Below are 72,089 nucleotides of genomic sequence, written 5' to 3' on the forward strand. Positions count from 1 at the left end.
CATGACGGGAGGGCCTCAGTAGTGCCTCTGTAAACAACAAATGCTCCGACAAGCGACATATTTGGTTGGTTGTCGGAGAATTTGTGGTTTACCGCACTATCTTGCCCGGTGAGGTGTTTTTTTGCTTAAAGACTGTGGGCCCAAAAATTATCCCAGAAGTGCCCTACTGGTAGCGTTCGAATCGCGAGGCGATCTAGACTAGAATTGCTAGTAGAAATTTGCATCAGAAATAAGTCAAGAGTCGAACTGTCAACCAACAGATACACGGGCGTCTAAAGGCCGTTGTACGATCGCTTTTGAGCGGATCCGCCAGGCAGGCGGACTGGCGGACCGAACGACCAGACAATAGGCATTCGCCCCGTTGGGCAGGCGAAAGGAAAGTTGGTGAACTTCAACTTTGGGGCGGACGAGCGAACCGCCCGGCTACCGAATTGCAGCGATTGGCTGCTTTTTACGTGACGTAGGCATCCGCTCCTGCCGGGCAAGATGGCCGTCCGTCGACTGAACTGGGGAGCGAGGCATAGGTCGTGGCTGTAGTGGTGGCACCTATGCCGCGAGGCATACTATATTGGCCACATGTTGATATTACGAGTGTTCAGAGCGACTGCGAACTTCTCCGCGTGCAGCAGCGGCGAGCAGCGACAGTTTCCCGAGTTGAAATCGACGCTGATGTAGTTGACAGAGCGCCTCTTCAAACCGACGCAAGACCTACGCGTTGGCGGTGTCACGAAGTGTTTATATGGAGCTGTTTGTGGTTGCTGCAAGCGTTCCTAATTCCTGCGAGGATCATCACGCACAGCGGCGAACAACAGCTGCTCACAGTGAACTTTTGTGCGTGCATGAGCTGCGTAGCACAGTGACTAGTGTCCGCGTAGTGAAAGTGATTGCGATCGAAGCGAGTGCTTTTACGTCAAGGCAGTGAAATGTGCGCCTTCGAGAGCTCACTACGCACGCCGTGCTTTCCGAATGCTGAAATGAACGTGGCGTTGTGCAGCTAGTCGCATTCGTTGCGATGGTTGCAGTGATCGCCACCGAAGCGTGCACATGACGTTGTTGCTGGCTACGCATTCGTTACCATTGTGTTCGCGATTCGTGTTGGCACTGTGCTTGAGAATTGCCGTGTGTGCGACGTGACGCGACGCGAGCTTGGCTGCGCGGCCGTAGGACTGTTTTGCGGCGACAACAGCGATGTCGCCATCCTTCTGCGCTTTGGTGCTCCATTCAGTACGTTTTGTGATGATGGGTGCTCGCTTTACGACTCGCCGGAGAAACTGTGTAACCTGTGTGAAAACATCGGTGCAGTGCAAATGTATCTTCGGGAGCGTCATTTATTTTTATTTCCTGCCGGCTGTGCGCACATTTGCCTGCAGTAAACATATCGGCGTGATGAATGGGTGACTGAACACTTCCGCTAGCCATTTCGGTTTAGGTTGTAACAACATGGTATTGCGCGATTACAAACAAGAATCATTGCCGCTTTTGAATCACGACTGATTGACAGTGTACAAATCTCTAATATGTGACAACTCATAAGTCTGTTTTTCATGAGCATTTCAATTGATGTAGTGCAGAAAAAAAATAAAAAGTGTGGCAGCAGCTTATGCAATCAAAACTGACCACAGAGCAAGTTGAGCATAACGAGTCTTGATGAAAAACAAGAAAAAATATTGAGAAAACCTTTGCCATTGCTTTTTTCTCTTTTTGCTTAGCAGTGTTAAGTCAATATTGACAAATGCTTGGCAGTATTCAGTTTAAGTGGGATGTTGGTTTCCACTGCAATCAGAAAAATACAGTGGTCTTGAAGCACCTCATAGGCAATGACAGTGTCTGTTGTTGATTTTGCTCATGGTCCTTTTCGATCCGGGGATCAGTGGTACGAAACTGGATGTGTTCGCAATGCTATTGTTGCAGAGCTGGTCGCGAAATCGGCCTTATTGGTGTTAAGCGGTTCTTCAGCGGCGCTTCCTGGGTCAGCCGCAGCACTTTGTTTAACAAGCCATTCTCGAAGCTTTGAGAAGATCTCGTCGATGCACTTGCATATGTCTGTCTGCTACCACCTTCATTTGCCTGTGACTGCTTGCTACAGACATGACTACTTGCAGACTGCAAAATAAGCCCTGTGGAGCTGGTAAAGCTACGCTAGGAACAAAGACGATGGTAACAACATCACTGCACAGGGTAGCAATTCTTGCTTTGTTGTCGTCCCTTAGCACAGTTTCGACATGCCAACTTCCCACCGGTGCACCCCACAGTACGCTATGATCAAGTTCGGGGAAATTTACAGAAAGCAACAACGGGAGAGGAAGTAGGTTGTATAGGCATATCTAGTGCATGCTGTACAGATAGCTTCCTGCCTTATTATAGCCTGGCCCCTCTGTTTTTAATCCTTCATCACCCAGCACCTATGGCCCTATTTGTGTTATTGGCATGTGCTGCAAATCACCAAACACATTTCATACTCTTGACCCTGCTAGATTGTTTTGGCCCATTAAGTTGTTTGATTCAAATCGGCAAGCTTTTAGAAGACATTTCTGCAATAGCCAACTTTTTCTTGTTCTTCACGACATGCACCTTGACTGCAACGTCCCCCTATGATGCTTTTGTTCTTTGCTTTGAAAAAGCATGCGATTCCCCTATTTATGTGAGGCTGGTTTTCTCGTGCTTTAACTAGCATCCAATAGCTCTAAACTGGATCCAAGCTTAAACAGCCAGCCTTCAGCAGATTTCCCTTGCCAATTCTTATGTATCTTGCCTTTTCCTGCAATCCCGGACGTCCGCCAAGGCACTCCTTTGGGCCTCAGCTTTTCATTACTTGCATTATTACCGTCCCTTCAGTGTTTTGTCATATGCCTTCACTGACAGCCATATGGGGTGTGCCATATTGCAATCAATACCAGCATTTCAGTTGTGCAAAACAACAATTAGCATGCCCTGGATTGTCCTGTTTGCTAATGTTACTAAGAATGCAGTAATATTGTTTTTTATTGTCAGCATTACATTTTGCCAACTTATAAGGCCTTCCGATAAAGGTATATTCACTGTATACTGGATCAAATACCTAATAATCCTCATACACCCACCCACAACCTAGGATATTTACACCATGACGTTTTGTTAGTATCACCGTCTTCCAAGTTACTTGCATTCAATTCCCCTGTGTGTCATCAACTTGGGTATTCTAATGGCACATGTCACAAATCTAATTTAACTAGAATCCTTGAATTAGTTCAGTCCTGAGCCGCTTGTTTTATTTTCTGAAGCCATTTTTGAAGGTCCAGTGTGACAGCACTAAAAGTGCATATTTGAATGTCTTCATCTGATGCAGGTTTTTTTTGCTCCTTACCAACACGTCCCTAACTAATCAGTCCCAACTTGTAGTCTCTCGTGCACTAGGTGCACTAACACTCTTGTGCCTCATTTAGCTCATATGCCACTGAATTTCAAGATTCGTTTTTGTTCGTGCCACAGAAGGCTGTAACGGTCTTGCTTCCCACAAGGCTGTGTATCTTACTGTCCTTCGAAGTGGTTACTACAGAAATCATGCTATAAATTACGAACTCACTGAGCTCCTACCTGGCACACCATTTTAAAGCTCGCTACTAAACTAACGTCATTTAGGACCACTGAGATGTGATAAATATGAAAACAAATAGATCTGATATAGTGCTCAGTCACTCGGTCACCTCGGCAAACCAGTCCAATGCTCTCTTATGCATAACGTGTTCATTGAGAACTTTGTTCATAATTTATTTCAAACTATATCGGGGCAGATTTACACAATAGTAGCATTTGGGCTAACTTTGCACAAGCTAGCTCTAGCTACCTACATTCGCTCGCTGCAAAGCTAAACATGCATTAGTGCACCCACCTGTTGTTGACCAGGCTTCTCTTTGTGCTTGTCTGTTCTGCTCAGTTGAACAACACACTGACTTCATGATGTGGCTCAGTGAGAATTCTACATGTGTATGCTTATGCATGTAACTTGTATATAGTCACATGTACTAAGGATAGAATTAACTGGGCAATTGGTTCAGCTTAAAAGCTCTCATCATCAGATTGCAGCAAAGAGATAGCAATAAAAGACAAAAGTCATCACTGCCTTTCTGTTTTTCTTCGTCATCCTTCGGCCTGACTTCAACTTGGTTTTTTTCCAACTTCCTTATGACTACTGATGGCTCAGTTAATTCGTTTCCTTGCAACCCAGACTGGCAGTGGAATAAGGATATTTTGCTAAGAAATTGGTAATTAGTAACTAGTACGACATTATTCTATATATAACAAGTGGTGCGGATATCGATTAACAAATACAGATTCTCTCTTTTGCTTGCTGCTTTGGGAATCAGAGTTGCCCTTAAAATTTCTCATATTATTTTTTAATGATCAGAAAGGACGTACCTTCAAGATTGCTGTAGAGCTTTACTGGAGAACTTAAGCATCTATGGCCCACACATACTTCAATGGCTTATTTTTCAATTCATTCTGTCCTGAGACATCATAGCTCTTATTTCTGAAAATTAACTTTTTCGCATTCTGCTTCATATGATTGTGTTTGTTTGAGGTAACTGCAAAATATGAAGCAGTTCCCGTTCCCTTGACTATACAAAGCATTCTATCCTAGTCTCCGCCAATACTTGCTATGTAAACTTTCCAAATCGGTTCTTGCATTTCCTTAACCTCTAGGCCAGTGTACTTACTCCCTTATCTAATTATGTATGGATTAATGGGGATGGCACATGTATACTTTTCTGAAATACGGAGCAACCACTTTGTTTTAAATTTATGGGACAGTTAAGAATGCTTTGTGGTCATACGCACAATACGCCACCTTGTTTCTGTGCATGTCAACATTGATTGGCTCTCAACAGAACTTTCCACACTTGTTTACTATGCTGCATACTGGTTTGCACAATGTTCACTGCAATGTCACCTCAGGAAGCACTGGTAAAAGGAAGCGGCCTGCCCACTGTCACTGCAGAACAAAAGCGTGCACTTTAGTACAGTGATGCGCACCATATCCGCTTTGAAGCCACTGAGTGGTATTTCTATTTCGATTTTCGTAATGGTGTGAAAAACATGACGAAAAAAAATCAGAAAAGAAATCAGTATTATTGCGTCGTCATTTTTCTGTGATATTGTAAACACCTGCAGTTAACACTGATCTTCCATATTAGTAAAGGTTGGGATCATTGTAATTTCCTCATCTATAGATGCATTCATATCTGATGGTAACATGCTAAAATATGCTGATTTTTTCATGCATGCATAATACACACATACACATACACCTTTTCTTTAATGAGAGACAGTGGCGTGTTTGATGTCATTTGACCACACATACTATGATGTGGATAGAGTTGAAGTGCGGCGGGAGTGAACAGGGACACAAGAAGAATGATATACAGGTGATGCTGGATTTCCCACAGCTGAAGAACCAAGCTGGGCAAAAATGATCTGGTTTGGTTTGGTGTATGGGGTTTAAAGTCCCAAAGCGACTAAGGCTATGAGAGACGCCGTAGTGGAGGGCTCCAGAAATTTCGACCACCTGGGGTTCTTTAACGTGCTATGACAGAGCATTGTTAAAGGCTGTGAACAAGCAGTCCACATCAGCAGCAGCAGATGCCCTCTCTACAGATGCAACAACCAATCTTGTCAAGGTCACCTTGACGTCAGAAGCAGTAGCATGGACTAAGCCTTGGTACTATTCCCTTTTATCTAAGAGCACACAGAGGCATCTGCTCTACGTCACCTCTTGTGTAGGACAGTCCAGCATACACTGTTCGTGATATCACTTTGGACAGTTGGCAGTATCAGTGAGGTGTTTGTTCCGGGTTGTCTCTTTTTGTTTCATGTTAACTATGCGTATCTATTCCTACAACAAATATTTTTGTTTGCATTGAATTGGCATCTAAGCTCAGCCAACAACCAATGTTCAGTTTTGGTTTTTGGCTGTCAGAACATGTTATCACCGAACACTATAGTCAGATTCAATTTAAGTCTGCAGTGAAGCTCTGCCATCTGGACCGCCGCACAGAATTCTTCCGCGCCAAAAAAAGTAGTCCGCTGTTAAAACTTTTATTGTATACTACCATAAGAAGCTTATTACAAGAAAAAATGATAAGCTCTAGAATTCTGATACCTGGATAGATTAATAAAGTCAAACATCGAACAACTTATTTGGTTTACTGTTATTGGTTAGTGGAGTAATACAGGATGCCTCGGGCCATGACCGAGTGCTAACAACTGCTGTTTCTTTTAAGTTTTATCCTACTATACATGAGGTACGCGGTATGTGAACCAGAATCATAAAATTTCAGTCACAGCAATTTCATCTTGTTCAGATGTTTGATGTGTGTTCCACAAGGTCACCATCCTCAAATCCAGCAAACCATTGTCATGAAATGCACCATTATTTGTTTGCTTGCAGTTATGTTGTAGGTAGGCAGCCAACGTCTGTGTTAAAGTACTCCACTCAGGATGTCGGTTTGCTTCTGCAAACAATGGAAACTCACTAAAAGCATGTGTTTGATTGCACAGACGGTTACCAGTTGAAAATAATAACAGTCATATTCACCCGACATCACTGCTATCATTCAGCAGCACAGAGAACCCTACGCAACGTCGTATAGGCTTGCGCCTACGCTTACGCTGCTGCTGAATGACTGCGTCGGCAGCGACGAACTGCGCGAGTAATGGCCAGTTCACCCTGTTTGTGTTGCCCATGTAAGCAGTCAAAACCTCTACAGCCAAGCTACTCATCTGGTAGCTGCCGAGAGCCGCGTACAAGAGCAAGAACTTCAAAAACCACGCCATGGCTATGCCGAAGTTCAGCCTAAGTGCCGGTCGCCGAGGAACAAAAAAAGACCACGTTTTCGCGCCGTCTAGGTTGCCAACAGGAGCATGCTATTGGACAGACGGCAATCCCGGGCGCGCCAATCGGAACGATTTAAACCATCCGCCTCGTCCGCCAGCTCCAAAATGATCGTACAATTAACACCCATTCCCCCCCACGCCCGAGCGAAGGCCGAAAGCGAGCGGTTCGCTCGCTGGTGGATCCGCCCAAAAACGATCGTACAACGGCCTTTAGGGAGCCGGTCGGCCTTGCCGGTCGTGGTCCTTTTCGCCGGCATATTCGGGCACGGAAATAACCAAGGCGCCTTTGCCGGTATCATGCTATCACGCTCTCCGCCCGTAGTGTAAATAAGTGGTGATTACCTTCCTGCTAGAAGTTACCATTAACGAAAGGACTTCAGAACAGAAAAGGCTTGCGCAGGTTGTTAATTGATTGCAACACAGTAATCATAGCGCGGGAACAACACAGGCGTTCTCGTCCCGTCTCGTCTTTGTCCTGCGTTGTTACCGCGGTATGATTACTGTGTTGCAACGAAAGGACGACAGGAAAGCGAGAGTTTTCACTGTTCCCTGAAACGTCATTTCGAGCCCAAGATTGTTCCATGGCAGCTCGAAGTGTAATGGAAATAAGTTAACGCGGACTGCCCATTTGTTAGAATTTAAGTATACCTGGACGTATTAGTTGTATATTTACGAAAGTACACTTTAAAAACAATGCCAACACCAAAATGCGATTTCCCCAACTGATTTTGACCATTAGGTTGTTCAACGGCAGCTTGAAGTGTGCTGCAAATATGCTACGGCGGACGGCCAATTTGCTAGAACTTAAGTATTCTTTAGACGAATTCATTGCGTATTTACGGAAGTACACTTCAAATACGTTGACAACACGCAAATGCCATTTCCGAAACGGAATTTCGAGCACTCGACTGTTCAACGGCAGCTAGACGTGTGCTGCAAATGCGTTTAAAATGACTGCCCGTTTGTTGGAATTGAAGTATATTTCGGATGAATTAATTTCATATTTACGAAAGTACACTTTTAATACATTTGCAAGATGCTAAAACTGCAAAAATATACGCTTACAAGGACTGCCCGTTTTGTAGAATTGAAGTATACTTTGGATGAATTAATTTCATATTTCCGAAAATACACTTTTATTACACTGACAAGATGCTAAAACTGCACACATATTTTTTCATGTATTTGAAAAGTGCTCGAAGTATGCTTTAAGTGAGGTATTTATGGCATATTTTAAGAATATATTTCGAATACGAGGCATGAAATTTCAGGAACGTATTTCCTACATATTTTTAGTGCATTCATGAATGCAAAATATGTTTAAAATACAATCTAAATAGCCCACCGTATATTCCAAACGTATTAGTTTTTGCTAAGGGATGAAAATGTGTTCTTTAGTGTAACACCCACATACGTATGAGGCTAAGCCTCTAACTAAACTATCCTCAAGCCAATATGGGAAAATGCTGGGTGTCTTTTTTCCAGTTATCAGTAATAGCAGTTTTCTCCGCATTCAATTTCATGCCCTATATCTTGCACCAATTGCCAATCGCAAGAAGTGCATTTTGTTATAGGGCATGATCGCCAGTGGATAAAAGTTCTTTAAAAACAACATAATCTTCCGCGCGAATAATCTGATGGACACGTCACAATGAACTACATCAACTAAATCATTAATATAAATTAAAACTTAATAATGCTGCATCAGGGCAGTGGTAGCAGCTTTATAAATGGTAAAGCTCTGAGAGTCCTTCAGGCGTAAATAAAGATATAACTTTGTACAAAATACAACAGTTGCGTCTGTTATTCGGTTAGTCGCTTTGCAGTGCAGCCCACACATTAGTTTAGTTTACGGCACGTATCGCTACCTGCCACTCTTCTGTTTTCTGCGAACTGGTGAATTCGAGGACAAGAAGGACTGCATGCATTTCCTTGCAATGATGTGGAACATAGGTGTTTTTTTTTTGTATGGAAAACAAATAAGAAAATCAAACAAAAAGGAATGCGTGTATTTTACGAATTTCTGGTGGTGGGCTTATGGATGAGAAGAAACATAGAAGATATTCAGATGGATACTTTTGTCAACGACACACAGATGAAAAATGAGAAACGGCATCGTAACCAAAAAACAACGATATTCTTCCCTGTGAAAGAACCGGTGCAACACTGAGAAGGTAACGGCACTTTTCCTCGGTAAGTAAACACTCCGTTAGCTCTAAAGCAACAGAATTTTCACCTATGTACCCAATTCAAGCGGCCGAGATGACCATCATGACATCAAGATCGATCGTATTTTTACTTCATGCCTTATCGATCGGTCGATGCCTGCTGCGTTTCCCTCGAGCGTTTTGAGAGACGGCGAAAAACAAGCAGCCGCTCAGGAGAATCAGTCTCGCATATTTTTTGTAATCAGATAATAAGGGGGGAAAAAAGCGCAGCGTGCAACGAATTCAGCCCAATGCGGTCCGCCCAAGGGGCTGCGTGAGGTCCGTGACACCCGCCATTCTTCAAGAACGAAGTAAAAGCAGAGGGAGCGACCTTTCAGAAGTCAGCGCACAGAAATCCCCGTGACTGACGCAATATGTGTGGAGGGCAGCGTCAGTGGCCACTTCTCTTTCCCACGCCGCTTCCTCCACTTCTCCTCAATCTGACGCGGCAGACAGTAATGACATCAACAATCCGCTCACGATCCGGGCTCCAAATAAAATCCCCTCGCCCAGCGCGAACCCCCGAATGTCTGCATTTATGACGTTCTCCTCCAGCCATCTCTTCGCCGTGCTTCGCAATACCTCTTGAAAACGGCGTACGGTATAAATTGTGCCACGTTTCAGAATTACCTACCGCAGATACGATGTTGTTCTGACTGGCTTTTTTTTAGTGATGACGGGGTAGACAGTTTCAGAAGAAAGGTAAACTATTGATACAAAGAAAAACAAGACGTAGTCGGCAACAGAATTCCATATATTCATGAGGGCTGCCGCTGGTGTTGAGCGAGAGGTTATAAGAGCCATAGAGAAGTTCTTTTCAGATCAATCGCATCTCACCGCAGCAGTGCCGGGATTGCCACGAAGACTCGCGGCTTAGCATCCGCGCTTTGCTCCGACTGCAGTAACTCGAACTGGTGGCGTGAAAAGGTCTTGCATTTCGAGAACTGCGCTAGAACCAAGTTTTCTCGTGTTCAAGCGTCGTTGACCAATGGTCAACGACGCGAGCAAGGAATCAACCGAACAGCAGTGCGATCTTTTTTCGATCTGTGCACCGAGCCCTGAACCCTTTCTTGGCGTCAACATTGGCCGGTTAGATTCGAACAGCGAGTGCTGCAACCCTCCTCAAAAGAATAGCAAAATCACACTTCGATCAAGTTAGGATTCTGCTGTTCAACTTCTTTCTAGCTGCCGAGGGCTGTTAACATACCCACAACTATCCGTTGTTTCATAGAGGCTCTTGAGAGGGACAGTTCTATGATGAATCCGCTGCCCCAATGCTCATTCGTGGGTTCTCGGCGGTCACGTGTGTCATCCTTCGCGCTTCTTCTACTGCTCTGCCTCGGAGTGCTTCCGCGATGCGTCCAAGCCTTGGCCAGCAGTGTCAACTCCAGTGAAGCGACGGCTTCGACTTCAGCTTCGAGCGACACCAGTACCCCGACACTGATGGACAGTGCCCGGCGCTTGTTGGGCCAGCTGCTGCGCTCGGCGGACAATTCGCCGCTTCTGCGCAAGCTGATGAACGCCGAGGTGTCACCGACGTGCAGCATTGGCATGCTGCGGTTTTTGAGGGCGCTGCGAAAACTGGAGCCGTGGGCAGTACGAGGTGAGTGAATTTTGTCCTACCGACTTGCGGACCTCTATTTCTTTGAGACTTCAGCAATGACCACCATTAATTAGTAATATTAATCTTCTATAAAAATGATGGACAAGGGCAGTGGGTAAAAAGTGCAAGACAGCTTGACCAGAGCCCGTGGTCCCTTCTACAAGGAGCATATATCAACATACAGAAATTTGTACAGAAGACAAAGTAAAACTTTTTTACAGCAATACTAAAGGGTAAAGAAAAAAATATCAAAATTATTTACATTAATGGCATACAAAGTGGTGTAGTTCGCGAACCGTAGTACGACCTAAATAAATTCCGCATTTATTTAGGTTACAAGAAGTGCAGGCAAAATGTTGTTTCGATACAATATTTGACACGCAGAGTAACCACTTTCCAGTATTCAGCGTGGCGGGTAGTATTTGAGATGTAGCTTTTGATTCCATCTCAGCTAGGTTCCTGAAAAGTTACGCTTTTCTTTTAATTCACACTTAAATTGCGACACTTAGTCTATAGATATGTAATTTCCAAACAGGTGTTATGTCTTTCTTCAAGGAACAGATCGCTAGTACGAGAACTGTAAGGAACATAAAAAAGGCGCCTGTCTTCTTCTGTGGTATGAACACCTTTTGAAAGTTTGTTGCTTTGGTAGAACCCCATAATAAATGCATACCAAGCAATTTTCGACAAAAGCATTTTTCAAAAGGAAAAGTTTACGACCGCAAGTTTTGCATATACTGCAGATTTAACCATAAATGTCAATATAACCGCAGATATCCCCTTGCTTTTGCTATCAACGTTTTTCCTCTCGTCAAAAATGTTCCGCATTGCTTTTCTGCGGCAATTTTAAAAACTAGATGCGAATGACGGGAAAACTATAAATAAGTTTTGCTATGCATCGGAAGAATAGGCCATTACCTTCAGTATTTCCAAAGCATCTCTTAACAATATTCCAATATTCAGAATTTTTTCCAAGAATGCTGGACTTAGCAACAACAAAGATTACGGTAAAAAGAGAATTTTATATAAGCTTATTCACTCTAAATGGTAATTTTGTTACGCATCTTGATAAAACCTCAACAGTACTAGGCAGCTCGTGCCGAACCGAATCAATATGAATATCCTGAAGAATATTTTGCCACAAAGTAGCCCCAAGAATTTTGTTACTACTTACTACCTCTATTTCAGTGTTAACGTTCATAAGATTCAACGTTTAAACTTGCAAGTCTTAATTTCCGTCTAAACAGTGCAGCCCTAGTTTTATTGGTGTACACTCCTAACTGGTTTGCTGCAGACCATTCCGTAAGTTTTGCAAGGGGGGAGTTTGCTATGTTGCTGATGTGCTCGCAGTCTGAGGCAGAAACAGTATGCTAGCATCATCGGCGAATAAGATATGTTTGGGTTCTGTGCACGTAGTTACAAGGTCATTTGAGAGTGTGAGCTCTGTTATGTGAAACAAAACATCATGAGCCACATTTTATCACTAGTTTCCTGAGGCGGTCGCTCGTTTGTCCACCACCCGCCGGGAATTTCCTTGATGGCAGGCTAAGTCTGCTGCGGCCATGCGCCCGTATGTGACTTGGAACGTGCCTGGCGTCCACAGGCACCCTCGCGACGTCCACAGTTTTCCAACACTGTTGCAGCAATGGAACGTAGATATTCGTCATACACAACAGCCTTCTTGAAAATGGTGCTGACAGAGTAAAAACCTCTCTCCTGAGACCTGCTCTCACGTCATTTGCCTGATTTTTTTTATGTATGATTCTTCAGAGAAAGTTGGCGCCGCTCAGGTAGCTCTGTCTCCATAGAGCTGCTTTTTTAAGACTTATCTAGATACTTATCACTGTGCGCTGAAAGCTACAGGTTCATGGTGTACGTGCAATGAACATCCACGGAACACATTGCCCCTTTTCTGTCTTTTGTGTGCGTGCTTTAACTAGCTGGAGAACAACGACCGTCTCGCAGTGGCTTCACCAAGTTCATGTTTGTCGCTCGAAGGCCTCTCGCTCGACAAGCTGCAGTTGGCAAAACCACTTTTCTTTTGCAATACTCTCCTCCGGAAAGACGCCCAAGTGACATTAACATGCGACAGCTTCCATTCTAAGGCGGAATGTCCATGAGCTGAGATTGTGTCTCGACTTCGTGAATCGACAGTGGGTTCCTATAAGAACAGACAGGCCTAAAAGGCCTACAGAGGCAGTCCTCCACTTGCACCTCGGCTGTATCGTAGGTTCGGGTCTTTAACGGGTACAGATGGTTTCAGGCCAATGTGAAAGCAAATGCTTTCAAGGAGAGTTTATATTTCTATGGAACAGGCGTCCTTTGCAAGGGGGCTTGTTTATAGCTCACTTAGTGACAACGGCCTTCGATTGAGGTCGCAATTTGTAGGGAACCTGAGCACGCTACCTTGGCGTTGCATGAGTTCTCCGATAAAAACGAAAGCTGCGCGCTTATTTGAGACCTAAACGCTTCGTCCGAGCGGCCGCTGTGAGATTACAGTTCCGCTCCGAAATTTAACAATCCATTTAGCGGAAAATTTTTCAATCAAGCATAACTTCGCGACACTCGTGAACGAACCAGAATGCTGTGTTCAGGGCTTACGCGCTATTTAAATGCAATCTGAAGTTAGCTGTAAAAGTAAAAACGACCTAAATACACATTCACGCTGTATCCGCTGCAGTGCCAGAGAGTATAAAATGAGTATGTACGTAAATATCAAGCTGTCAGTTTTTTTTTTCTTGCCGGAAAGCGCACCATCAAGGATTTGCAGAATACGGCGTTTTTGTACTGCTTCTATGCGGCTGCTGAGTCTTGAAACCTTTTGTTGAATATTCTTTCTGAGGCAAAAGCGAAATAACCTGAATTGATTTCCAGTGTTTATCATTTCGCTTGGATCTTAACACAGTAGGCTTGAAAAATGGCGTACGCTTTTTTTGTTCCAGGTAGAAATCTAGTTCTCGGATTTAGTACAATGCGACCCGAACCATTGAAGCTACAGCCTGCTATTCGAAATAAACATCTTGACGGCATATTTACCGAGTGCGGAATGTGCCTGCTGTGCATAAGCGCACTTAATTGTCACAAAGCACGGCTCATCCGTTGCGCCGAAGAGCGCGACGCCTACTACGGTGAAGCTGTGGCGTCATGTTAGCTCTGACGGAGAGCACGGTAGCGGCTGCGTCGAAGAGCCGCTGTTCGAGTCGGTCGCCCAGGGGTGCCGCTTGGAACCATGTGCCATGGTAGATCTTGTGACAAGGGTGGTCGCGTGACTGTTCCGAGGAGCGACAGACCACGTGACGCTTATGCCATAATTTGGGTACGAGCACTCATGATCATTTCCATTATCCGCATACACGAAGGAATTATGGACGTCAGATGGTCAGCTATAATTTACCAGTCTTTTTGGTCACTCCAGAGATTTTACAGCATACGAAGTATGTTTTTGTATGCAGTCATGTCGAAAGCTGTGTATTTCTGAAATGAGATTTTTTTTTTATTTTTATCCGTCATGTTCTTCATTTTCCGTTCTTGCTGTCAAGTTTATGTGAAAATTCTGTTCTCTTCTGTTGTTGATTTGTAAGTTAAACGTTTTTTTTTTCTTGCTGAATGTCGCCACGTTTGAAACAGGGCCGTGGACCCTACGTAAAGCCTTCTATAGGCTTTCTAGTTGTGCTCCGTGACATCTGTTTGATGTTGAATGAAAGTGACTGGACTTGATGTAAGGCAATCTACGACTGTAAGGGAGTGAAGTCCGAGCGAAGCTGTACGCAGCAGGTGGGTAGCAAGAAGTTGTCAGGTGAGATCAGGAGGTTCGCGCGGGTGGGATGACTCCGCTGGCGCTAAAGTGGATTCGTTGGAGATCAGTCGGATCTTAGTAACCGATTAAGACGACGAGGTGTTTGCGCAAGTGCGTGTGATTTATTAAGTTCGTGCTTTCATTTTTTCTTTTCAAGTGTTTCCTTTTTGTGCTCTAATGATGAGACTGAGCGCACGCAAATGCGTTGCCAGAAGATGTATGCTGTCACCAGCTGTCGTTCTGCCTTCGCAGTGATCGATGCCAGCGGGAAGTACCCGACGGGACTGTTCCAAGGCACGTGGGCCGACCTAGGCGCCTTCGACGAGTGCGTGGAGACCGTGGCCCGTGACAAAAATGGAGCTGAGATAGCGCGTGGCCAGTACTGCAATGTTTATCTCAAGGCAGCCAACGACACCTCTTTTTTCGACGAAATGCTACCTGCTTTCATCATGGCCCACGAACGGGTGAGCACGCTCGAATGTTCGGCGCTCAAGCAGCAGCACTCGGACAGTTCTTACCGTTGTGGCACGAGCATGCTCTGTACAAGTGTCTCGGCGGCGTGTTCCGAACGCCGTAATGCCTGGAATTTCTGCTTGTGTTCCTGTAGACCACTGCCGTAAGGTTTTAATGAGACAGCATCTGAGTTGTCGTCACACAAAAAGCTCGACGATACTCGAAACAAAATTTGCTGATTGGGCGAGAGAGGTTCACAACTTGCCCATAATGGAAGGGAGGCAACCTGGCCACCGAATTATGCCTATCCTGCCCACTGTGGCAGGTGTCAAATGAATAATGATTGCTCGAGAGAGGTGACGTCACCTTTTGACGTCGTTACAGCTTTTCTATTGAGTTTTGAGCAAGTTCGTTCTCAGACGACAGCAGCATAGATAACCAAAATCAAAAATCAGAAAAAAAAATGCTGCGCGCAAATGTAGTTCAGAACTCGACGGAAACCCGTCCCACGAGAGAAATTCTTTCTGCATGTGAAGAAGCAAGCACTCACCAAGGTGACAGAATAAAAACGCGGAAACAATGGCGTTTCGACACCGCTACGGGTGCCTTTTTCACAACGCGACGAAAACAGATAGGCGCGTCGGCACCGTCACAGCATAGTGGATGCCTGCTACTGCGGCTAGCAGTCCGATTAAGGCCGTTTTGTGAACCAACAGCTACGAAAAAACTGACGCAAACACACACAGAAGTTGCAACTGAAGCTGTGACAAATGTTAAACCTAATGGTATCGCATTCCACTCGGAAGGTAAATTAAGCGTCGCAATGATTTTTTTTACAGTCCAGTAACGCCCGCTATTGTCCCTTGTGTTGCACAGGGAGAAGTTTCGGGCAAATTTTTGAAAACTTCATAATTTGTCCTTTATTAACGTCGCAAAGTTCGCTTCCTTTGGAAAGATAGCTATGCTCATCAGGAAGGTTGGAAAGTTAAACATTGCATCTCACCTGCTGCTGATGTGAGCAAAATTTCACAGCCGTTTTCCACAATTGAACTAGCATTTACTCGACCTCATCTACGAGTAGAAGTGCTTGGAACTTAAAAGATGAAGATGGCCTTTTGATTCGGATCGCCACGAAAAATGCATAGCGCAGGCTCGCTAAAGTTAAGTGGATTGCTTGCATAACGAAAACTTATTTGCTTGCCTTGACAAACTTTTCCTATGATTGCTCTCGCTATCGATAACCGCTAAAGGAATTTCTCTATAAGGAATCTCCCAATGCGTGGCTGATGTCGGAACGCCTCGAATGATATATGACACGGTGGCTGATTGCCTGTTCTTCGCCAGTCTGGGGAGCTGCTGCGAGCTCAAGAGGACGACCGGGTGTTTGGTATGCGTTTAGGACTCTGCACCATAGCCGACTGCTCCAGGGAAGACGTGCAAGCTCTCGCCGACACGAGTACGTCTCCCTTCGCTTTTTCCTACCCTCCTCACTCTTCGCCCCGCGCATTCGCTATCCGGAAAAACCGGGGCCTCCTTGATCGATGACTTATCCAAACGAGCATGTGCGCGCCATATTGATGGGCAGTATACCCAAAGCTCGCCACATGGGGCTTGCGCCAAAAGGCGGCTGCAGTTATAACCCCTGCAGAAATTCAAAGCACAAGGATTCATTTCAAATACCACAAAAAAAATGGTCAACAAGTACAGGAGCCCTTTTCCACTCTATGTCGCCAGTTTGAAATATTCTGAATATAAAACTTGTTTTTATATTCCAAGACGTTCCGGCAGGAATCTTCGCGTCAAGAGGTTGCAGACAGCCCACGCTATCTAATGAAAATTAGGGTGCCTCGATGCAGCTTCCTTTGGAAAGTAAGCTGAATCGAGGTACCACAGTGAAAAATGCATTAACGAGTACAGAATACTGGGCAAGTTCGAACGGATTCATCTTAAAGCAGCGCGATACACAGGACGAGACAAAGAAACAAGAGACGACACGAGCGCAATCTAACAACTAAGTTTTATTCCTAGAAGGGTTAGTTATGTTATGTTATGTATGTATGTATGTATGTATGTATGTATGTATGTATGTATGTATGTATGTATGTATGTATGTATGTATGTATGTATGTATGTATGTATGTATGTATGTATGTATGTATGTATGTATGTATGTATGTATGTATGTATGTATGTATGTACGTAATGTATGTATGTATGTATGTATGTATGTATGTATGTATGTATGTATGTATGTATGTATGTATGTAGTTAGGGTATATAACTAACCCTTCTAGGAATAAAACTTAGTTATTAGATTGCGCTCGTGTCGTCTCTTGTTTCTTTCTCTCGTCCAGTGTATCGCGCTGCTTTAAGATGAAAAATGCATTCTACAGCGCACGCCAACACTAAAAGGGAACAACCAGTTTGCACAAAAAGACACATTCCGATTCTCTCTCTCTCTATAGCTTAAAATTCACTTTTGGCTATTATATCCCTAGAGAAAATTTGTTTGAAAAGAGGGAAAATTGTCCTTGGTAGACTTTTAGGGCATCTTTGAAGGCTCATTTCATGTTGGAGGAACCTGTACGACAGTGAGGCAGCTCTGTGAAGAAAAAGAGTGTGCAAATGCAAGACTGCTAGCCAGTGTTCAAAGCCTTCTGATATCTCGTTTCACCCGACGCACTTGCTCAATGGTTTTTGGCGTTCGGTTGCTCATCACAAGGTCGCGAGTTCGCTCCCAACCGCGGAGACCTTATTTTGACGCAGGTGAAATAAAAAACGCCCAAGTGCTGTGCGGTGCCATCCGATGTGTTGTTTCAGAACGTTAAACGCAGTTCACAATTCGGATCTCATTTCATTCGAATTGTTTCGAAAGTAATACAAAATTCTGCCGTAAAAAATAATTACTGTATTTGGGCTCTTGACGGTGGCTTGTATAGCTATATACGCCTCTTTTTGTTTAATTTTTTTTTCAATTTCTAGTTAGTCACTGGTTAGTTAGATGGCAGTGAGCATTTCCACCGCCTACCATCATTTAAAAAAAAAGAAAAATGTACTACTTAGTGCTTGACATAATACTATCATTCCTCTTGAAAATTTATGTTTCTTCTTAGATATGATGCGTACTACGCTTTCTTGCCCGCCAAATTGGTCGAAAAAAAATGAGGCATCAACAGGTGCACTTAACACAAACTGAAAGAGATATACGAAGGGGAAAGGCCAAATTTTGCTGGCCAAAGGAAGCCTTTAACCTTGGCAGGAGCTTCTCCAGATAAAGTACGCCACCCTCCCACCTATTTCTCCACCACATTTTATGCGAAGCATATTGCTAGAGCTACCACTCACGCCGTCGCCGTGGGACCCCCACGTGACACCGTGACGTCACACCACGTGACACCGTGACGTCGCACCACGTGACATCGGATGAGAGAGCCGGCCTCCACCTCGCGCCGTCGCCGTGGGACCCCTAGCCGTCACGCCACGAGACACCGTGACGTCACACCACGTGACATCGGATGAGAGAGCCGGCCTCCACCTCGCGCCGTCGCCGTGGGACCCCTAGCCGTCACACCCGCGCATTTCCGCGCATTTCGAACGCGCGTTCACACTCGGTGTAGGTGAAACGCTTGCTCCACCGGGCAGGCAGACGCGGCTTCCGTGGCAATCCAGGCGCTCACCCAACGCGCATCTCGGGGTTAGTCGGCGTTCCGCTGTAGCCATGCCGTTGTCTTCCCCCACGATGAAGGCTTCTAGTGGTTGTATTAAAATGACCAAGAATTCAACCAAGGAAAGCCATGTATTACCAAGCCTAGCCACTAATATGCATCGCATTCCCCAGGCTTAGCCAAGCCGAGCCTCAGCAATTTTTTTTTTCTCATCCCATCCCGACACATCGTCAATGGTGTGAGAGGGCTCTATAATCCTGGTCGGTGATGGCTGCAGTTCCTGACGCAAAGAAAAGTCTTCATGTTGGAATATTGGCTAGTGGACTGCGACTTCATCCTCTTCTTTAACTCCGGGCTTGGAGAATAACCTTCTCCGCTCTGCTTTGTCGCAAAATATTGCACGAGTGACAACAACAAACGAGGATGACTCAGTCTGTGTATATGTCGCTAAATATGGGCAGCAGAGAGGAGAACGGCAGTAACCAAAGCGCCTAAATTTTTTTCTTTCTAATAGCTAGAAAGACTTTCTGATGTGACCGAAAATATATACATGCATCCTCTAAAACGTCACATCAGCAAGTAACAAAAGGCTAGTGGCTAGTGACTGGCTAGTGGTTAGTGACAACGAAGCCTGAAAAATATTTTCGTCGTAACAAATGAAATATGCAGCTATGTTCGGACGAGAACAGTGACTGTACTATTTTCACCAGAAATAAAGTCGTTTGAATGGCTCTTCTTTATAACATACTCCAGTCGGATTCGACAGGTCGCATTATCACGAATTCTCGACACGCATGTTCACTGAATTGCAGCCGAGCAAATTCATGAACTTCGTTTTTCAATGTGCGTGAAATACATCGCAATGATGCTTTTTATTATTCCACCATTGAATCTTTAAAGAGCTCGGTGCTGCTCCCACCTTTGTTGCTCCCCACATAATTCATAGTTTTGTTTTCAGGATGCCTACAAGAAAAGTCCTGCTTTGACAATAGCACCACTGTGCCTACTTAGCATAAAACACTTATTTTTGTCATCACATCGGCCTGCACATTAGCATCATATTGTTGAAATGAGGCTCATCAAGACACACTTTCTCACGGAGAGAGCGAAAGAGAGTTTCAAAGCACGTGCACGGTAAACGATTTTACAGTTCCAGAGGAGCTTGCAATGGAGACCTCGGTCAGAACGTGTCTGAATTGAAATTTCCCGTTTACTTACCCAATAGGTAAGGAGTCCCACTGCTAACTGCGAGCCACTTCAATAATTTGACAGGGCTCATCTAATCTGCGTGTAACGCTAATTACGGGCAAGTGTTGCATGAAATGTAATTCATGAAATGAAACATCCCGTGCCAATCTACCTTAGACGCGCGTTCTTAAATGTTTTTGTATATCGACCCTAGTAGTATACTCATTTGTTCGCGATAATGCAATTTTTAAGCCTAAGACGGGGTGCACAAGGTATTTTGGTAAGCTTTTGCCGTGCAAAATGGCGTTAGACAGTGTGAGGTTGGTGTATGAAATTTTTGTTGCAATTTCTTTTCCGCAGTAACAAACGGAGCAGCAAAAATCACAGTAAGCGACTGTACAACCAACGCGCCAAAAGAAGCCACCAGAGAACAAATGGCCTTCATGTAAGCACCAGAAACGTTTTCTTGTCCTCTTTTCACGTTGCTTGTGAGGAAGGTTCTTGCATCATGCGAAGCAGATAAATACTAATGAATAACAGTGCACCAGCGGGAAGGCATTCATAGAATACTTTTAAGTAAGACACATTCTGATACTGCAGTCACAGAGCAAACTACTGATGCATTCCACCGAAGCATATAATAAAATGCTCCATGACACCACGCGTATACCTTTTCTTTTTTTTTTTTGCAGCATGACTGTTTTTGAAAATAAAACTGTTTACCATGGGGCCAAGTAAACCATTTTTATTTATTCTAAACGTGTCCATGAGCTTCTAGAAAACAACCACTGCGATATGAGTGACAAGTAATCGTTCCAAATGCACGCGGCTATTCCCTGTCCAGAGAACGTTTTTCCAAAGAATAGACTGTCTTAGACTTTGCATTAAGCAAACAAGGGAAGGGGAATGAGGGGCTCGTTATAAATATGAGAGAAGCCAACAGCCACAGAAACCAAGGGGCACAGGGGATTTTTTATTAATTTAGTTTGTGGTGTTTATCAATTTAGAATATTACTGAATATGTTATCGCTTAAAGGTAATTGATTAGAAAAGCAGAAGAAAAAACAACCACATGCCGCCGGTGGGATCCGAACCCACGACCTCCGAATGAAAGATACGTAGCTTGCAATGCTGCGCGCATATGCAAATGTGCTTGTGTGTACCGCGCATATTCGCGCGTCGCACACTGGTCACCATCCTGTATTTGTTCACGATTCAGGTGCTTGGAAATGAGGATTTCTGATAAATAAGACGAATATATTTGTGCTATGAGCCAGTGGACACTAGGTCATTTTATTTCACTCGATTTTTCCGTCCACAGTGGAACCAAGATTATGCACACCCCGCTTGTGCCACGACCAGTATAAGAGCGGGCTTTGTGATACACTCACTATGAAGCGCACTGAATGTCTGGATCTTAGGCCGACCGGCGGTAACTCTTCGCTATAAAATAAACTGGCACTCTTTTATGCGAAAAGTTACGTCACCCCAAGTTATCCCGCATAACAGTTAAGGCGGAGATAAGTTCTTACAGCGATTGGAATGGACGCTCGACCATAATGGCGACCACAGTGACGATTTGGTGGATTGCTTCGAATGCTGGTTAGCGTGAGCGACCTCCGGCGCCCAGTGGCCGTTGGTACTAGGCGGCTCTCGCCTGTCCCTCTTTTCCGCTCACCTTGTTGCCCAAGGTGTTGCGGGCGTTTGGGTACAGCTTGTTTGGGTGCAGCTTTTGCGCTGGAGGTGAACGTTTCAATAATCAGCAAATTATGTGGATTCAGCAGCACTGAGACATTGATGCGTAGTGGCGAAACCTCTGTGAGATAGTGGTTCCAGGCTTAGTGTGAACGGACCGACACGTCTTGTCTTGGTCGGGCTTCGTGCCGCCGCCGCTGTAGCCGCCCGGTAGACAAGCGTGAAACGTGCGGCGGGAGGAAAATTATACTCCCGTGCAACGCTGTATTGATATTTTCGTTTCAGTTATCTTCTGCCGTCTTGGGGGAAGCATCCATTACACAAGTGTAAAGGTTATATGATATACTGCGGACCCGGAGTGATGTGTTTTTTAAAGAATAGATGCTCTCTTTTGCTTTCTTCTAGGCAAACAAAATTGTTTGTCTTTATGTGTTTTTCGAAGTTAAGAAAATTAGTGTTGCATTAGGTCATATCAAAATTATTGTTATAGGAGATAACTTGAGCAGATATTTTTTGCAAGCCATGCGAGCGCTTCGTGACAGTGAAAAATTTGATCCCTTCTCACAACAACAAGCACTCCCCTTGGCTCAGGAACGTTCGCCTGCCCTGAGCACTCTTTGAACTATCAGTCAAAGTCGCTATCAGAGGCGTTCGTTGAGTTATCGTTTTTTTCTCTTGTTATTTTTTCACTCCCATTTGGCAGCTGCATCCTAGGCCTTCTAGTAGCGGCCACTATCGTCAGCACTGCCATCGACATCCGAGGTTCTAGGAGCGGAGAGAAGCCTGCGCCCCAAAGTATGTTTTTAATGCCTACTTACAGAAACATTCGCCCTAAAAAAACTCAATTTAATTGAATTATATAATAGCTACTCATGCGCACTGTGCCTACTATACGGTTCTGTGAACTGTCAATATACAACATCTAATTTTGTGGTGGAAAGGAAACGAAAAGAGATGAATAGTAATGCTCTTACGAAAAACCCTACTAGCTAGGCGATTCATGTTGGTGCATTTCTGGCCAAGAAATGCACAAACATGAAATTTGAGGTGCTGTTGGAAATTGCTGTTGGCTTTAAAAGGCAGAGAATGCACTTGCACTTTATGAAACTTATAATAAGCATCGCAAAAAGAGTAAATAATGAGGGTTGCGTATTCATGGAAACTGGTGGCATGAACAATGTATGTAGAACGATGAATGTGGTTGACGTCTGGCGACTTCTCTTCTTTCTCCGGTGCGCTCATTTTCGGCAGCTACACTTCGGATCCTGCTGACGGCGTTCTCGGTGCCCCGCAACACGCGGTTCCTGCTCGCGGTCACTAGAAACCACGAGTCGGACGCCTACAAGTACCGCTTCATCCACGGCCTGCGGTTCTTCAGCATCCTGTGGATTGTGCTGGGCCACTGCTCCATGGCTCTCGACCCCGTCATTTGTGAGCTGCGGCGATGATGGCCCATTTACTATCTTTTATTCTTAGATAACACTGCAAACAAGAATGCGCTATAATATCAGCAGGCGCATAAAACAGACGTCCGGTGCTCCGGAATGCCCCACTAATGCATGCAATGATTTGTGTGGCACCTGAGAACAACCCTGTGCGTGTAAGGTGCGTCGCTTTGAAAAGAAGCATTTTCATCAATTATTATGCCTCACTATTGCACTGGTTAATCACGATGACGTTTTGGCTACACAAACAACTTTCAAGCAGGGGATAGTTTGCCGTCCCTGCATGAGAAAACCAAAACACAAGAACGCAAGGGAATTTTTAGAAACCTAAAAAAAATCAGCGCAGGCTGACAAAAGAGCTCTGGTGCGATTGAGCGCACACAGCTGTCGCTTCTCATAGGTTAGGAGGGACTCTGCCTGCCAGTGGTCGACGGAGTATTCACTGTGTTTTGGGAGTCTTTAAAATGAAAGGTATCATAGCTGTACAGACGGTCAAGTGATTTGCTTCAGCCACTTAATGACAGTATTACTCCAATAGATTTTTGCGTCTCACACATTCGCCTCTATGAAAACATACTGAACGCCCAAACTATTGCCTGCATCGTACTGATGGTGATGAGCACAAAGCCTCGCTGAAACTACATTTTTGGTCGACGGTGAAGTTTCATGTACAATCTGTGCCTCACCTTATTTCACACCGGACAGGCTTCGAAAGACGGCACAAGGGAGATAATATTCATAAAACAGTTAATACATGGCAAAAGACTAAAGCCTACATTGGGCTCGTCCTGCCTGCGGCTCAGCCGAGTTCACAAAGAGGCCCCCTAGACAAGGTCCTGGGGCTGCAGTGAGCATGTCACAGTCCTCGCACTGTCCGAAAAACGAGTTATATTGCATTTTAATTTATATTGGCGGTAACTGAGAAATAAGCTCTGTAAGTTGTATTTCTTTAGAATGTTTGCTGTGCCGCCGCGGTGGCTCAGTGGTTAAGGTGCTCGGCTGCTGACCCAAAAGACGCGGGTTCGATCCCGGCCGCGGCGGCTGGAATTTCTTTGGAGGAGAAATTCTAGAGGCCCGTGTACTGTGCGATGTCAGTGCACGTTAAAGGAACCCCAGGTGGTCGAAATTTCCGGAGCCCTCCACTACGGCGTCTCTCATAGCCTTAGTCGCTTTGGGACGTTAAACCCCACAAACCAAACCAAACCAGAATGTTTGCTGCAGTTCAGTGCAAACGCTTAGAGTGTAAGCAGCATTCCTAAACCAGTACTCTACGATTAGGCAGCCATTATGAATACAATCCTTTATAATATTAATTTTTTTACTGCCGATATTTACTGAAATGTTTAGCATCTTCCAATTTAGCAACCTACAACTCTCACTCGTAATCAAACCTGGTTTGTGCCCCACTTTAGTATTCAATGTAGTTAGTTGCACATAATTGGTTCGTGATGCTTCACACATTCAAATGCGCAGTTTTCTCTAAACGTGTATCAATAGATTTTGTAAATATATGAAGCGCATGTATATTTAACGCTTCTTCCTCATGTCAAAGTAAATTTATAACACATATGAAGATAACAGGATATGAATTCATTCCTGAATGTTTGTATATGCATGCAAGGCTTACTCGCACATCTATTTCAAAGTTTAATTGGTGCTTGGGTTTTCTGCAAGTCATTAAGTCAGATTTTTTCTTTTTACAATAGTGGCAATTTACTATAATGTGTACGCATTTTTTTTTTTTTGCTGCCATGCACAATTTTTTCAAGGCCTGTTCATGTTCCTAGCTCAGAAATACGTTTAGTGTTGGAAAAAGGTGGACAATCGAATTCAACACCGCCTGAACTTTCTTACAGCGAGGTACGCCAACGTGCTAGACGTGACTTCAAGCTGGATCTTCTGCATCATCTCGACGGCATTTTTGAGCGTCGACACTTTCTTCTTTTTGAGGTAAGTGACGAAGTTTCGCAGTGAGAAGAGTGATAAAGGAGAGTGATTTCACACTCAAAACAAAGGAAAAGAGGGCGCGTGATGAACTAGCATTAAAATTATGAAAATGTAAAAACCCAGTGGTATGCATAGAAACAAGGGAAATGTTCACGTGGAGAAATCTCAGTGCAGAGAGCGGAAAACGAGTAAAAAAGGATAAAAAAGACTATTCGAATGTTATTGCGACAGCGTGAGATGTCAAAATCCAAAGAAGTAGCTGTCAAAACAAGAACAAAATTAGCAGCTCTAGCTACGCTCGCTATGTGGTTCTCCCATCAGATAATCATTTTCCATTCATGAACAGCATAAATTAAATTTCCTTATACAACTTCATTTCAGAGTGACTGTTGACTTCTTTGCTGTGTGTCTTATAACGACCCTCTCGTTTCCCTTCCTTTCTTTTCCTTTCCTCTCGTTTCCCTTCTCTGTTCACCGAGATTTTAGCTCATAATGCATTACATGAAGTCTGACCTGGCGCTCACTTTCAAACTTGATCTTTTTTTTTATCTCAGAGCTCTGGGGGCCCCAGAGAGTTGCAATGTTGATGAGGAAGTAGGGACTTTCAGAAGACAATCACGTTAGTTTTCTGTGGATGCCCTGGCTTACAGACTTCGTGGAAGCAGCGTACGTGCGGTTAGGCAACGGCTCATGAACAGTAAAAGAATCTTCTTCATGCGTTCAAGGACTTTGCTACAGCACATGTTCTCGGGACATCCATATGGCGGGCTCTATTACTGCTTTGTGACTTAGTTTAGTTTGTCCGTGACGCCGTTTTTTGTAGAAACGCGTGCCAAGGAGCACCATTATTCTCGGTCCATTCGATTTGGTCTACATTTGTATGCGGTCTTCCCTTACAAAAATGGGTATTGAATTTCTGATATCATTATGATATAATCGCGGTGAGTCACCAGAAATTAATCACAAAGGCCCCATATGTTGCGTTTCCGCATGCCGGCATCATAAATTCTTATTGAGTTTTTGCATTTACTTTTTGTACCAGATTGACATCATAAATGCTTGATGAATTTTCCGATTAACTTTTAGGGACCGGAGTGACAACATAAATTCTTGATGTGTTTGTGCATGAACTTTTCTGATGAAAAGAAAGATTGTTTTTCTGATGCGTGAAAACATCAGAGCACTATGTTTTTCAGGCACCTGCCGATGCGCTTTATTAAATGTCTCGTGGAGCAATGATGCACATCAACGAACAGAACTTTGTTGTTAAACCTCTTCATTTTTAACTGCCGGAAATTCCTTATATCGCGCCAATATTTTCTTACAAAACTCAACTTATTGACAGCTCCTAACTAGGACTTCTTAAGGGGCGTTTTAATGGCACTATATAAGCTGGAGCCCGCGCTATGATGTACACATAGGTGAGAGTACCAGTGCAGAATGTACAGAGGGCAAAACGCTTGTCTGGAACACGTCCTGGGCGTGTTTTGAGTGAGCACGCGATTTCTAGTGATAACATTTGGTTAAAAATAGTCTGGATGTAAGCATGTGCGGTAAAACTCATATGATTTTATCGTCAATTCTTGCCTTTCTTGTCACAGCAGCTTTAGGAGCGGCGGAAAACTCAGTTCGATCGTTCTACACATGTGTTTTGGTCTCTGTACTTCCAGAGTTTGCAATGTCCTTTTTTCTTTATTTTGTTACTTCTTTCAAAGGGTCGACGGAACCTGTTTGCATCAATGACTGGCAGATTATTGTCCTGGGCTGTTCCACGTTTCAGCGAAAGTCGCACATAGGATAGTCTATAGTGGATGTTTACAGTACACGTAAGACGGCTTCACCGCAGCGGTTGCTGTGTGATTTTAAAGAGCCGGTGAAAAACAGAAATCACGATTTTTTTATTTTATATCTTTTTTTTTGGGGGGGGGGGGTTCTCCAGGACACTGGTTTCAATGCATTATAAACCAATCAGAAATGCATCATGAATTCAGCATGTCTGCAAAATAAATTAATGAAAATCTCAACAGAAAAAAACACATCACGTCCTAATTAAAAAATCGGTTGTCAATTTTCATCACCATTGCATCACAAGCTCAACTCAGAAGTCATCAGAAATACCTGATGAGTATGATGTCTGAAATCATTGACTTTTTAGCAGAAACTCATCACAGATATTTGTAAGGGTTTACTGATATACAACTTACTGGGGTTGTTTTGACTGCAGCGTCTCTTATACAGTGCTAAACAATGCCTCATAATGGGCCTGGATGCTCCTTAAACGGATGCATGTATACAAGTAAGGTATGCTGATATGCAAGGTAATGCGCGAAATTCCGCCTGCTAAACATGAAGTAAGAAAGCAAGAAAGAGAGGTAAAAAAAATGTTACATTTGACCGATGCAACCTGAGGCATTGCGTTTAGTCTGCAAAAAAAATATCAAAGAGCTTTCCAAGGAAAGGATGCTTTCCAAGGAGTGGTCAGCTGAGTTGGGGCTTTGAATAAGTACGCATTTTTTGAAACCGCTATTGACCGTCAAACACCTATTGCGACCTCCAGAAAGCGTACCTTAGAGAATTATCATTGTAAAAAATCTGCAGCAGGATGTCTTATGACTGGCGCAAAGATGGGAGCATTTCACTCGGCACATTAGGTGTACACTGCTGGGATCCTAGCATGGCGAAGGGATTCTCAAAGGTAAACGTATGGCAGGTGGGAAAACTCCTTTGAGGGAAACTATTGAATTAAATGCACTGGGCCCCGTTATCGGCGCACAAAAATAATGCAGAGTACTCTGAACACCTATTCAACGCAACACTAGCAAAATACAGAGCACGCAAGGCACAAAAATTACAGCTACAGGTTTCTTAAGTCTTAGCTGTCTACGGGTTCATGTGATGCCTTCAAGTTAAGCGAAGAAATATGGCTTCTAGCCGACTTATTCATGTTTCAATTAATCGGTGACACATCAGTCACACTGACTTCAGTTGACACTAGACGCTTCTTTCTCAGTAAACACTAATTGCGATTGTTTGCCGGTGTTGGTGAAGAGATAAAAATATTATCTTGTAAAAATGATCATCATTTGTTACAGAAAATTGTTGAGGCAATTGGTTTATTGGGGTTTAACGTCCCGAAGCAGCTCAGGCTATGAGGGACGCCGTAGTGAAGGGCTCCGGAAATTTCGACCACCTGGGGTTCTTTAACGTGCGCTGACATCGCACAGTACACGGGCCTCTAGAATTTCGCCTCCATCGAAATTCGGCCGCCGCGGCCGGGGTCGAACCCGCGTCTTTCGGGTCAGCAGCCGAGCGCTGTAACCACTGAGCCACCACGGCGGGGCAAAGTTGAGGCAATTGACGAGTGATGTACGCATAGGGGTATGACGGAAAAACTCCGCTTATGCGGATTAAAACTAAAACGAAGCAACTACCGGTTCCTATATCTTGCAACATTCTATCACTTCAAATGTGCGAAAGTATAAGTGGATTGGCGTAACATTTACGAGTAACCCGTTCCGGTCTGACCAAATTTCTTATGTTGGAATGTCGGCCTTCAGAAAGCTAGGTCCTAAAAGAGAAAATTAGCCTCGGCACCGGTAAGCACCAAACTTCTATCTTAAAAGGGTTGCGCTAGGTCAGCATTGGAATACTTATTGTTCGTACGGGACCTTGACACTACACAGGTTTTAAACAACTCGAACATGTTGAGCGTAAGGCACCTTCGCACGGACCCTGGCTAGTTGGTCCTCCGTGAAATTCTCCTCCCTTCGTGGCCCGTCCGCATCATCTGCGACACTTCGGCCGGCACTCCGCGACCTTTGGTCCCCTCCGCCTTTCATCGTCTTGTCTTCGACGCCCTCCACGGCCTGTCCCATCCCGGAATTCGCGCCATGCAGCATATTCTCACTAAACGTTACGTCTGGCCCGGCATCAACAAGGACGTGCGCTCCTGGGCCCGTTCCTGCCTGGTTTTCCAGCAGTCTATAACTCAGCGACACACAACCTCTCTATTCGGCTCGTTCCCCCGCCGTCAGCCCGTTTTGGTAACGTCCACATCGATATCTTGGGTCTCTGGCCACCTTCCGCTGTACATTCATAACTTCTTAGTTGCATCGATCGGTTTAGTCGCTGACCCGAAGCGTTCCCTAACGCCACCAATGACACCATCGTCAGAACATTCGTCGCCGGCTGGGTCTCCCGGTACGGGGTTCCCTCGACCATCATCACTGACCGTGGCGCCCAGTTTGAATCTTCTTTTCTTAATAACCTTATGACTTTACTTGTAAATTCCTGAATTAGAACTACTGCTTACCATCCCATCGCCAACGGCATGATCGAACGCTTCCATCGTTCGCTAAAAACATCCCTCAAAGCCCAACTCGACACTACCTACTGGACTGCCTCCCTACCACTGGTTCTGGTCAGCCTCCGTGCTACACTGAAACAAGATCTTCGTTGCACTCCGGCAGAACATGTCTTCGGCTCGCCCCTGCGTATTCCTGGTGAATTTTTCGAATCCACCGATTCGTTCGCAAGTCCCGACCTTACCGATTACGTGACGCAGCTCCGCAATTTTTGCCGTCATCTCCGAACGCCACATGTCCGACGCCAGTCTCGGCCATCTTCACACGTTCCATCCGAACTAGCGACTTGCACACACGTCTTTGTTCGCCGAGACTCTGTCTTCAAGCCGCTTCACTGCCCCTACGGCTCGACAGAACACCGAAGGTTTTCATCGTGGACATTCATGGGCGCACTGACACCATTTCAATCCACCGCTTGAAGTCAGCCTTCACAGAAGACGCCCCGTCCACTTGGCCTACATGTGTGGTTTCTCTGCCCCAACCGGCCGGCTGCCCTCCTCCGCCATCTTTCCCCGCTACCCCTCAGCAGCGGAAAGTGTCGTTCCTGCTCCCAGCTTCGCCGGTCTCCTTCACTAGCGGGGTGGCCTACTGTAGCAGCAGCAGCGACCTTACACAGCAGGAGCAACACCAGCCGTCGAAGACGATGACGCCGAAGTGCCGTTGAATTGAGCTCCCTTCTCGTGCCGGTGTCACGTGCCGTTCGGCTGCACGCCATCTGACCTTCTAGCACTCCGGCGAGTAAACCAATCATTTCCTTAATCGAGCCAGCCTCATACTTTCTGGGTGCGACATATTCATTTCTAGGAAATATTAACGGCAAGATTCTACCTCTTTAATAATGCAACAAAATCATATTCAAAGACTGGAGGCACGTAGAAAGTTTAGTGACCTCAACTTTCCTGACAACTGCTTTTCAGGGAAAACTCATAAACTGTCTCGTTTTGCATCTTGCCCATTTCCACAGAGCGAATATGTACACATGTATTTTTCTTTTCCAGCGAAAGATATAGGAGTGGCACTGTTTTCTCTTGAGCAGTTTGTTATGCTCGTATTTTTCGAATGAGTTGAGGCGTTTTGTATCCCATTACTAGCAATTCCTGTACTTTCATTGTGTGTGATTGCTGCACTGTTTTGGATTCTATTATTTTGCGCTGTTGTTGAAGCTCTTCCTGTGTAGGCCGAAATGACCTGCAGTTTGCCTAAAATCATAGATAATAACATACTGGCGCCAAAACCTAAAAAGCGTTCAGTTTGCGCTATAAGGCGCAATAAAGATAAAATGCCTTTGATTGCCGAGTGTTCTCTCTCATCTCTTACTTGCCTATTATTTTCTTGCACAGTGGGTTTCTACTTGCGTACAACATCCTCAAGTCTAAAAGGAAAAGCATCGTCGTTGGAATTGTAGCCGTTCTAAGAAAGGTCATCAGGTGGGCATACACTTTCGTTCACATGTGGAGTCCTCTGCAGCACGTACACTATGAACAGAAAGAACCAATAAGGGAGTGCATTTCCTGTTACAAAAGCGCGTGCGCTAGAGGACAGTTTACTCTCTTTTTACTGCCATATAGGCGTATTCGTGCTCAGAGTGTGGAGCTGCGCAGATGACTTGCCAAGTTGACGTGAGGCGAGACTCTGTCGTCTTTCTCAGCGTAATTCATACAATTTCTTCGGTCCCGCTTTTTAAATACTACCAGCACGTTTGCAGCCTCTTATTCCACAATGTGGCTTACTTCAGTGCTCATTTATTGCGGCACCTGATTGGAGTGTTTTCTCCTGTGACTTAGTGCCTAATTATAATTTCATATCCAGTTATATATTTGCGCAATTAAGCGCTACCCAACAACGCAAGTAATATCAATGATTCCTTGCTTTGGTCCGGCGAAAAGAACGGCCAGGCATTGTTTTGGCGTAGCACGTGGAATCGTAAGGTGTACCTACCTTTTCAGACATCACGTAACTTTTTTTAATGCGAAATCATTATTTGGCCCTTAAGAACGAAAAGCCTTTCGCAGACCATATCTGCAAAAAGTGTATACAGGAAGTGGTACCTCTCACGGGACCTCATACGTAAAGTCAGATTTAATTCACTCAGTGAGGCTCAAAGTTCATGAAGGTGTAGACGAAATCCCAGCGATGGCATCACTAGCTGACCTCAATGGGGCGGCAGTATTCTCAACTACATTGGCACCAAAATTTTGAGGATCGTTCGTCGAACAGCATTCTGGGTGGGGTCTTAGCATTTCTCTTTGCATATAGCTTACATGTTTTAGTCAAGTTGGAGGTTAGCCTGCGACTGCGGTTCGGACAGATGACATGCCCTTTGGCCCTGAGGGTAATGAAATAAATAAATAAATAAATAAATAAATAAATAAATAAATAAATAAATAAATAAATAAATAAATAAATATGCACCTTCAACTGCATGCTTTCTGAGACTTTACCTTTTCTCTTAAGACGCGGTTGAGGTGCCCACCGAGAGACTGAGATGTGAGAGCTACTGTGCCCTTTCCTTGCCTCAAAAACCAATTTTCGTATTAAAATTGTGCCGCAACCGGAAATGGCGAAGTACTGTAGTATATTGTAACCGGAAAGGTCGAAATGGTGCAGGGTGTCGAAACCGGAAATGACGAAATGCCGCACTTCATGTTACAAGTAAAAAAAAAATCACGATAAAACGAATATGAGCACAAATATATCCAGCACCAATTTCGTGCACTTCTGAAGTGGTGCACATGCCTGTGAAGTATGCAATAGTAGCTACAACGTACACCACAGTAAGAGTGCATAGAAAGGAAATAAGAGAAAGAGTCAATGGCTTATCGGGCATGGTACGATTATAGGCCAGTTAGCTCCCGTAAATGTGTTTCAATAAGGGCCGGAAAGTTATCGTCATCTAATGTAACTACTTCGTTTGGCAGTCTGTTCCATTCAGATATGGTGCGCGGCAAAAAAAAAGCTGATTTAATTACAGGTGTCCGGAAGGGCATTTCTCGTATTTTACGGCTATGGCCTCTTCTTCGGGAAATGAATGTACTTACTTGGGAGGGGCTAGGTAAGCTTCATGGTGAGTGCCAATTTTTTTATTCAGAATGTCATACAAAAAGGTTAATCTGAAGAAGGTCCGACGTAGCTGTAGGGTATCCTAGCCTAGCTGTTTCTTTAACGCACTAACACTGCCGTGCAAATGATATCGTACAATGTGTACCATGTTAGCTTTGTATCGTCCTATATCCTACAAATGAAATATTGCAGTGCGCTATTACTTGGCAAACGGACGTAGATGTTTTCGTTTGTCTCGTTTTGTAACGGATGTTCCCTTTAAAACGTGATGTGCCCTGTAAAACTGGGCCCGATGTGTACATTGGGTGTTGCAAATCTAAGAGGCACGGATATTGAATGCCTGATACGCAGTGCCTGATACACTATAATGAGACACCACAATACTCCAAAATATCAATACCTGTTACACCATAAATTAGAAGGATACGTTCACCGTACTTTCACAAAACGCCACAGCCTTAATGCGACAATACGTTCTGCTCTTTCTTCATGCAGGGTGACTGTTCCAGTGTTCTTTGTTCTGATGTGCTTCTGCCTGTTGCCGCTAGTAGTCAACGGTCCCAACGCCAACATGTTGTTCAACAAGTTCTACCGCGAATTTGCGGAGAACTGGTGGAAGCTGCTTCTTCAGATTCGGAACTTCTCCATTACCAATGAACTGGTCAGTGCCATGCATGTAGTCCTGTGCCAGGAGGAAGTGCATCAATACAATTTTAAACATGGTGTTACCTGCCTGCTTTGCCGCTAGCCGATAGAACGTTCCCTTTCTGCTGGTCGTGATAGTCTAGTTCAACTTTGACAGAACAACATTATTCTAACTGCTGGTGCTTCTTAACACGCGTGTTTCTTTGAACGGCGTTTTTAGTCGGATGCGAAATACGAGCGGAGGAAAACTGGCCTTACTGTAAAAGTGTAACATCGTTTGTACACCTACATTACTAGGTCCGTATTATTTTTTTTTTCACGTTGTGCTGCTTAGGTCTTTTGGTAAAGGTATGTACTTGCCCGAAGAAACATGACATAAATGAAGAAACACGTACATGTACAAGGCGCAAATTCCATCTGGTCCATTTTCAAGAAGGAAGCTACATACATATCAGTGAGGGCAATCACAAAGGTGATAAAATTTCAAACACTGCTCACTTCGCGACAGTTACGTATCGCCAAGAGTGTTCCCAGAAACATCACATCTAAATCTGATAAAACATCGACCCCCAAAGCAGCAGGCAAAAGAGATGAATCATGAGGTTAATAATGAAGGTACGTGAATTATGACATATCTTAGCAAAAGCAGTACGAAAAACCCGTTGTAGCAAAAGCATTGTCGAAAACATATCGCAGCAAAAGCAGTGTCAAGAAACCTAAGGACGCGATGAACATACTAAAAGTAGTCAATGATTAAAATCCAACCTTCGTAGCAAAACAAGTATCAAGAAAAGTAAATGATTCATAATTCAAAACTGTTGATCGGGAAGGTTAAAAAGCTAAGCAAGGCAGAGTTAGACACTCGAGGCGAACGCTAGTCCCACCAAAACCGCACAAAAATGTTGAACAAATGCAGACAAAAAGTGTAACAACTTCACACGTGTCCATCTAAGAATCGTATCTCTTTGTGCAACCGTAGATTAATGTTGAATTATTGTACGAGCAGTTGCACAGCTTTTGTTGGCTGTACTGAAGGGGAATGGAGTTTGCGTTATTTCTTGTTTTATTTATTGCGCACAGGTTATGTGTTTTTGAAATTAAGAAGGCGAAATGCGTTTCAGCTATTTATACCTGGCAAAGGGGTTACAACCAAAAATATGACGGGGGCAAAGGAGGAGGGGAACACAGAAAAAATGCTTGCTGGCTGCGAATAGGCACTACTTCTAGATTATTTTAGTTAGTGGGAAATAAAAAAAAAACTGACTGCTTTCTTTCTCCGGCCACCCGCATTATTTGTGTGGGGGGCTGTGAGATAGGCACAAAATGCCGTGAATATTTTCAAGTGAATTTATCTCTTTGGTCCGCGGCGTAATAGATTATGTTTTTTGTCTACCTATTCCTATGAGCTTTGTTGGCCAAAGGCGGGGCAGTAGTTAAAAGAAGCGGCAAAATATGCACGCTATAGAAGCTATTTGAGGCGTTGCTCATTTTCTGCGTGTTCTTGCAGGAGTGCTTTTCTCACCTGTGGTACCTGTCAACTGACTTCCAGCTCTTCTTGGTCTCTGTGGCCATCCTAGTGCTCTTCAAAGGGTAAGTGCTGAAGATGTATTCGTCGTACACTGCAGTCATATTGTAAGCGCCGGTTGAGGCTTGAGCACGAATTAGACTTTCCAGGTGCAAATCGGTCGCAAAGAAGAAACTGCAGCCGAACAGCTTGGCCGTGTTCCTTTCTCGGGGCGGGCAGGAATAGGTGAGAAGCAAGGCCCCAGCCGGCCCTAAATATTCCTCACTGAAGAAAGTTTGCTTTTTTCCTTAGATGACAGCACAAACAATATATGGAATTTATGAGCTGTTGGAGCATCGGCGTACTGTACCAGTGGGTCTGACCAAAACAGTATCAGGAACACGGGCAAGGGCCGCATATGAAAACGAAGCTGCAGCGAAGGCTGTCCTTTGGCAGGCATCTCCCGCACTAACGTTTGCCGAATATGAATTGTAAAGGGTGCAAGGGCAGCTCTGACCTGAGGGCGCCATGGCAGAAAGTATTTTCTTTAAAGAACGTTGGAGTCGAAGACCCATTTTCCAAGCATTTCTCCTCAAAGAAACCGAGAACCAGTTCAGGGGAAAGCTGTACCGCTTGAAAACCGGCTGCACTGGGTGTCGAAACTCGCATCTGCCGCATGCAAGGCGAGTGCTCAAGGCACTTGGCCGCCGGCGCATAGTAACGCGCTCACGTGTCGCTCATTGAAGCAGTAAAACGCTTTTCGCAGAATTAAAACCAGAGGGCACTCACCCCTTGTTTTTTTTCATTCCGAACAACGCAGGCACAACGTGCGGCTGCATTGGATCTTCGGCACCCTGTCTGTCGCTTGTTGCGCCTTCTCCGCGTGGCAGATGAGCAGCGGCCGCTACGTGCCCGTCATTCCGCTCATTATGTCCGACATCACGTAAGTGTTCCCTTGACGAAACGCGAAGGGGTCCGCTCCGGATTCGCTTAGACACGAAAAATGATCTGCAACACACACATGTCGTCCAGCCAGTCATGTGATGAGAAATAGAGACTCAAGGGCTAGGTTTGAAACCGGGTTTTCTTATCTGACTATTTGTATTTATTTTGGATTGCGAAACAATCTTCAGAGGTTAAGCTAGCGCGAAGTTGCTCCTCTCTGCTTTGTACTTTTCTATAGTGGAAATGCATTTGCCGCCGCCGACTTCCCATCCATGACCAAGGGGCTGAGCAAGGGATCATCGTCTTTTGAATTAAGGTTACCGACAGCCCTTTCTCGGGTTGAAAACGAGGAACCCGTGCGCGGCATTCGGTTATCACGCTGTGATTACGTCGCTGCTAAAACATCGTTGGTCTGACTGTTTCCGTTGTGGACGCCTCCATAGAAGCGCTATCGTTACTGGCGCATAACAATGCACATTTATTTATTTATTTCCAATACGGCTCAGCGCTTGCGGGCTATTACTGAGTAGAAAATGAACACTCCACACATATTACACGAAAACCATGCCAAACCTCCGCTAAAATGTTTCAGCTGATAGGCACACTGTGAAGACCTCGCATAAATAAAGTTCCATTCAACAATACTTCGAACGAGGCATGAAAATTTCAACCTGTCAGCTCTGGCATGAGGATTAATTCTACGGGCAGAAAAACTTGTCCTGGAGGCCGCACACACAACGTTCGTTCCAACATTAAGTTTTCATTTGGAAGCTCATAAAGTCATTGTAGGCGTCTTCGTACGAATAAGGGTTGCAGACCGTCGTTGTAGAAAATGTGAGTCACCGACGGCGTTCTTTCATAGAATAAAAAAAATAAATCTAGCTGCCAGCCGCTCGACTCTTTCTAAGCGATTAATTTTTGTTTGATTGTGAGGGTCCCATACATTGCTTGCGTATTCCAACGTTGGCCTAATAATTGCTATATATGCTTTGAGCAGACGAGGCGATGGAAAGAGGTGCTCGTTTTGACATACCTGTACATGACGGAAGCCAGCAGTCATCGCCTTGGTTTTGGTGACTGCTGGCTTCTGTCATGTATATATGGTGTGAGTTAGATGTTACAAGCGGCATTTATAAGCTTTCTCTTAAGAAACTCAAGCCTGCGTTAAGCGGGTATGTTTTCAGTATGGTTACCCGAATTGTGAATGTCAGTAATTTTGGCACCGAGATAGTTTATTTGATTGGGTCCCTGACTTTTGTTTCGTTAATGGTTCAGTTATATTACAATGGTCTTTTTTATTTCTTGCTCTCATGGACATAGTCCCCTCGCAATTGATTTTCCTGTCCCACTTTGTAAAACAGTCATGAATAGCTTTAAGTGACTCGTTTTAATAGCGTTTGGTCACTGGCACTTTTTACAGAGCAGAACAAAGCACCACGATCCACGAAGTACCTCGCATCAACGAGGCGGTGAACAGCCGTTCCAATATCAATAATATGAATAAAAATAACGCAGGTCTCAAAACGGATCCCTGTGGCACTCCAGATGATCCGGTCAATGTAGATGATAGGCTGCTAGATATTTAAAAAAATTTATTACCTGTAATGCAGGTATGCTTGTACCTACCTAATTACGTGAGGGTCAATACAAAGATTACTCATTTATTCAATTACTTTCACATTGCATACCCTGACGAAAGCTGTCGACAGGTCAATTACAATTTTATCAATTTGTAGGCCCCAGCTCCCGCATTTTTTTTTAACTCGCCGATAGCTGTAGGAGGAGTCAACCAACGGGTGGAGTGCCTTTCAGGCAATCGCGTGGCGTCTTCGCTTTCACTTTTTTTTTTTAGGTTTCCGTGAGTAAACAGATCCAGTCAGAGGTTGCGTAGCCGCAAGTTAAGCCGACGTAAATGAAAATACGCGTGGACTCCTTGCTTTCGCCGATCGCTATGTATCACTCCGCCAGTGGCAGAGCGGCAAGTTGCCACCGGACTGGCTGCAGGGTTGGTTGATTCCTCCTACCGTCAGTGGTGAGTTCAAAAAAAAAAGGCGGGAGCTGGGACGTTTAATACGATTTAAATTATGAAAATTGGCTCCACAGTACAATAATTCGAAGTTTTTAAGAATGGTCGGAACGTGTAGATCGAGTTCCCGCGGTAAAAAAGACGAGTTCAGATTCGTCTTTAGTGCACGTTTAAGAGCGCCGGGCGACCAAGTTCTGTCACTCATATAAAGTTCTGCGGGCACGTTTATTAGAAATGCATTTTCACCTGGATTTTAAGCTTTGTGACTTCTTGGCGAATAAGGATCTAAAAACTTATGTTTAAAAACAAATGTAGTTGTGCCTTTGGGCCTCTTTAGGCGTAACCGAAGTGGCGGAAAACCGCCAGTCCGTCTTAGCCGCAATCGACCAAACCAATCCGCTTAAAATTCTAATCATTCATCGAAAACACTGACAATTCAGCTCTAGCTGGTCGATGAACTGCACTACCATACTTCTAATGAATGAGGTGGTTAACTGCGCATTTATCACAGAAACTTGCCGCATCTCTGAGAGTCTGTGGCTAACCGAATACGCGATATAAAAGGGCGGCCGTTAGATTGACATTCAGATAGGCGAGCAGCAGCCCTGTTGTTCGCCTTTCTCTCACGATTAGTGCCTCCATCTGGGCGGGCGCGCGAAACCTGGTCCTAGCGCCATTAGAAAGCATAGCGTATGTCGCCAGCGCTACCGCTTATCACAACCACCAGATACCAGTGTGCATGGGCAGGTGGCACTCAATCAGCGGGTCCGCCCGCTGCTGGCCTGCACACGGTTGATCGGGGTGATGTGCGTTCGAGTAGGGGTCACCATAAGCGGCATATAGCATGATGGAACTTTATCTCCTCTCATCTGGGTATTGCAAACGCTCATGCCATGATCGGGCCGCCTTCGACGATTTCGCCCCGCTTTGCGAGTGGGCAACGCTCGATTTTCGCGTTGCTGGTGTTCACAGCGACGTTCACGAAGGCATGCGCCACGAGCCACGCAGCGCTCGTGCCACGAGTCACGCGGCAAGTGTCGCGGCTCGTGCTTGCCTCGTTGTGTGAACGGCTTCACTTTCCGCAGAAGACAACGGAGTTGGACCTCACCGCCCGCTAACTGCTGGCACGCAGTGCCGCTAGGAAAAATAACAGTGACATCAATGCCGAACAGTCGAAATAAGTGTGGCGTATGAGAATTTTCGATCTAGTTTTTCGAACCCCATCATTCCCTCTTGTGTAATAAAGCGTGTCCCGCAATCAAACGCGCGCTTTCGAATGCACCGCACAGCTAAACCGGTGAAATGTTCGAGGTCAAATTTCGTACAGAAGTGGCAATTGTTAGGCATAATTGTTTTATAACACATTACTTTAGGGTACTTGCCTGAATCAGTAAGACGAAGCCGAATATTCGCATATCGTCTGCGGCGACGACGAAACGAATCAGGCTGCTTTCTCAGCGATTGCACTGGTGGCGCCATCTCGTTCGTCGGCCGTGGAGATTCGGAAAAGGAAGTGGGGGAGTGTCTTGCGGGAGGTTTGATGATGCTGTACCACGAAAAGGAATACACTTAGTGCGAAACAGCTAAGAAAGGACGAGGATAGAACACAAGACAAGAAAGAGCGCTTCTGTCTTTTGTTGTGTCCATGTCGTTTCTTAGTTGTTTCGCGGTAAAAGTATTCCTTTTCCACGATGAACCAAGTCGACAAACAGAAAGTTTTATTATACATGAAATCCTTCAAAATTAGTGCAATTCTGGCCAAATTAAGCTTTTTGTGATCACTGATAAAGCATTTGCTGAAGACTCTTCAAACTTCCCGCATAAGGCCCCCGCCCTTCGCCTAATAACCGCTGTCGACCAACGAGATGGCGCCACCGGCGCAATTTCTGTGGGAACGGCCTGTTTCGTTTCGTAGTCGCCGCAAACGATGCGAATATTCGATTTTTTTTTGTGCAGGTTCAGGAAAGTACCAAAAGAAATATGGTTTAAAAAATTCTTCCTACAAAAAGCCATTTCTGTGCGAAATTTGAGCTCGAGCAATTCAGCGGTTTAGCTGTGAGGATCATTCTACAGTACGTGTCTAACTGCGGAACAGCCTATCCAAATAATCACGACACACTTTGCTTTAACGACGAGTCGAGAAGACCAAGAATTTTGGGCTAATAATGTCGCATAAATAAACTGAAGAAAAACACGCTGTGGGGGGGAAATTGCGACATTTTGATGCTTTGCGCCCCTTAACTTTTAAATGACCCGCCATGTTACCTTAATACGTAAGTATTATAACTCGCCAAAAGTCCACTGCAAATGTCTTCAAGGCTGTCCAGATTGGCTCCTCCTTAGCAGAGAAAAAAAATCCGAAGGGAGCCTTTTATAACCTAAAAGTTGTGGGAAAGGCCCGAAATTCCGCGCGCCAGACTTTTCAAAACTCTGCAGCTCAATCAATGTAGGGTCCTAGATTAAATCAATTATGTAGTTATTCAAATTTTTATTGGTCTTATTTTGTGAAATACTTAAAATTTTTTGCGTCTCAGGTAATTAAGATATATTTATTTTACCAGCAGGGTACATGTGAGAAAAACGCATCATTGTAAATTTAATTGTTCCATTGCTTGCTCTAAAGCTTTGCCCGTGTTTTTCCGCTCCCTAGTATAGTCTGAACGTACAAAAGGAAAGCAGTGAATTCTGACTTGCGCGCAGAGAACACTAAGAAGAAATGTCTGGAGAGACATAGACAGCGACAGTAGCACCAAGCGCTTTGGTGTTCCCGAAGGCGCCCACCGCAGAACAGCAAAGGAGATAAAAGCTTGTGAAAAGCAGAAAGCGTGCAAAAAGTCCTGCTAAATTCACCGTGGCACTCGGCGGGCATGAACAGCTAATTCTACGACACATTCTGATAATGGAGCAAGCTCTGTTCAGACTGATCAACCACCACAAGCATAACCTCGGGTTCACGCGCTACGAATCGAACCAAATCGTATGTGCATTCAACGCGGTTTAGGCAAACAGCAGCACCTACAGGAAATTGTAAAACATCGCAAAGCAAGGCTACACGCAGAGCCCGGTGTTAGGATAGCGTAGTCTGTAGTGGTCCATGGAACAAACCAGTGCCAGGGTTCTGTCTTACTAAAGTGTCTGTCATTCGAATAGGCTCACAAAGTTCCGCTAGATGTTTCTCAAGCAAACCTCGTGTGCGTTCATTGCAAGGATGAGCATTATGGCGATTATAAAGGTGCGCCTCATTTTGGTCCTACACTGTCCCATTTTGCCCCGCAGGGTGGGGCAAAACGAAATTTTGAATTTTCAAATTTCCCAACATTTTACTGTGTTCCTAATAAGCTGGAATTTTCATGTTTGGTGAGCGTCATGCCAAGATGGTAGGGAATAATTCGGCAGCAATTTGTTTTATACCTGTGAATAAACAACAATGGCTACGATTTCCAGATTTGTGTCGCGTTTTGCTCCCCCTAGCATGTTGTTTGCTATTTTCGGTGTGTTCTTTCACCTTTTATTTTGATTATAACAAACGAAGGCCTGTTTTAATTCAAGCACTAACACACCATTCTTCGCTTTTGGGGCAGGACGTTGGCTAACACGTTCAACGAGGTGTACATGATGCCGACATTCCACGGCGCCAGCTTCTTCTTCGGCTGCAGCGCACTCATCTTCGTTGAAAGCCACAAGGACATCAAAATGTCAGCGGTAAGGGCCCTTTTTCGCCGTACTCTGCCTTATTATATTCAAAGGGCAGAAAAAAAGAAAGCGTATTCCGTCATCTAGAGCATGGCTGAAGCCATGAAATGCCCGGTTTTGAGGACAATGGATTTATTTCTTTTTTTTTCTGAAACGTGATGGATCATGGCGCAGGAAGTCAGGGTTAATGTGCTCGTACTTCTCTTACGCGTGACCAGGAACACAATAAATTACACAGGTCACATACGAGATTGAAGAGATTTCCGGTCTTTTCGACGAATAGGACACATAACTGCACAGTTTGCTAACAGCGATTACGGGGCCACTGCCATTCGCCGCATATTGAAGGCGCGAGCTCCAATCAACATTTTCGATTTTGTACTGTTTGTTCAAAGCACGTAAAACACTCTCAATATGGCTGCCATTGAGTCGTTCATGAACATTTGGAGTTTCCTGGAACGCTACACTTGTATGAGCCTAGCGGAAATGCTTAGCTTGAATTCACTGTGTACAAATTAAATTGTCATCCCTAAGTACAGGTTGCCTTAAGAACAGTGCTGCCATATCAATCCCGCAACCTGTACATATACCCATTTCTTTTTCAGGCCCTTGACTAGCATTTCCAGGAACAGCCCGTTTAATACGTACACTGGTCTTCATAAAAATAACTGGCGCGCAACTTGCATCTTAAACGGTAATGTCGAATAAAGTTGTAAGTGCTGTAGGTAAAATGGGAGAGCAACGCACCTGACGCAGGCGAAAAGGCGACCCGCCACAGCCCTTTCAAAGCGTTTGCCAGCAGTGTCGCAGGCTTGCTTTGCAAATTAAGAAGTGTTTCAGGGAGCCCAACCACTCATTTTTAAAAAAAGAGCTTTTGAAGGCAAAAAAAATGGCTTTTTCGGCGAAGCAATATCACTGTCGGCGGACATCAGAAAACAGGTGAATCATGTTAACTAGGAAGCTGGTTAACTAAATTTAAATAGTTACCGTTTTGGCTATTGAAAATTCCAGATAGGCACCCGGTTTCAACACGAGATTTTTAGGGGACCATTAGCCCCATCTGATTTTAGAATTTCGAAAATTACGCTTGCCGCAAAGTCGTGCGCCTGCTCTGTACGCCCAGGGACCTCCACCGAATCGCGTCACTGTTCATTCGGCGCACGTGCCACGTGACCTTCTTAGTGCCGCCCGCGCTACCCGCGCTGCGCTGCTCGCCGCTGCTCACTTCTCTGGCAGAGGCAGGGGTGTGAAGGTCACGTGTAACGTGTGCCGCGGAGTGACGTTCACTGGTGGGCATCGCTTTGCGCTCAACGCGTGTGGGCGACTTTCGAATTGCGTGCGAAATAGCCACAATTTATTGAGCTACAGTGCAGAGGGCATGCGCGTTTCTAAAATTCTAAAAGCTTATATGGCTATTACTAGTGGCCAGCTACTGATCCTTAATTGCAACAAGGTGCCTATCTGCAATAGCTAAAAAATTGGCAGTGGCTTAGCTGTGGTTAAGCCTGGATATACAAGCGAACAGGTTAAGTTACGCTTGGTTTGACGTCATGGATGCCGCAGTTCGCGCACAATGCACAGGGAGCACTACGATGATGGTGGAGGCGTTCGGCCGTCCACACACTGCCTGTACGGAGGCGGAGGAGGAGACGCGCGTGTAGTGAATACGGTGCTGTCTTAGAAGGTTGCTTCAGAGACATGTACTGTGGTGTCCATTCCTTTCGGGTGTACACCAAGATATGAGAGACAGGCATTCTCTTTCCTTAAAATCAATTGTCATTTCATTTCATTTTCCTTAAGGCCCTTACGGCGCGGTTCGGGTATCCACTGAGATATGAGAGAGACAGGCGTCATTTCCTTTCCCTAAAACCAATTTTCTTTTCATTTTCCTTCCCTTGCTGCGCGGTTCGGGTGTCCACCGAGATATGAGAGTTTCCTGGCGCACTATTTGTCTTTTATTTATTTTTTTAATTTCTAATATTTTATTTCTTTCATTTCCTTTTTTATTCTCGTTTCAGTGCTTATTTTTATTTTTATTTTATTACGGAGTCGGCGGCCACCTGCGTTGCGCGTGACGTCGCTCGGTTTCGCGCATGCGCAGAATTGGCAAATCTGGCCTCGGGCTCAGGCGAAGCGCGGTGTTGACTACCTTAGTGAAGCTTTTCGCTTCAAAAGTTAACTATTCGAATTTACTTAGCCGGATTAGTGGTAAACATGATTCACCTATTTGCTGACGTCTGTCAAAATTGGCATTACTGTGGCGCAAAAGCTATATCTTTATTTGAAAAACCCTATTTTTAAAAATTTGTACCGGGCTTCCATGAAGAACCTGGTATATGAATGAATATAGGCACAGTTGCGGGCATAAGTGAAGCACGCTATTCCGTTCTAAGTGCAATCATCCCTTCCCTATTAGAAATTTTAAACATTGTTTCTACGTGAGAAAGCGCACTTATGTCCACTGCTAGCATGCGCATACCATAGCCGGCAGTTTCCATTAGGCAACTCAGAAATATTAGAAGCCAAAATAGTTCTCCATTTACTTTTCTGCGCACCTGTACATAATATAGAGAGAGAAACTAACGGGAAAGACAACGCATACACGAGCGTCGAGATTACGTCGGTCACCGTTCTGCGTAGTTTCTTTAATGCATCAGCTCCGGCACTGTGTAGCCGGCCTTCGCAGCATGCGGTGCTAAGCACGTGTTTCACACCTCACATTGCACGCCATTCAAGCCAGTTAAGGACAGCGTTTGGAAAGTGCTCTAAGTAATGCAAAGGCATATGTTACGCCTTCATTAAATCGCTACAGCTTATACCTTCAACCGCTTAAAAACCAATGAAGTCCTTTTTCGCTTTGCCGCGCTCACACAAGAGCGGCTGTGTTTCAGATGCAGATGGTCATTTTATTGACGTGGCGTTCGTGCAACATCTGACAAAAATTGATCCAATTTTATTCACACATTTCTTTATTCATACAATACCCGCATGCTACTAAGGAACTACAGCGTGGATCACAAATCATCGTGAACAATTCCGCAGTGTTGCGGTAAGCCGCATCTTCTGGTAACACGTTCCAGTCGCTACTGACTACTGGCAAGGGGGAAATATGCGTGTTTAAACAGATCTGTGCGGCGTCACTATTGACAAACCTTCAATTTGTGATCATTTCCAGAAGAAATGTAATGCGGTTGCTGCAAGTAATGTGAGACAAAAATTGATGTTTGATTGCTGAAAATGCCAAAAAACAATTTAAGTGTTAGATTTTTCTTGCATTCATTTCAAGCATACCAAGACTAATGAAGCGGTCTGTCCGGGCTTTTGCGATTTCATCCTGATCGGGCCAGCAGCTTCATGCTGGGCCGTGGACATTTATAAAATGCAATGGCGTTTACTAGTACCAACGCGGCACATGTGAACGATCACAGGTTGGCCAGGCGGTGATGTGGGTGGTGTGTGCGGCATGCGGATTGGTGAGCATCGTTTCGCGCTACCACTGGAACGGCGGTTTCACGTCCACTGGTCACTGGGTGGACATTGTGTTCACGTTCTTCGACCGCCTGCTCTGGTCAACTTTCTTGGGGTGCCTTGTCTTCGCCTGTGCCAACCGAACAGCAGGTAAGTCAGACAAGGGCTAGTCGCACATTACTCTGTAGAGAAGTATCATGCATGATGGTCAAGGTGCGCGTTCAACCAGCGCTGACTTTCTTTAGCAGTGCACTGGCCTGCTTGACGGTCAGTCGATGCCTCCATGCAGCTAAAGGGAGACAGTGTGAAAGCATGGCATATGATACTGGATGTGGGGTACCGAGAGTGCACACGGGCCATGAGAAACAGCGTAGCGGTCGGCTCCGCCTCAGTATCGACCACCCAGGGTCCGCCAACGCGTACTGAATCGCAGAGCACATTTCATATCTACAGAGTCGAAATATACTCGCCATGGGCCGCCGCGGTGGCTCAGTGGCTATGGTGCTCGGCTGCTGACCCAAAAGACGCGGGTTCGATCCCGGCCGCGGCGGCTGGAATTTCTTTGGAGGAGAAATTCTAGAGGCCCGTGTACTGTGCGATGTCAGTGCACGTTAAAGAACCCCAGGTGGTCGAAATTTCCGGAGCCCTTCACTACGGCGTCTCTCATAGCCTTAGTCGCTTTGGGACGTTAAACCCCCCCAAAACCAAAACCAAACCATACTCGCCATGGTCGGGATTCGACTCTGCAACCTTGGTCTCAGGAACCGAACTTCAAAGCCACTGCCCAAATCCGGCGGGTAGTACGCTACCGCTTCGAGCAAACAGTACTCCTGCCGACCGTTGTCTGGGTCGTCGTGCTACTGAGCACGAGGTTGCGAGATCAAGCATGGCCACATCGGCTGCATTTCGGCCAGGGTAAAAGGAAAAACCGCCCATGCATTAAGATTTCCTTACGTGTTCGAGAACCCCGCACTGTGAAAATAATCGGGAGCCCCTGGTATCTACCATGACGCGTTCATACTATTCCTTTCGCGAATAAAAAAATGCTAATAATTGTCGCTAAGGCAACTTGAAACAAAGAGATTACTTCTGTTTCGTTACGAAGCTCAACACTATAGCGGTTTGGAGAGCAGGGGAGAACATTGTTTGCGGGATAGAAATAAGCCCGCTGCGATAAGACGGCTGCGCAAGGCTGTCGTGCAGCGGGCTTATTTCCACCGACGTGGCTATTAACCAAAAGCTCAAATGACCACTTTGCCACAAGGGACAGCCAAACACTGCGAGGGATGTCAGGTTAGTTAGGAACGCCTGGCTTCTCAGAGCGGAATGTGTTCCGCTGCTTTGCTTGGCTATAGCTTTCCGAGAAGACGCCAACTCGACTTTCAGGGCTCGTACTGACACCCAGAGAATGAATAGAATTACGCCATTCACTCCGTAATTCGCCCAAAGGCATCGAGTTAGGCCGTGTTTAAGCGGAGATTCCTTCTAACCACCAGCCATAGATTAAAGTGCAGCCTATTCATTGCACTTAGTATCTATGTTTGCGTCATGGTTCACGATGCGCAGGCTGCTACAATTTACGCGTCAGCATTCAAAGTACAGTATTGTTGGCCCTATCAATCTGTCGTTATACGTGTGTGCACAAAAGAATGCGTCTCCGGCGAATGCGACCATTTAGCAGTGGTAAGGAGCAAAACACAGAGAGTAAATGCTTTTTTTTATAAAAGTCATAAATACACGTCATGAATGTCGCTGATCTCCCTCGAAAAGTTGTTCAGCGACAGCGTCTAATCAGACATACCTTGAAAATGCCCTTCATTATCAGTAAGACCAAAACACTCCTCAGACCCGTTGGAACTAGCATGTCCAACATTCCTTGATAAAAATCTTGAATATTGGAAAATTGTAAGGTACTGTTATAGAAATATTCAAGGTAATGGTCTATTCTTCCGATATGCAGGAAAACGTTCTTTTAAAGCTTTTACATTGCTCTCATGGGGCAGTTAAGACTGCCTTAGAAAATCAATGAGGAACGCTTTTAACGACCGTAAAAACGTTAACGGAAAAAAAGTGCAAGCCTGTGGGCGGGAGATATGCGAATATATTTATTGTTATAGTGAAATCTTACAATATATGAAAAAAATTGCGTTCATAAATTTTTACCTTTCAAAAATGCTTTCGTTCAAGATTGTTGGGTCTGATTAGTGCACAATAATTCAGACTCCCCGCGTAATGTACCCCGGCAACGACGAGTGGCATTCCCGTTTCGTGCACTTCATAAAGGAGCCAAACTTCTAGCACAAGAATGCACCGAAAGCATGAATGGCGGCTTCACCTAGAGGCCATGCACAAGCAGTTGCTCTCTTCTCTCTAATATCTGCGATTCCAATGCAGGCTTCGTGGGCCGGTTCTTCTCCTGGCGGGCGTTCGTTCCCCTGAGCCGGCTCTCATTCGGTGTCTACCTGGTGCACATGCCTCTGCTTATAGCCGGCTACGCCCTCACTCGAGAGAGGGTCTACTATTCACTGTTAGGCATGGTAAGATAATGGATTTTCTGCGTTTTGTGAGAAAAAAAATGGTTCATTCCTTTTTAGGGAAACACAGCGAAGTTGTTACCAAATGTCTTTTGCAGTGACAAATATTCACCGACCTCATCATACTCCCATTTCGATGCTCTAGCTCAATGCCATGTCTGTGCCTATGTCTTCCTTAGTGACTGTTCCGCTCTTTCCTTGCAAACAAATCATTCTCAAGTGAAGGTGAAGTGCAACTACCCAGAGATTCACATGTTCAAATCCCTAAAAGAGAGATTCAATGACTACGAGACTGCGACATGATGCGCTCTTTCACGCTTACTGTATAGTGTATAAGTGAATTGCGCAACAACTTAGACAGGACACAGAAATAAACACGTACAACAGTTCACCAGCGCTCGTGAACTGTTGTACGTGTTTCTTTCTGTGTCCTGTCTAAGTTGTTGCGCAATTTACTTATATACTATGCAGAACCAACTAGCCCGACAACACGCTCTTCTGGAATGCTTACTGTATGGGCTTGAAAAGCGCTAGCGCGCCTGCTCAGCCGTGCTCTCCAGCGGTTGCTGTAGAAACGGCTCAGACAGGGCCGCAGTATGGAAAAAAACTATGGCGCTCAAAGAAAACTGTCGACGTCACATGAATGCCCCCTGCAACCGAAGCAAATGTTGATAGCGCCGTTAAGGAAGTCAGGTTCAGGTGAAAGTAAAAAAAAAAAGATGTGACCAAAGCAAAACAAGACAACATTTGATTTTCGCGGTCAGCATTTAACCTTGTAACCGTTTGAAACATGCACTATCGTGAGCAAACGTGAGAGATCCCCCCCCCCCCCCCCCCCTTGTGTTCTGAACCTCGCCGCTCTGTATCGGGGTGCCACAAGGCGAAGCACTCCCGGTGTTAAGACTGGCGCATTGGGCCGGTTTTAACAGGCGTGCTTTGTCAGGTGGCGCACGCATGCACAGAGGCAAGGTTGAGAACACAAGGGGGGGGGGGGGGGTATATTACTTTTGCTGAAGTTAGCATGTAGATACGTTGCGTGTGTAAGGCTTTGAAGGAAAGTGTTTTTATTCTGCAAAAGAGTATTTTCGCGGTTTTTTAAATGTTGAGTTTATGGTGAACACAGCCTGAGGAAAACAAAATGGCCACATAAGCTAGCAGCCATAATTCATTCATAGCACCTGCTTACAATGCAAAGACAGCTTAAAATGACCTGTTGTTTGGCTAGTCGGTGCACGCATAATAAAAATATTCTTGTGAAAAGAGGGACTTGCAAGCACAGAAGACTGGGTACCTGTTCGCCACCCTCGATATCCGGTTTGACTTTCGGAATGGAAGCAAAGTGAACGTAGGCGCTTAGACTCTCAAATGAGAACAGTATGGTGGAAGCACTCGCTTGTGAAACTGCTGCCGTTTACGGAAATTAACAGGCTCATACACTGTCCCCTTAGTCTTTTTGTGCCAGAAAATTCTTCTGGAGTTATTGGAAGAATTCGCTTTTCGTGGTTTACCCAACAGCCCGTGCTTTTGATCCGTAACAGTTACCTCTCATTCATGCCACTCAGGTGTCGAACACGTTGACTGTCTTCATGTGGAGCTGCCTGCTTAGTCTCGGCCTGTTCCTTGTGTGCGAGTCGCCGACAAGCATATTTGAGAAGACGCTGCTGCTTCCCGGAAGAATTAAGCGCGAATCGGAGATTAAATGCGGCGGTCGGAAGGCTAGGAGAGCCGTGATCACCTACATCTGTCCACGACTTGTGGTGACACAGGACCAGACTACGCAGGCGAGCGCCATCCACCAGGACCAGTGGTGCCACCTCTGACGGACTCCTACGCTCATCGCGGCTTGGAACCACGCGCCCTGACAAACTACCCTCAGAGAAAGTCGGCAAGGAAAGCTTTGGACGCACCACCGGTTCTTCAAACACCATGATGAAGATGGTTCCACTACTCTTGGACCGAATTTGTGATCGGGAGACAATTGGTGCCGCGTGTCTATTGTGCAGTGACATTGCACAGCTTACGCGCCTAGTGGACATATCAGTGTAACATGCCACAACCACCTGCCTGTTAAGGACATACGTGACCCCAGCACCACGACAAACCTCACGCCATTGTGCATACATTCACGTGCAGTGCTGTAGCGAAGTGAGCGCGTGAAAAGTGAAGTATTTTCTTTGGCTCATTTTCGAGCTATTTCGAAGACATCTTTCTGAATGCTTGAGAACGTGAACACTTACAGCGTAGGTTCGTTTGCCACCTTCCAATCGCTTACGACCGCGCTCGTATTTTCATGCAACGAACACTGCTTTCATTATGTAAAGGCGCTCAACGTTGCTCGAGCTGGACTTAGTGGTTGTGAACTCGCGTGCAGTGCTGTTGTGTTGGGAGGTTTTTTACAGAGATTACCTCTGGATCATCTTTGCGCTGAATATTCTCTAAAATACTCGCGAAATAAGGTGTCATGCCTCTATCTCACTTCTGCTAAGAAAGCTTCAGCACATAACTAGTAGGGAGTAACAGAAGCTGCTTCACAGAGACATGAAGCGGTTCTGGCTAAATGGGAAAAAAAGCAGATTACCGGCTTCACTTATAAGTGAGTACTTCTGCTAGGAGCACAAATATTTTGATAATTATCACTTCATATTCAAATTAGGGGCTAGCCCGTAGTTTTAACACCTCCCAATTTACTGTTTCTGTATTGCGAGAGGCCATGCCAAGCAAATTTTATAAAACCATCCTTGTACATGGTTACAAAGTAGTATTCTCAGCATATCGATGCTTTTGAGAAGATCGTGGAAGCTTATATTAAGGCTTTTCTGTAAGTGTGATGTGAACACACTGCTTAAAGCTTGGGCACAAAACAAACACGGACTTCATATACTTCACCAGACAGCTTCGTTTTGTGTTCCTGCCGAATAATGCTTACATGGTGTTCTCCAGAATAATTTCCCCTCCCCTTTCGCAGGCAGCAACCACTGCGAACTTGATGTTATAGCATCGGAAGCCAGATTCCAACTGTAATTAACCGGGCAGGTATCTGCACTTCTAAGCAATGAGCGCGAAGGCTTAATTGAAGCCAAATATAATATCGGCCTCGGGGTTTTCAGACGATAAATGCCGGCAATGAAAAGTCTCGAATGCACTTTTAATGTAAACGTGAATCATAAATCTTCAGCAAAAACTATTCATTCGGGATCGCTATAATCATATTTGTATATTGTATTTTAAGAACACATCAATTCATAATCAGCGATTCAGTGCCACACCATCACAATTCTACAAGTTTGACTCTACATATACACGACGCACTCTCTTGTGTTTACCATAATACATAATTTACCAACACGACTAGGACAAAATAAATTATTGTTGTTAAAAAGGAAAAGAATTGTGTGCTGCATGTTTATTTTCAGTTACTTTTGCCAATTCAAAACGCCTGAACTTAAAAAAGATCACAAAAATGACAAGAAAGGCTGTAGTGCAGCATTGACTAAGTTGAATGCAACTTCGTTTGGAATGCTCTGAACGAGCCACATTGCCAAACCAATGTGACTTCAGCATCTAACGTTGCGTAATGTGTTGAGGAGACAGGGGAATGGAAAAGAGAGGCTCGTTAGGGAAGCCATCAGCTTTAGGGAAGCTTTAGGGAAGCCAACATCCACCGAAACCAAGAAGCATATAGGGAATGTTTTTGTTCTTTTAAGTTTTTCTGTTTATGAAGAGGAGATTAATGGTGGAATTGCTTTATCGCTGAGCTGCGGCGGCGACTGTCTAATCTTCTGCTTTCGGGGGAATTTATTTTGCGTGTAATCTAATCTTGGGAGTGTTCACCGGCGCCACCCTCATCCATAGCGGCAGACGGAGTATGCCATGTATCAACGCGAGTGTGATGTGGAACGTGATCGAACGGTAAGGGTGGAAGCTGTGCGAGAACGCTCTGCGAGTAGCTGCGCGAGAAGCTGTGGATCAAACAAGGGATGAGAATCAGGGGCTCTTTATGACATACATTTCGTGGAAAGCTACAGCCACTGTAATGTGGCTATCTAACACAATGCTCCACCCTCCTCGGAATACTCACGGTATAACCTAATTTCCCGCTGTCTGTCCGTCTCACGCCATTCCTTTACTTTATTACAACATTATATGCCTTTAACTGGCCTAGTCGCACTTTGGTCCAGAACTTGCACTCTGGACAGCACAGCTTCAGGGCTACCGCGTGCGTACGGCAAGGCGCTATGTTATGCTGGGAATTTCATGAAAGTAATGCGGCGCTTTTAACAGCTCTGTGTGTCGCCTACGAGGAGGTGACCTTCTCCTGGCGGTGCGCTGCCCGTGCGCACGACTGGTGGAGTCCTCGGACATTCATCTGTCATCGAAGGTGATGAATCGTACCTATTGCTGTCTTCTAATGAATAGTACAGAGTTATATCTTTTGGTATTCACGCACTACCTACACCGAACGATTCCTCTCAGCGTCCACGTCCTAATGACCCACACATGCATTCGTCGTGCGGTTTATAAAACTTCGGGAACATTTGTACAAAGAAAAACATCCCGAAACTGCACACACTACGATGTACATAAAATTCGTCAATGCGTCCGCTAGAGCAATGTGTGCCTTAGCTCTCAGTATATCGTCGCGACGCTTTTGGGAAACTACAGTTTGTAGCGGACCCCATCCCTCGCCATCGTGAGTGGACAGTGTCGGCTCATGCGGCTCATGTGGCCCTTGTGAATGAAGCCCACCTGAGCAAGACTTCCTTTGAGCAACAGGTTGTAGGTACGAATTGCGCACAAAAGACACACACAGGAAAACACACGAGAGAGACTGAAAGTGCGCAAACTATCAACGTACGAACTTCCGACCCATGGTTCGCTGCAATTTTTAGATATCAACCTAGAGCTAGGTTTGCATCACGTCTGCTGGCACTACGCACCGCGAGCGCAGAAAGGGCTTCTTCCCTATGACTCTGCCCATTAGAAGATAGTCAAGAGAGCTATTGTTAGCTCGTGCCTGGGATCTTCTCTAACGAAGTCATGCCCGCATGCAATGCACACTAGCTTCCATAATCAGATAAAAAGGCTGCTTTCAGCCGGCTTCCCCTGCGAGGTCATCTCAGCTGTGGCCGAGAACCTTCTTCGGAAGGTAAAAAAAGGAAACCGCGCCAACAACGAGGAGCGATTACCACAAAGAAAGACTACGGTCGTCCCGTATATACACAAGGTGGCCCACAACATAAAAAAGTGGCGAATAGGCATGGCGTCCCTGTGGTGTTTTCGGCGCCACGCAAGCTCGCCGGGTTGTGCCCAAGGATCAGCGCGGAAGGCGCTCGACGAAGAGCATGCGAGATAAAGCATGCGGCACAATTTGTGAAATGCGCCACGGGCGTTGTGTATCTCATCCCGCTCAAGTGTGGTCGCGTGTATGTGGGCCAGACAGGACGCTGCGTGAATGAACGCGCAGGGGAGCATCAGCGTTCAATTAGGAACAAAGAAGGAGCTAATTTGCCTGCTCATTGCATTGCATGCAACGGTTGTGAGCCACTGCTAAATAGTATCAGAATTCTGGGCAGGAGCAAGGACAAAGTTTCCCGTGAACTTCTAGAGGCATATCACATCAAGGCAAGAGGTGATAACTGTGTGAGTGACACATCCGTTTCACTGTACAACGCGGAAAAGAATTTTTTGGAGCGTTTCGGATGGTTTGTCGCGCAGGGTTTGATTTGCCTCCTTATCCTCTCCTTCCCCTCTTTGTAGGCACGTGTGCACACTGCCTATAAAGCGGCACTGAATCTAATAAACACCAGTTGATAGTTTGCGCTCTTTCAGTCTCTCTCGTGTGTTTTCCTGTGTGTGTCTTTTGTGCGCAATTCGTACCTACAACAGTATGCACCAACTCGCCCAACAAGAAGTTCTTCTTAACTACCTGTCTAGTACAGAGGGCCCTTTCATGAATGTTCCTCCTTCTCCTTTGCAAGTCAACGCCTGTGTGAACCTCATCGTCAGCTCAACTTGCCGCGCCTGGTACCTTGCCTTTTGCCTCCGCAAGGGACTCATACCCGAAGATGTGAGTTCTATGTTCGGCTTCCTAAAACCGCGGGCGGGCCTTTTAGAACGCATTTGCAGGTACCCCAGATCAGAACTCTGGCGTCAAGTGCGCAGGTTCCAAGATCTTTTGGGAACACTTTGCTATGCCCTAGACCCGGCCTGGCTAGCTGAAATCAAGCTACGCGCTGCCAGAAGGTTTGCTGCTCAGTTGACTGAATTTAGGTGGGCTCAGTGCCTTAACCAAGTCCGGGCTTTTGTTAAAACTTCATCCAAGCCAATCCAGGGAGGTCTTCAACTCCTGGGAGACGTTGCGTTACCTGAAGAAGTTGCTTGTGTACTCAGCAAGGGTCCAAAGTACAGCTACGAGCCTGCCGTCCCAGCTCACGACCTGCTAGCACTTAACCGGCGTGTTTCAAGCAAGGTTGAACAAGAAGATCGTGAAAGGTGCCTTCTGGAAGGAGTAGAAGCCCTTACAAGAACAGTGAACACTAAGCACACCAAAGGCCCAACCAGAAGTGTTGTCGCGTTCTTCAGGGAAAACAACTTACGGTTGCTACAGGCTGATAAGACTGGATGATTCGTAGTTTTACGGCAAGATGATTTCAACGAAAAGGCAGGCCAAGCGATCGCTAAGAACTTTGTACGCGTGAAGCCCAGTGCAACAAGAATCAAGTGCAAGGCTGCGGCTCTGTGCAGTGATCTTCAATTAACTAAGCTGGCAAGATCGATAACTGATTGTAGAAAGAGAGCGCTATCGGTTTTCTTCACCGCAAAGACCCACAAGGACTCAGTTCCGTTCAGAACAATCGTTATTGAGAAGGGTTCGTGGCAGTTCCTCATTAGCCAGTATTTGCAGAAGCATCTGAGTGGGTTACAAGTTGAGGACCCATTCGCCACAAAGACCTCCGGTGATGTTGTTAGTTTCTTGAAATCCAACGCACCTATTGGCTACGCATTCTCTGTAGATGTGGAGGATTTGTTTTATTCCGTGCCTCATGATGAATTGTTTGTTGCCGTCAGAGAGTGTATCGAAAGGAATGGTGAAGTAAGTTTTCGAAACTCAGCCGGTGTGCCAGCAGACAGCTTCATTTCCTTGCTAGAATTTTATTTGCAAGCTACTTTTATTTCTTTTAATGATGACTGTTACATTCAACGACAAGGCAGTTGCATTGGATCCTGCGTCGCACCGACCCTTTGCAATATATTTTTAGCCGCTATTGACCGATCCCTGAATTATGAGTTTACTAACCAGGGTGTTCTTAAGGCTTTGAGATATGTTGACGATTTTCTAATTGTTTTATCTAAACAAAAATCCTTGACCCCCACTAATTCAGTGGATAGCATTTTAACTCCTTTTAAACGCTATGGGAAGGGTTTGAGTTTTACGTACGAAGTTCGGACCCATGGTTCGCTGCAATTTTAAGATATCACCCTAGAGCTAGGTTTGCATCACGTCTGCTGGCACTACGCACCGCGAGCGCAGAAAGGGCTTCTTCCCTATGACTCTGCCCATTCGAAGATAGTCAAGGGAGCTATTGTTAGCTCGTGCCTGGGATCTTCTCTGACGAAGTCATGCCCGCATGCAATGCACACTAGCTTACATAATCAGATAAAAAGGCTGCTTTCAGCCGGCTTCCCCTGCGAGCTCATCTCAGCTGTGGCTGAGAACCTTCTTCGGAAGGTAAAAAAAGGAAACCGCGCCAACAACGAGGAGCGATTACCACGAAGAAAGACTACGGTCGTGCCGTATATACACAAGGTGGCCCACAACATAAAAAAAAGTGGCGAATAGGCATGGCGTCCTTGTGGTGTTTTCGGCGCCGCGCAAGCTCGCCGGGTTGTGCCCAAGGATCAGCGCGGAAGGCGCTCGACGAAGAGCATGCGAGATAAAGCATGCGGCACAATTTGTGAAATGCGCCACGGGCGTTGTGCATCTCAACCCGCTCAAGTGTGGTCACGTGTATGTGGGCCAGACAGGACGCTGCGTGAATGAACGCGCAGGGGAGCATCAGCGTTCAATTAGGAACAAAGAAGGAGCTAATTTGCCTGCTCATTGCATTGCATGCAACGGTTGTGAGCCACTGCTAAAAAGTATCAGAATTCTGGGCAGGAGCAAGGACAAAGTTTCCCGTGAACTTCTAGAGGCATATCACCTCAAGGCAAGAGGTGATAACTGTGTGAGTGACACATCCGTTTCACTGTACAACGCGGAAAAGAATTTTTTGGAGCGTTTCTGATGGTTTGTCGCGCAGGGTTTGATTTGCCTCCTTATCCTCTCCTTCCCCTCTTTGTAGGCACGTGTGCACACTGCCTATAAAGCGGCACTGAATCTAATAAACACCAGTTGATAGTTTGCGCTCTTTCAGTCTCTCTCGTGTGTTTTCCTGTGTGTGTCTTTTGTGCGCAATACTACAACAGTATGCACCAACTCGCCCAACAAGAAGTTCTTAACTACCTGAGCAACAGGTGAATGCGGGAATTTTCGGCTGAGATGTAAACCGGCGCCTTCGTGAAAAAACAAAACGTCACGTTTATAGCGGGAGAAAAGGAAAGCGCTAGAGGTGGAAGGGAGAGCCTGGACAAAGCCAATGCACGCAAAGTAATAAAAAGCATGATTAAGATAAATTTTTATGGAGCAAGGGCATCTGTGGCCAGCCAAAGAGCGCCACGGAACACGGTTTTTTTCGTCTACTCAAGGTGGGGTCAAAGACCCACTTCCCACGGATTTCACTCTAAAGAAGCCGAGCACCACGCAGGGGAAAGGTTGTACTCATTGTACCATCGGTGGGTACCCAGCGGCTCAGGGGATCGAACCCCGCTCCTTCCGCATGCGAGGCGGATGCTCAAACGACTGGGCCACTGCTGCGGTTAATCCTCAAAAGTAGCTGCAAAGGATATATACACGTCAGAAACCAATATGGCAAGGTAAGCTCCGGGACTTTTGCCTTCTTTCGGGACCATGAAGTTGTAGCGACGGCTGCACCACACCCTAAAGCCAAGTGTTTGCCTCCTTCATTGAGATCACCGACACCACGTGACCACTGAAAGGGCATTCATGGCAGCGCTCCCCTCCTTGCCCATACACTCCTTAGGTAACATTGCCTTTGGGCAGCAGGTGAATTCGGAAGGTTTCGGTCGCGACGTTTTACTCTGGCAGCAAGCGCCTTCACACCGGGAGTAGTCGCTCGCGTCATACTGCTGGTAAAAGTAGCTGAGCGTCGGAAACAGTTTGGAGACATATGGGGAGAGGGGAGGGGGCCAAAATGGGACATAAATTTTCAAATCGCCGCCATTATGTTTTACTGAAGAATATCAAGAAACCAACAATTCTGAATTATTCCCGAGCCTCCTGACTTCACGCTCACTCAATATGAAAAATACAACACAATACAAATACAACATAGTACCTGGTGTTCGGTCGCCGCCGATCACCGAAATTTAGTGAAAGTTAAAACTTCAAATTACCACATTTTTCCCCACCCCATGGGCAAAGTGAGACAATGTGCGGGAAAAAATGGGCTTCCAAAATCAACATATCTCACATCCTTGCAATCAGTACACCGAGGTTGGCTTCACGCTCTTATAGGCCATCGAATGGCAGACAGTGTACTCAGACCGAGCCCGGAACTGTTCTCTTCCATGACCCTTTACATTTTACTCCTCTATCGGCGGGCTCGGCGTGAACGCTGGCGACATTATCTTTTTCTATTTGGTGCCTTCTTCACTGCTTTTCTGTTTTAGTGTCAAAGTTCTTGCTCTTTCGCCCAGCCGCGTTGAATGGACAACCGATTTGGTTCGATTCGAAGCGCGTGAATACGAGGTTTTGTAATGAGATTGTACAGGCTAGACCGAGCAACGCTTGCTGCAATTTCAGGATGTGTTCTCAAGAAACTTTTCATGCCTATCCGACAGAGTGCGACGCTGAAGTTCGCAAGTCATTTGATGCAGTTTCTGCCTCTCATATCCTCTCATTTTCTACACTGTTGTGAGGTGGGCGCATTTGGCAACAGAAAAGGCTTGATGATATATGGCAGCGGCGCTGCGTCGTCTCTTCACAGCCTTTTTCGTGTTTGCTGCGCGTTAGTGGCATTAATTTTTTTGTACTTTCAAACTATCCTAGAGAGAGGGAACACACGGGTAGAGCTTAAGATCACGCAATAAAGCTATTACATGTGTATTAGTCCCTCTAGAGCATCACAATACTATGTTTTGCCCCATACGTATCCATACTTCAGTTAAGATTCAATTTCAGTTTAATCACTTTGGATGAAGGTTATACAAAAGAGGGTGTTAAAAGCATCTGGGCTCTTAGAAAGCTCCTACTTCGGGCCCATGCAATAAGTGAACAAAATAGCGTACCCAGGCGTGAACATAAAAAAATGTGTACATTTTACATGCATAGAAGATATTACACAAAACTAACAATCAACTGAAGCAAGCATTTGCAACCAAAGAAATGAAGAAAAAGACAACAGAGGACGTCCGTTACAAACATTGAATAATACATAAATACAGATACTTAGGCGGAAAATTCTTAGTCTTTGCACACGGTACGACCAATAAACAATTGAAATAACTAAACACATGAGGTAATCTAGCGCGCCATGTTGACTAAACATCACAGTTCTGAAAAATGTGGTGTGTAGCAATTGTCGCCTTTTCGACAGTTTCTCGATCACCATGCAGCACTTCACTATTTTTTTTCTGTTTAAAAAGTCTGCAGTATGGTCCACATTAAAATCAGCGGTAGTGGACATGTGTGGGATCAGATCACCCAGATATTAAATTAATTTGATCACTGGTTCAAAGCTAAGAGGGCGCTAAGTAACAAAACATCGCATTTTGCCCCATATATCACCTTCTGTTAACATAATTATCTCTTAAATATCCGAGGCGCGAAAACTCCTAAAATTTGTTTACCGTAAGATGAATACAAATTTTTTTTATCTTAATACTTGCGCTAATCTAGGATGCTGGAATGACTAATCTGGAGAGTTTGGAAAATGTGCTGTGCAGAATTTCGTGCCTTCTTGAATGATTTCTCGTTCACCATGGTTTACTTCGATATTTTTTCTCTACTCAGGTGCAGCAATCTGGTCAGCCTTGAAGCCAGAAAGGAACTAGACCATGCAAATATGAAGATATTTTGATCACTTGTTCAGGTGCGATTAGGAACAAAATGTCGTATGTTGCCCCACTTCCCAATCAATCTGGGTCGCAGAAAGAAATGCTAATACGAAACGCTTCAGGCTGTTTGAAAGAGGCATAACATAGGTATTTCCTTCACGAAAGTAACATAGGAGAGTGCAGTGAATGCACCAAAAATGCATGCATATTCTTAGGTATGGGGTTTCGGACAATAGGGACGCAGAAAAAGCTATCCACAGGGAGATGAAGGCTCGGTGCGCAGGTGGAGTATCATACTTAGAGTAGTCGGCTACATGAACGCCATCAGCACGCAATGAAGAAAGAGGCAAAGAAACTGGCCACAAAGTACATGCCACTCAGGAAGTTCCCAAAATATGCAAAACAGTTCAGATACAGCTAAACAGGCCGAAGAAAATGAAAACAAAGAGCAAGTACGAGGCCTGTCTTGGACCATAGGAGAGGCAATGACTTGAAGCGCTAGGCTGCAGAGTAAACAGCGACATAAATTTGGCAGCAGTAGAAGTCAGCAAAAGAAGACTTGAAAACTGTGAAAAACAAGTCAGCAGACAGTGAGGACCAGTGGGTCTGTGATACAGCGCACTTGGAATCAGTATGTCGGATAAAGCACAGAAAGACTTCTTTAAAAATCGCAATGCGGTTTCTAATTATTAGTATTTGGTAGCGGGTGGGAAAAAATGTGAGTCACAATTCTGACTATGTGGCGTTGAAATCAAACTTGTTTCATTCAATCTCCCATTATAAATGGTTCTTTGTTGTGTGCGAGGTCATACAGCAAACAGGGGTTGTTACATTCAGGAATGCCAGTCGGTTCTCCCATGCACTGTCTACTTGAGATTTTGGCCTTTCACTTGTCCATCATCTTCACTCTCGAAGAATAACTTGCCCCCCCCCCCCCCCCCCCTGCACCAGAAAAAACAAAAACTGCTCAGTGCACAGTCTTGAGCAGCTTCTTTGTCATTGGTCAGGCGCGGAGACTGGCTTCGAGATGCTTCAGACCTTTCTTGTGTTGCGCCGCCGCCTGCGCACGAGTGAAGGGGAGAGGGCATCCCTTACCACGCTCAAGGCTACGCCCTCTCCGTCAGCGTTGAGCGGAAACTACTGTAACATTCTGGAAGAATCAACGAGGTGTGCCGACGTAACTCCCTTGGCGCCGCGCCAGTGAGCGATGGTGGAGAGGTCAGCAACGCACGCAAGGTTAGGCGCTCTCTGGGATCTCCTCCCCAGTTCTAGCGGCGCGCGCTGGCGAGATCGCTTCCGCGCGGCGCTGTTTTGTTTTACAAAATGCACCGAATTTTGTGACAGCTGATGTGAACGAGTTTAGACGTGTATGAAGAGTTCTGCCTGTGTACGATTTAACACGTTGCATGTAATTATATTTAGAAATTTTCTATAGGCAAAAACGACGAGCTTGATTTTCCTGTTCACTTCCTACATCTGAACGCCATGGTGCTGCCATAATAATGTTAGTCAGTTATCTCTCCTGTACGTCCATTATTTTTTGTTTTTAGTGTACGTGTCCCATATTGTAGGCACTTGTTCCAGTTTGGGCTAGCTACTGGCATTCCATGCTGACATCTTAGAGGTACAGGCAGTCCTAAGTTTTCATTTTAAAAACTATAAATTTTGGAGCGCGTAAGCATGTATAGAGATTGGAAATATGTGATGATTCGCTAGTCCAGTGTACAAAGTAGGAGACAAACAGAGCTGTTAGGTCATAACAGTCGGGAATTTCAGTTTCAAGGCAGGCAGGCAGGCAGGCAGGCAGGCAGGCAGGCAGGCAGGCAGGCAGGCAGGCAGGCAGGCAGGCAGGCAGGCAGGCAGGCAGGCAGGCAGGCAGGCAGGCAGGCAGGCAGGCAGGCAGGCAGGCAGGCAGGCAGGCAGGCAGGCAGGCAGGCAGGCAGGCAGGCAGGCAGGCAGGCAGGCAGGCAGGCAGGCAGGCAGGCAGGCAGGCAGGCAGGCAGGCAGGCAGGCAGGCAGGCAGGCAGGCAGGCAGGCAGGCAGGCAGGCAGGCAGGCAGGCAGGCAGGCAGGCAGGCAGGCAGGCAGGCAGGCAGGCAGGCAGGCAGGCAGGCAGGCAGGCAGGCAGGCAGGCAGGCAGGCAGGCAGGCAGGCAGGCAGGCAGGCAGGCAGGCAGGCAGGCAGGCAGGCAGGCAGGCAGGCAGGCAGGCAGGCAGGCAGGCAGGCAGGCAGGCAGGCAGGCAGGCAGGCAGGCAGGCAGGCAGGCAGGCAGGCAGGCAGGCAGGCAGGCAGGCAGGCAGGCAGGCAGGCAGGCAGGCAGGCAGGCAGGCAGGCAGGCAGGCAGGCAGGCAGGCAGGCAGGCAGGCAGGCAGGCAGGCAGGCAGGCAGGCAGGCAGGCAGGCAGGCAGGCAGGCAGGCAGGCAGGCAGGCAGGCAGGCAGGCAGGCAGGCAGGCAGGCAGGCAGGCAGGCAGGCAGGCAGGCAGGCAGGCAGGCAGGCAGGCAGGCAGGCAGGCAGGCAGGCAGGCAGGCAGGCAGGCAGGCAGGCAGGCAGGCAGGCAGGCAGGCAGGCAGGCAGGCAGGCAGGCAGGCAGGCAGGCAGGCAGGCAGGCAGGCAGGCAGGCAGGCAGGCAGGCAGGCAGGCAGGCAGGCAGGCAGGCAGGCAGGCAGGCAGGCAGGCAGGCAGGCAGGCAGGCAGGCAGGCAGGCAGGCAGGCAGGCAGGCAGGCAGGCAGGCAGGCAGGCAGGCAGGCAGGCAGGCAGGCAGGCAGGCAGGCAGGCAGGCAGGCAGGCAGGCAGGCAGGCAGGCAGGCAGGCAGGCAGGCAGGCAGGCAGGCAGGCAGGCAGGCAGGCAGGCAGGCAGGCAGGCAGGCAGGCAGGCAGGCAGGCAGGCAGGCAGGCAGGCAGGCAGGCAGGCAGGCAGGCAGGCAGGCAGGCAGGCAGGCAGGCAGGCAGGCAGGCAGGCAGGCAGGCAGGCAGGCAGGCAGGCAGGCAGGCAGGCAGGCAGGCAGGCAGGCAGGCAGGCAGGCAGGCAGGCAGGCAGGCAGGCAGGCAGGCAGGCAGGCAGGCAGGCAGGCAGGCAGGCAGGCAGGCAGGCAGGCAGGCAGGCAGGCAGGCAGGCAGGCAGGCAGGCAGGCAGGCAGGCAGGCAGGCAGGCAGGCAGGCAGGCAGGCAGGCAGGCAGGCAGGCAGGCAGGCAGGCAGGCAGGCAGGCAGGCAGGCAGGCAGGCAGGCAGGCAGGCAGGCAGGCAGGCAGGCAGGCAGGCAGGCAGGCAGGCAGGCAGGCAGGCAGGCAGGCAGGCAGGCAGGCAGGCAGGCAGGCAGGCAGGCAGGCAGGCAGGCAGGCAGGCAGGCAGGCAGGCAGGCAGGCAGGCAGGCAGGCAGGCAGGCAGGCAGGCAGGCAGGCAGGCAGGCAGGCAGGCAGGCAGGCAGGCAGGCAGGCAGGCAGGCAGGCAGGCAGGCAGGCAGGCAGGCAGGCAGGCAGGCAGGCAGGCAGGCAGGCAGGCAGGCAGGCAGGCAGGCAGGCAGGCAGGCAGGCAGGCAGGCAGGCAGGCAGGCAGGCAGGCAGGCAGGCAGGCAGGCAGGCAGGCAGGCAGGCAGGCAGGCAGGCAGGCAGGCAGGCAGGCAGGCAGGCAGGCAGGCAGGCAGGCAGGCAGGCAGGCAGGCAGGCAGGCAGGCAGGCAGGCAGGCAGGCAGGCAGGCAGGCAGGCAGGCAGGCAGGCAGGCAGGCAGGCAGGCAGGCAGGCAGGCAGGCAGGCAGGCAGGCAGGCAGGCAGGCAGGCAGGCAGGCAGGCAGGCAGGCAGGCAGGCAGGCAGGCAGGCAGGCAGGCAGGCAGGCAGGCAGGCAGGCAGGCAGGCAGGCAGGCAGGCAGGCAGGCAGGCAGGCAGGCAGGCAGGCAGGCAGGCAGGCAGGCAGGCAGGCAGGCAGGCAGGCAGGCAGGCAGGCAGGCAGGCAGGCAGGCAGGCAGGCAGGCAGGCAGGCAGGCAGGCAGGCAGGCAGGCAGGCAGGCAGGCAGGCAGGCAGGCAGGCAGGCAGGCAGGCAGGCAGGCAGGCAGGCAGGCAGGCAGGCAGGCAGGCAGGCAGGCAGGCAGGCAGGCAGGCAGGCAGGCAGGCAGGCAGGCAGGCAGGCAGGCAGGCAGGCAGGCAGGCAGGCAGGCAGGCAGGCAGGCAGGCAGGCAGGCAGGCAGGCAGGCAGGCAGGCAGGCAGGCAGGCAGGCAGGCAGGCAGGCAGGCAGGCAGGCAGGCAGGCAGGCAGGCAGGCAGGCAGGCAGGCAGGCAGGCAGGCAGGCAGGCAGGCAGGCAGGAAAGACTTTTATTGCTCTAGAAAGGTGCTAGTAGCAGACGAGAAAGAAGAGGTCCATCTTCATTCTTCTCACAGGGTTGGTGCCCCTATTCCAGAGCTCCGCTGAGCTTCGCTGCTCGTTGGGCGTACTGGATCAGACCTTGTTGGCAACCCAGATCGTCGCTGGAGAGCCGGCTCTCCCACTGTTCTGTACTCGATTCTTTACGAAAGCTGTCGTTCTTACTGCATTGCCACGTGATATGGTACAACGATGGTTTGCTGCCACACCACGGGCAAGTGTCCCGATATTGCGTCGGGTAAATCTTGCTAAGGATATGCAGGTTTGGGAATGTTCCTGCCTGCAATCTTCGCCAATACACTGTCTCTAGTTGATTTAGATCAGTATGAGGTGGCGGATAGCGGATCCGTACCCCCTTATAGTAGTTGAGAATGTCTGAGTACGTAGGGCCGACTCGGTCGGGTAGATCGACCGATTGGGAGTAAGCTCGGCTCGTATACCCTCGAGCTACCTCGTCGGCGCGTTCGTTCCCAGCTATGTCGGTCTGTCCTGGCACCCAGTAAACGCTATGTGTGACTTTTGGTGGGGTCACGCTCTGGAGGAGCCGGAGCGCGGCGCGACCTATGCGGCCGTTCATGTAGTTACGGCACGCTTCTCTCGAATCTGTAAGGATGGTAAGGGACGTGTTGCTTCGATAACCGGCTACCGCCGCTAGAGCTACGGCCAGCTTTTCTCCTTCGGTCACCGTGCAATCCCTGACTGAGTCGCTAGCTAATTCGTTTAAGTTGGAATCAATAGCTGCCGCCACTGTGCTGTTATGTGAGCTTCCTGTGTACGGAGCCGCGTCCGTGTACACCGTTGTGGATTTCGTAGCTAGATTTTGTTGTACATACCTCGTCTGGGCTGCCCTACGGGCAGCATGCAAGTTCGGGTCCATGTTCCGGGGAAGGGAGCAAACCTTTAGCGTCTGGCGAATTGCGTCCGGTATGCTCGCAGTACGATTCTCGATTTCCGCAGTTCCGCCTAGCCCCAGTCGCCTAATAATCGAGCGCCCCGTAGGAGTCTGCTGGAGCCTGGCTAACTGCGTGACCAGTTGGGCTTCTTTGGTCTCTTCGAAGGTGTTGTGAATTCCAAGAGCCAGTAGTTTTGCGTTGGAGGTGTTCATTGGTAGATGCAGGGCTGTCTTGTAAGCTTTGCGGAGTATGGTATCTGCACTATCCACTTCTCCTTTCTTGAGGCTGAAGTACGGGAGGGCGTAACCCACGCGACTGACCATCAGGCTCTGAACCAGGCGCAGGGTATCCCCCTCTCGCATGCCGCTCCGCTTCTGCGACACGCGCGTGATCATTCTGGCGACCTGCGTGGTCGATTGCTTGAGAAGGCCGAGCGTATCGCCGCATCGCTGGTTGCTCTGCAGCCACATTCCCAAGACTCGTATCTTGTCTCGTTCGGAAATTAGCTGTGCTTCCAGGGAGACATTGAGGGACCCTTCCTTCTGTTTCCCATTGTGGACTCGCGAGTTTGGATTTTTCGGTGGAGCAGGCGAGGCCTCGTGCACTGACATATTCTTCCACGCAGGTAGCCGCTGCTTGCAGTCGTTCTTTCTACGCAGGTAGCGACCCAGTGGTAACCCAGACCGTGACGTCATCAGCGTATATTGCGTGCTGTATGCCTTCAATCATCTCGACTTGTCTCGCGAGTCCGATCATGGCCACGTTGAAAAGTAGTGGCGAGATGACGGACCCTTCAGGTGTGCCTTTGTTGGGGGCCGAAAATTTAGCGCTGCGAAGGTCTCCGAGCCCAATCGTTGCAGTGGGGTTGGAGAAAAAGGCCTTCACGTAGCTGTAAATCTTCTCGCCGCAGTGGAGGTTGTAGAGTCCTTCCATTACAGCCGTGTGGCTAACGTTGTCAAAGGCCCCTTTAATGTCGAGGGCCATAACCGCGTTCTCGCCTACGCTCGGGATGTTGTTGAGGACTTCCTCTTTGAGTTCTAAGAGGATTTCCTGGGTGGAGAGGTGGGCTCGGAAGCCGAACATACTGTGGGGGTACAGGTATTCGTCTTCCATGTAGCTTTGGAGCCTCCGAGTAACGACTCGCTCGTAGAGCTTGCCTAGGCAGGAGGTGAGGGAGATAGGTCAGAGATTTTCGATCTGGAGTTTCTTACCCGGTTTGGGGATCATTACGACCTCTGCATGCTTCCACTCTTCAGGGACCGTTCTTGCGGCCTAGTGCCCGTTGAGGAAGGTGGTCAGTTGGTCGACCGCCTCGTCGCAGAGGTTTCGTATGAGTGCGTTCTGGATCTTGTGTGCTCCCGCCGCAGTGTTGCACGTGCATACTTTTGTGGCAGCGAACACTTCTTCCCTGGTGATCGGCCTGTCTAGGTGGGTGTTCGGTTTCCCCAGGTATGGTCTCGCGTATGCTGCAGGCAAGGTCGTGCCGTAGCATTTCTCTTTGGCCTTATCTAGCAGTTCATCTTCCGTTCCCTGGAAGTGATGAGTCTGCGGATAGCTTTCCCGCTTTCGGCCCTGGTGTGGGTAGGGTCGAGGAGGGTCTTGAGTATACGCCACGTTTTGGCCGTGCTGAGGGTGCCGTCCAGCGAGCTACTGAACTGCTGCCAGCTCTGCCTGGCCAGTTGGGTGCCGTACTCGTCCGCTATCTTGGTGACTTCTGCGATCTTGAGCTTGAGCTTCCTGTTAAAGCGTTGCTTCTTCCAGCGCTTCGTGAGTACTCGACGTGCCTCCCATAGCCTGAGGAGCCGAGGGTCCACCTCTGGTGTTTGCTCGGTGCGATCTACTTCCTGAGTGTACCGCTTCTGGATGTCTTTAAGCTGTTGACGCCAATCATCTATGGAAGTAATCCCCCCTTCCAGGTCCGCGCAATCCTTGCGGAAAGCCGGCTAGTTGGTGATCTTGGCCGTGCCGAGCTTGCGCTTGATGTTGGTGGCTGCTATCGTGGTCTTCAGGATATAATTCTCAGCTTCAAAAGGTGACTAGTCCCTGCAGCCTTTTTCCTGGTGCTTACGGATGGCGCGCCGTCTTGAAGCGGCCAGTAAATGCTGCTGCCATATGTCGTTACTGTCTTCTGAAAAGCAATTTTTTCCTTCTTTTGTGTGTGAAAATATCTCTTAGACTGTTAAATCGATGGAGTTTAGTTAATGCTTCTATCTCACTGATTTTGTTGTTGGACGGCTGTCCGTTTGTCAACAATCTCGAAGTTTGCAACATGAACACATTTTGCGTTATGGACCGCGAGCGGCATGCCAATCTGCAAACACCCTAATTTTGGCCCTCGAACCACGGTTACATACTTTTTCCAGCCTCTACCATCTACACCGCCTCCACCCAACACGGTGAGGCGCAACTCTCTACATTCTTCATACTTAATGGATATGCACCCATATACCACATCAACTTAAGCCGCCCAGTGCGACCTTAGAGAAGTGGGAGGAGCGGCTAATCAGCACCACCATGGAAGCCCAGAATACGCTCATCGCCATCGCCACGGCATCGGCCACAGCCACGAGGGTCTTGGACTGAACACTGCGCCTGCTTTACTCTAATCACCTTTTCTTCCCTCCTAATAAATGTTTATTCCTTTCTACCTACCTTCCGTATGCGAAGTTCGTGAGTGGTAAAATCAAACAGCTCTACAGACAGTCACGTGCAATTCTATACTGCAGTAACGGTACGAGCATGAAGAAAATAAATAAACAAATGCTGCCAATTTTTCTCGTTGAGCACCAGTAATGCGCAAGCGTCAACAATCAGCTTCGTACTGAAATGAGCCCAAAAATCAACAATTCTTAAAGAAGGCTCGCCAGCATGTCATGCCTGTTAAGAGAGCAGATTGCTTCGAAACTTAATCGGTGCCAGCAAACAAGCTAACGGGCGCATTCTCGTTCATCAGGGATGATATATTATTAAGATAAAGAAAGAAAAATAATGGCCCAATACACTTCCCAGTGCGACTCCAGAACCTGAATGAATAACGTAAAGAAAGCAACAATGTATCTCGAAAAACGGTCGGCTGCTGGTAAAGGTTTATTGCATCCTTACCATAGCGGGAGGGGGAATCCAAGTTTACCCTTATTTGTGCGATAGTGTTCCGTATATGTGCCGTGTTCTAAAACGGCGTCTACTTGAGGGGAGAAATCCAGAATGCGCAGGAACTCAAGCAGTGATGTTGCGAAATATGGGATTCTGGACACGCTTTTCCATAGATCTGTACAGCAGGTACAGTAACTGGTTACAGGAAATCGAAACGTCCTCTTTACAGATTGTAACGCAGAGCTCATGCGGCTTTCATCATTCACCAGGAACGTAAAGACGTGAATAATTTAATAATGTAACGCAATTTTCCCCCTAATACATGCAAATACGTGAAATGCGCACTTTTCACCAGTCAGTTGACATTTCTCTCTAATGGGGTATTCCAGTCGGCCATCCGGTGTAGCTTTCCGAGTTCGCTAAGGAGCAAGATATCCACCCCGGTCCAATAACATTTCAGAATTAGAATCCAACTCGCCCATTCAACACACTTTTCGGTTTTACGGCGCAAGAAAACTCGCTCTGGATCACCGATTGGTATAGCCCATAAGCTAATAATAATTTAAACTCGATTCAACTTATTTACTTTCCTTCATATTTAAATATATGTTCCGACATGTTTAAATAGATCACTTAGGCACTCTGCCTGATGCTCAGCATAACGACGCAAAAAAAAAAAAACATTCGAAGGACCAAAGGACCCAGCAGACATCTTAAGCAATGCGCCAGTAGAGTTGTGGCGCTTCTCGCGCTTTCTCCTCTAATGAAGTTTCAGACGCGTAAGCAACGTATGTGTGCTTTGCGTTTCTTTGTCATTTCAAGGTAACTAATATGGTGCACAATAAAGGAGTCATATTGCAGGTGCCACGAAAATAACAAAATTCACTACGGAACATGCGCTTTCGTGCAAACTGCCAAGCAATCACCTAAAAGAAGAAGACGAATGCTTATACATAAAAGACGGGTATTACATAACCGTGGCCAATCCCCACCGTGCGTATGTGCCATCGTTTTTAAGGCAACAACAACAACAATAACATAAACTGCACAGGAGGTCCCAGAGCTAAAAGCTGCAAGGGGAACTCCTATGAATCTATAAACTTTTCCGCAATGATTTTGGAGGAACAGCAAACACAACGATACGGAAACGAAAGCAGCGAATATTATGCTGCTAATGAAGAAAAAGAAGTTAGAAAATTCTGTACGAGCCTGTTGGCGTTAGAATAAAATACACGAAAGTTTTTCACAATTTGATAATGCTTAACGACACGCGCATGAAATAACTGAGGTGTGAAATACCAACAAGCCGATATAGAACGTAAAAAATGTGTTTGGTAGTACTGTTACAGAAAAGTGATAATGCGGATAATAGTTTGTTTTTGAAAAGAAACAGTGATGGCGAGTGTTTGACACCAGAAAGCAGGTTATCGCAAATTTGTAAAGATATATGCAAAAAAAAGCCATATGCTTCCCATAGTTTGTGCAAACGGCTGATAGTAAAAAATATTCCCGGCTAATTTTGTTTGGTTAGTAGTGATGACGGCCTCTCTGCTGATTACATTTGACGGTGTGACATTGTGCACATCTTTATAGAGTAGGATTGCGAGATTGCAGATCGTCAATGAGGCGATTGATAAAAAATTGTGGTCGTGAGGAAGTGATAGCGCATTGTGGCGGTCTGAACTGCAAGGTATTATGCAAAGTGCCTAATTTTCAAGATGTACTCGTTGATTTAAATGCGATGGGTAAGTATCCCATGGGTAAGTAAATATCCCATGGGTAAGGATACGATGGGTAAGTATGCGATGGGTGTATCGCATGGTGTGATTCAGTAAATAAAATGGCTATGTATGAATGCGTAGTAATATGTTAATTATGCAGCCTGAAAAAAGGATGGCTTTAAGTAATGCTCTGATGTCTGAAGCAAATTTTTGTTTATGCTTGAGATGTGATTAATGTATTAAGGCGAAAGCCTTTAATGTCTCATCGTTGTAAGCAGCAGTTGTCGACAGACAATGTCACGCTTTTCAGTTGGTCGAAACGGTCGTGACTTTACAGTGCGCCAATTTCAAACGGGGCCAATTGTACTTTGGCTAGTAATCATGCAACCAATTGAAGGGACCATATAGTGATGCTCCAAGTAAGTGGGACTGAGCTTATTTAATTGCTTAAATAACCAATTAGCCTAATTAACTTCTCTAGTCAGGAAATATAAATAAATAAAACCTAGTAAGAATTTGGTCGAGCTCGGAAATCGAACCCCGGTCTTCGGAGTGCGAGACGAGCATGCTAACCACTCCGCCATGCCAGCTCGATGGTTTGGAATGAACAAAGGCACGTCTATACGGTGTCTTCGCTCACTGCCATCCTCCTCCCTTCCCTTCCGGCGATGTTTAGGTGTCCACCGAGATATGAGAGAGAAATACATTTCCTTTCCTCAAAAACCAATTTACCGACGAGCGAGGCGTAGAACCGAATGGCCGATGGCGTTCTATGGACTCCCTGGCAGCGTTGCGAGAGGCATCGCGCCGAACGGGTGGTGGCGTTCCGTGGACTCCCTGGCAGCGCTACAACACGCTGTCGCGTTCCACTCCTAAAGGCGAAGCTTAAGGTTAAGCTTAATTAGCAGTTAATTAGTATTCAGGCATTCATCAGTAATTAACAATTAATTAGTGATTTGTCATCACTTAGTAATTAGTACTCAATTACATGTGACGCCACCAGTGCCACAGAAGCACTGAAAGTGGTGCGGAAAACGCTTTCGCCTCTGCGCACTTTAGACAGTCAAAGTGCCCCCTGAATTTTTAAGGTTAGCGTCAAGTGTGACACTAAGAAAAGAGCAATGGAGAGGTATTTCAATAGAAAGGGATTTAAAAGAACCATAGAATGTATGCTTGAGCCTTACGACTAAATAGCTTTTAGAATTGTTATTCTGTAAGCAGCTGCAACGAAACCAGAGTAAATTATTATTGAGATCAGGAGTGGGCAGTGTTGTCAATGAGTGAACTGATTTATTTGTTGCTAATGTACTAGTATCATCGCCGTAGACAAAAGGCTAAGATTTAGCAAGGCAGCTCGATAAATCATTAATATTAATTAAGAACAGGACTGGGCAGATAAATGAGACCTTAATGCAAACCTGTATTAATTGTATTCAAGTTAAAGAGCACATTAGAAATGGACACAGGTTGTTCTCTGTCTGATAAGTAAATTTTGACAAGTTTGAGAGCCGCGCCCTCGCAGCTCTAAAGCTTCGAGTATAGTTAGTAATAGTAAGCGGGTTTTAGAATCTTGAGCATTGGTTAGGTCAACAAATACTGCACCGGCAAAGCATCACTTATCAATGGCGGTTTTAATGTTTTCAGTGAAGGCGACCAATTCAAGCTTAGTTGAATTGATGCGGCGACATTATATTAAACCTTGAAAAGTAATTAGGCGCAGCTCAAAGCATTTTGCCATCACTTCGCTCAAAAAATGCGGAAATGTCAACGGGGTGGTGATATAAAAGAAAATGACGGTCACCCTTCTTCAAAACCGGAATAATCATAGCTTTCTTGAGCTGGGCAGGAAATAATCCTGTTTCGATCATGAGGTTAATGATATTAAAAAAAGGGTCGACATAGGATGGGGGATTAATTTAATTTTAGTTGGGTGAAGGCGGTCGAGCTCTGCACTTGTATTCAATTCCAAATACGGGTTTTAATTTTTTTGGATGGTTACGGGAGATAAGAAAAATGATTCTGGACAACGAAGCTAAGCTGAAAGGCAAGCATAGACTGGCAGCGAGATAATATTGCAGAAGAAATCACTATAAATTTGCAATCTCAAAAAGATAGACGTGACGGTGCCTGTTGGCATGATTATATTTGAAATGGAGAAATCATGTGTTCTGTTCAAAAAAGTATTGAATACTTTCTATTTTTCTTAGCGGTCATTACCAAGCTGGTTAATTTTAGGTTCAAAATATTTTCTTTCAGTTGCTTTGAGTAGGCTGCTGGGTATGTTGTTGTAAATGGTGTAGCTGGATCTGAGTCTGTAGTTGAAGGGTCTGTGTCTTACTTTCTGGTTTATGTTATCTTTTTCACGCGTATAGTTTAGCAGGGTAGTTATTAACCAAGGATTATGTGGAGCCGAATATTTTTTACGAAGTTCTGAAGTGCGTAAGATTGGGCTAGTTGGTGCTGGTGTGTCATGTTGTGAAGCGCAACAACGACATGGACACAAAAAGAGACTAACAGCTATTTTTGGACTTCTGTGATTTCTCTAGACAGTTGGTCACGATGGTCATGACTCCTTCCGGTGATTTGGCATTGATTTAGTCATGAGGCACTTTCTGCGGTAAATGACTAAGAAGCCTCCGGAAAAAGTTCTAACATTGTTTCTGTGCTCACGCAGCCTGTAGTTGAGACAACTACCGGTATACCCCGCATAATGTTTTGCGTAGGACTGCGGGAAGCAATACACAACTCCCTCCTCACACTAAACATATGAGGTTTGGTGTTTAATGCCGCATCTTCGGATGAAGGAAGCGTAGGGTCTTGTAAGCTTGCAAAGTTTCTTGCGTTTGTTGGGCGCCGTGAACAAGACTTTCCCGTCAGCTTTCTGTGCTATTTTCTTCAGGTTCTGAGAGGCGCTGTGGACACCGGGGAGCACAACCACCCTTTCCTTGTCAGTGGCCGTCTGGGCGTCTATTTAATGTGGGCTTGGCAGTAGCGCATCGGACAGGAGGCTGAATCCATTCTCCTCTTTCGTGCATGCCTTGGCGGTCTCTCTTCAAGTTCGGCCATCACTTGGTTGCGCTGAAGGAAGATTTACTGTTGCATTTGCGCATCCTCCAGACACCAAGTCAGCTGCACGAACCGGCCATTGCCCCGTCATCGAGAGGGGAGGGGGCATACTATTTAAAACATCTTTGCAACTTATAAGATTACATGACGTCACTGGATTCGAAGACATATTTTGTAAAGTTTACGCTAATTATATACAGTTTAACCTTGGAGCCATCTATAGACACCCTAACTCTCCTGTCGCTATCTTGTGCCATTTAAACGAATAGATGCCGTGTCATCTGAAATCAGAGGGCAGATTAATTATGGCGGGCGATTCCAATTTCCCGAACATCGATTGGTTCAATTTTTCTACTCACTCGTTGAATGCCATTGAGGATGAAATGTTAGATCTTGCCTTTAATTTTGATCTTATACAAGCTGTAAATGAGTCGATAAGAATCCAGCACGATTCATCATTCATCCTAGATCTGCTTTTTTTTAAGTAGCAGCATTGCGAGCAATGTTTCTTGCGAAGTTGTCACTGGTGTCTCCGATCACCAGGCAGTCTTATTTTCATTAGAAAGTATTTTTTTACACCACCTAAGCAAGACTCACCGTTTTCCAAACTTTTGGAGGGCAGATAATGAATCAATTATTGATATGCTTGAACTTTGTTATGATGATTTCAAATAAA

General features: G+C 46.3%; 1 protein-coding gene across 1 annotated transcript; it reads left to right on the plus strand.

Annotated features, from left to right (window-relative positions):
- Positions 1-10,613: 10,613 nt before the first annotated feature.
- On the plus strand, positions 10,614-48,928 carry LOC149356304 (nose resistant to fluoxetine protein 6-like). Its single transcript, XM_089577765.1, has 15 exons — positions 10,614-10,680; positions 14,729-14,940; positions 16,274-16,385; positions 20,143-20,227; positions 22,181-22,272; positions 22,729-22,908; positions 24,779-24,872; positions 30,574-30,660; positions 32,789-32,954; positions 34,446-34,528; positions 35,263-35,385; positions 40,995-41,115; positions 44,535-44,724; positions 46,969-47,111; positions 48,671-48,928. Exons 1-15 carry the CDS (start codon positions 10,629-10,631, stop codon positions 48,926-48,928), a joined length of 1,998 nt encoding a protein of 665 aa, XP_089433891.1. The 5' UTR covers positions 10,614-10,628.
- The last annotated feature ends 23,161 nt before the right edge of the window (positions 48,929-72,089 follow it).

Source organism: Amblyomma mixtum, chromosome 3 (assembly GCF_055824585.1).
Source record: "Amblyomma mixtum isolate Tamu chromosome 3, ASM5582458v1, whole genome shotgun sequence".
Classification (NCBI taxonomy): Eukaryota; Metazoa; Arthropoda; class Arachnida; order Ixodida; family Ixodidae; genus Amblyomma; species Amblyomma mixtum.

Excerpts from the sequence above, each read along its gene's own strand:
- LOC149356304 (XM_089577765.1), top strand. The coding sequence starts at position 10,629 with ATGCTGCGGTTTTTGAGGGCGCTGCGAAAACTGGAGCCGTGGGCAGTA. Across the intron at positions 30,661-32,788 it reads GTTCTAAGAAAGGTCATCAG|GGTGACTGTTCCAGTGTTCT; the intron begins GTGGGCATACAC and ends TTCTTCATGCAG. Across the intron at positions 47,112-48,670 it reads ACTATTCACTGTTAGGCATG|GTGTCGAACACGTTGACTGT; the intron begins GTAAGATAATGG and ends CATGCCACTCAG.